This window comes from Peromyscus maniculatus, chromosome 3, assembly GCF_049852395.1.
Source record: "Peromyscus maniculatus bairdii isolate BWxNUB_F1_BW_parent chromosome 3, HU_Pman_BW_mat_3.1, whole genome shotgun sequence".
In the NCBI taxonomy this organism is placed as follows: domain Eukaryota; kingdom Metazoa; phylum Chordata; class Mammalia; order Rodentia; family Cricetidae; genus Peromyscus; species Peromyscus maniculatus.
Window position 1 is genome coordinate 166,121,508 of NC_134854.1, and position 60,948 is coordinate 166,182,455.

The 60,948-nt window shown below is 45.4% G+C and overlaps 1 long non-coding RNA gene across 2 annotated transcripts; it reads right to left on the minus strand.

Annotated features, from left to right (window-relative positions):
• Positions 1-32,175: 32,175 nt before the first annotated feature.
• On the minus strand, positions 32,176-59,463 carry LOC143272201 (uncharacterized). 2 transcript variants are annotated; one of them, XR_013049635.1, is made up of 3 exons: positions 58,489-59,463; positions 57,608-57,738; positions 32,176-32,279 (listed from the first exon to the last, which is right to left on the minus strand). It is a non-coding gene; the product is annotated as an uncharacterized LOC143272201 (long non-coding RNA). The 2 variants fall into 2 exon arrangements; XR_013049634.1 differs by lacking the exon at positions 32,176-32,279 and having other exon boundaries at positions 56,989-57,738.
• Between the last annotated feature and the right edge of the window lie 1,485 nt (positions 59,464-60,948).

Genomic DNA, 60,948 nt, shown 5'->3' on the forward strand with positions numbered 1-60,948 from the left:
CTCAGTTCATCTATCATCCTCATGCCTCCCTGTTCCCATCACCGAGGCTGCCAATGTATTTGCTGAGTGACTGGCCAAATAAATGGATGGCTGTTGCCGACAGCTACATTTGCCCTCAGAAAAGGGGAATGGAGCATATCTAACTGCGTGCCTTTTCCTGGCTGAATAAAACCATAGATCCTAAGAGAAACACTCTGGGTTCAGGGTGACTCACCAAGGTTTGTCTCCGGACTTGACTCTCACAAACCACAAACTGAGAAGAAAAAAAGGGAGTGTGTCTCTGAAATTTGCCAGGAGCCTTTTGTTATTCTTATGGAGAATGATGGCGCTCAGGGTTCTTAGCATTGAAGGCCCAGGGAAGTCGGTTTTGACATGACATACGTGTGCACACACACCACCACCACCACCACCACCACACGGCTATATCTGAAGAATTGGGGGTTACCTCTTGAGTTAAGCATGGCCCTTATGATGGCAGTGCCTCCCTGGAGTTTCACCTCAGCCCGCTTCCCTCCTGCTGTCCCCTGCTGTCTCCAGTGATCAAATTCACCCCTATGGTTTTAGCTTCCACACATATGCTTAGAACTCTCAGTCAATGGAACATCAACCTTGCCTTGAGCTCCACATTTAGTGCCTGATGAGCATCTAGACTTTACTACACTCAAAACTTTCAAAAATTCACCTCCTCGTTTTCTCACATAACACTGAAAAACTGCAGCCACCGCTACAGCAACCACCAACTGTATCTTGTCCATTGCTATCCTCCCCTTCCGCCTGGCCAGACAGAAAGAAAATATGGGCTTAGTCCAGCCTTGTATCAGAAAACTATAGCTGTGGATCTGTGTTTATATGTGAAGCTCTTTTTTTTGAAATATTAACTTTTTACTTTATGTGTATAAGTGTTCTGTTCCATGCATTATGGTCATGTAGTGCCCATAGGGGCCAGAGAGGGTTCAGGTTTCCTGGAACTGGAGTTACAGAGGTTGTGAGCCTCTCTGTGGGTGCCGGGGATCGAACTCCTGTCCTCTGGAAGAACAGCAAGAGCTCTTACCTGCTGAGCCCTGTCCACTGTCCCCTACAGGAAGTTTTATTGAAACCCAGAAATTCCCAGTCATTTCTCATTGCTGTTCACAATTGTCAGCGTCAGTCACGCACTCCTAAGAGGCCCGGCCCTTCACACACAAAATGGCTTGTGGACCTCTGTTTTAGATGAACAGTCTCCATACACAGCAAAGTCCAATTTTGTCTCCTGGATATCTTTCATTTATCTTATGACATCTTAAATCTGAGCCCTGGACATCTCTCACCTTAACTCCTCTCTTAACCCTGCCCTCACTACCCTAGAGTGGCACACTTACAGCCTCCAGTTTGTAGGCTGTTCAAGAGAGTTTTGCACACATCTCTATTGCTTCTGTCCATCTTATGAGCACACATACTGACACAGTCATTTTTGTTCTGAGAACATCTATGTGACAGATATCCTTAGGGACACTGCGTCTCCCTTCAGGACAAAGAGCAAATCTGCTTGCTTTCCGGAGTAATAAAGATAACATCTCCCTTAAAGCGAAGCTTAGGCAGCTTGGGTGAGGGAGCCGTAGAGATGGCTCCATGCTTAAGAGCACTGGCTGCTCTTGCAGAGAACCCAGGTTCAATTCCCAGCATCCCACAGGGCAGCTCACAACTGTGGGTAGCTCCAGTCCCAGGGGATCCAACACCCTCTTCCAGCCTCCACAGGCACCAGGCACACGAGCACAGCCATACACAAAGGCAAGACAGTCATACACATAAAATAAAATTTTAAATTTTAAAGTAATTAAAACAAAATATTGTTAAGTCTAACCTCATGGTGCCTGAACTCTGTTATAAGACTACTGTGTGTACTACACACACTGGGACTACCTCCTTATCACCCCATGGAACTCAGAGAGCAAGGTGAACCATTGTGAACTTGAACATCATGCTGCCTGCTGTGTCTTAAGAAACAAAGTCTTTTTTTTCTTCCTGGTCCTGGAGTCTTGTGTCTTCGGTAGCATTAGAGAAACTAAAAGCCTAACTTGTCATCAGGCAAGAAGACAAAAGCCCCAGATGCTTCATCGTTCCTGACATTCCTTTCCTTCTTGTCTCTTTCCACTCTTTGTAGATTCAAGTCCATGCTGTTCAGCCCAAGCTCTTAGGCCCTCGGTGGCCTGAGTGCACCTTTCCACTCAGCTAAACCTCTGTGTCCCCCTCCTGTGCTCACTCACAGGTCAGAGCTGCTCACAGCTCTCCACATCCCATCCAGCATCTCCCTGCCTCTGCTCACGGCCGGGTTGTCTCCAGATCTCCCCTCCCTTATCCCCAACACCACGACCGATACGCAACTTACAGAAGGAAGAGTTTATTTGGGCTTAAGTTTACAGAGAAATAAGGGTCCAGCGTGTGGGGAGGGATGACGGTAGGTGGCAGGAGCAGACACTCACATCCTCAGCGGCAAGCAGAGAGATGAACTGGAAACAAGGTGAGGCTCCGTAATCTCCAAGCCCACCACCAGTGACGTACTTCCTCTAGCAAGACTACACCACCCAAACCTCTCCAATAGCACCAATGAGAACCAAGTGTTCAGATACCTTAGTAGACAATCTCATTCAAAGTCCATGCCACCCTTCTTCCTCGGCCTGTAACCCTGCTTTCACACTTGAAGTACACCTCAGGCATTACCTTCTGACAGCAGCCACCCACAGCCAGCCCCAGTACCCTGCCTCCAGGTTCATAGATCCCCTGGAAACAACTTATGATAGTTCTCGCCAGGATTCTGAGACTGTCAGTTTGTGGGCCTGCTCCCTGTCATGCACTGAGCACCTTGAATAAAGAGACAATGTCTTCTTCATCTGGACGTGCAAGTGCCTGATTTGATGCTTGTCACTCAGGAAATGTTTAACAGTCGGAACTGAAATGACAATGAGGTTGGGTTGGATTTTGTCACTTGGAAGGAATGAAGAAAAAATAAATTTTCACGTATGTTCTTAAGCTGAGAAAATAGCTTTCTTGTTTCCTTCCTAAATATTACTTTCTCTTTTGAAATATGATTCATCGAGACTCAAATAACAGTCAAATAAGACTTGGGACCTTCTCGACCAGGAATTTTATAAATTCTCTAGAGAGGTTTTATACTTTTCCAAGTCTAGCAATATTCCCCAGGCCATGTTGGAATCATCAAATGATGCCTGTTATCAGGAACCGAGAGAAGGATGGCCAGAGTCTTCAGCACCACAGCCCACAGCTCTTCCTGGCTCCCTCCCTACCACCCCTCATTTGATGCCTCCCCACTTGGCTCGGACCCAAGCTGTCTCCCAGACCACACATCTCTATTTTTCCTTCTCCACCCACCTTCCTTGGGTTGCAATCTCCTTTTTAAACTTTAAGCATACCTCCAGAAATATGCTGAGTCATGCAAGAGAATACAGACCATGCAAACAGGCTTGCTCTGGCCAGAGGATCTGACATCTGAAGACAGCCTCAATCAGGGCATGTTGCTGGAGAGTTTCTCTCCAGCTTCCACCAAACCCCGCAGTCCCACAATCCACTTATAAAATAATCACTCAGACGCTTATAATACTTATAAACTGTATGGGCGTGGCAGGCTTCTTGCTAACTGTTCTTTTATCTTAAATTAACCCATTTTTATAAATCTATACCTTGCCAAGTGGCTGGTGGCTTACCAGAGTCTTTACATGCTGGTTGTCCTCCAGGTGGCTGCATTCTCCTTTCTCCTTGTCTCACCTACTTCCTGCCTGGTCACTGGCCATCAGTGTTTTATTTATATAGAACGATATCCACAGCATTTCCCCTTTCCTTCTTTTTTTTTAAAAAGTAAGGTTTTAACTTTAACATGGTAAAATTACATATAACAAAACAATTATCAAGCAAGAATTACAGCTACAATATTAAAGAAGATGTCCTATCTATCTTATATTTGTGAATTTAAGGTAGGCTGAGGGGGGAGACACTGCAGCCACCGCCAGGACAAGCAGCATGTAAAGACTCTGGTAAGCCACCAGCCATGTGGCAAGGTATAGCTTTATAAAAATGGGTTAATTTAAGATAAAAGAACAGTTAGCAAGAAGCCTGTCACGGTCATACAGTTTATAAGTGATATAAGCGTCTGAGTGATTATTTTATAAGTGGATTGTGGGACTGCGGGGCTTGGGGAACCTGGAGAGAAGCCCTCCAGCAACAAATGGCGCCCAACGGCTCGAGTTTCCACCTTAAACCTGAGAATATTTAATAACCAGTTCTAAACAGAGCCAAAACCAGGTTCCTGCTTCTTGTCTCATACGGGCAGCTAGATGCCGCAAAATGCAGGTTTGAACACTGGCAGGTTCCTGGCATGTGCGTTTGACCGGCAATATGGCGGGAATGAGGGGTCTAAGACGCCAGAGGCACATTATGCTGTGTAGTAGATTTAGTCTTTACTAGTATTAAAAAAAAAAAAGAGGTTTCTGGGCTACACGCTGCTTTGATAAAAGCTTAGACCCACTATTTCTGAGACTTGATGACTCCCAGAGCTGGCGGAAAACGTACCACTGCCATGTTGGGAAGCTGAAGTGGGCGGAGCCAGCAGCCACAGCGCCGTTTCAGTCTTAGGATGGTGCAGTTTAAAGCAATAGACTCAAGGTAATATAAAAAATAAGCCACGTAAAGATGGCTACCACACAGAGAATCTGGATTATGTTGTCTTTGATATTCGTAACTGAAAAAAAAAAAACATTTGATTACAAAAGCTGTTGAGTTATGCCAAAATGTGTATTTTTAGGATATGTTGCTTTGGAAAAGAGGTTCTGCTTTTGTTTCCACAGAAAGCCAGAGGCTGTGGATTTGTTCCAGATTAAGATACATCAGGTTTCACCAGCCAAGACCCCCTGAAAGGTCTCTGATGACACCATGGCCCAGATGATCCAACATCCAGAGCGGTTTCAAGGCAACTGGTTCACACAATAGAGCCTCACGGACTACCCCATAGGCCTAAAATTTTCTTTGTGTCCCCATAAGATACAGCGTCCCCCCTCCAGCAGGAAGTAGTAAGAGATGCTACGCCCAAATTCCCAAATATACCAAGCTGGCTTTAGAGGTGGAATTGGCTCACTCCCCCTCTAAACCCAGACATATTGCTTTAAAAAAAAATGGTTAAGTGACTCTTGTGTCCCAAATCAGAAGAGCCCTCTGGTGTGGGACAGAGAAAAACCAATATTTTTATTTAAAACAGGTTCATTATAAATGTGATCTCTTTCTAAAAAAGAAAAGGGGATATGATATAGATATATAGGAGGATATGGAGATGATAAGATAAAAGGGTAGATTAATGAACCTACTTTTAAAAGAACAACTTGTTTAAAATGTTTTACATTGGTATAGATTTTAGTTTATGTTTAAAATGTTTTACATTGGTATAAATTTTAGTTTATTGATACAAACTTGAAGTTAATTTTGTTATACTGTATATATATATATATATATATATATATATATATATTTCTATTCTTTTTTGAGGTATTATGCTTATGTAACTCATTTAAAATTGTAATGGATAATTAAAAAATAGATTAATATTAGTCATCTATGATAATCATATCTGTAGCCATGTTAGTTAAGTCTTCTAGGTATACATAGATATATTTCAGATAGATAGGTAATCTTCAAACACTTCATAGACCTAGAGAATATGGCATTTAAATAACTTAAAATTCTGTTGACGTGAGACACAATTGCTCCTGGCTGCACCAACTGATCCTGAGAGAATGTTGGGCTTCTAAGACATTTCCATTTGGAAGTTTGTCTTTTTGGTACAAAATGGCCTACTGGGCAAAGAACTGCCCTTGCCTTGAAGGCTGACAGTACAAATATAATGCTGTCCTTTCTGGACAAGCGGGACACAAGGAAAGCGACCACTGTACTCTGCCAAGACAGGGTAAGATGGTCTCTCAGAATTCCTGCTTCTAAAAATGGTCTGTCAGATACTCTAGGCCTGTAGCCAATTTAAATGCACCAACAATGCTGAGAAACATTAGGTGACTGTCCAGGCTGCCAGCTGTCTTGGTCTACTTTTGCAAGATTCCCAAAAGTTGCTTGCATCCATCTACCATTTCTCAGATACCATTATGTTCCTTCTCAGGTCTTTGATGTGGTTGAAAACTAGATAGTTGTAATTTCCTCAGTTATGATAAAAGATAAGTTAGATATAAAACCTTAAATTCACAAATATAAGATAAATAGGACATCTTCTTTAATATTGTAACTGTAATTCTTGCTCGATAATTGTTTTGTTATATGTAATTTTACCATGTTAAAGTTAAAACCTTACTTTTTAAAAAAAGAAGAAAAGGGGAAATGCTGTGGATATCATTCTATATAAATAAAACACTGATGGCCAGTGACCAGGCAGGAAGTAGGTGGCCAGGCAGGAAGTAGGTGGGACAAGGAGAGAGAAGAATTCTGGGAAGCGGAAGGCTGAGGGGGGAGACACTGCAGCCACCTCGAGGACAACCAGCATGTAAAGACTCTGGTAAGCCACCAGCCACTTGGCAAGGTATAGATTTATAAAAATGGGTAAATTTAAGATAAAAGAACAGTTAGCAAAAAGCCTGCCACAGCCATATAGTTTATAAGTAATATAAGCGTCTGAGTGATTATTTTATACATGGATTGTGGGACTGCGGGGCTTGGGGAACCTGGAGAGAAGCCCTCCAGCAACAAGGGCAAAAGGCCATTGACTCTGTGTGGAGAATCTTTTCTAGTTGCTTGGTAGTAGATTTGGGGATGACGTCATTAGATGCTTCAGGATTGTCTCATATGATATGAAGGTCATGTTGGGAAAGAATACAGAGCTCCACCCCTAGACACCTGTCAGATAACACAGAAGAAAGCTGAGGAAAGACCAGGTGTGGTGACATTGGCCTGTAATCCTAGCATTTGCAAAGCTGAGGCAGGAGGATTACTGTGAGTTCGGAGCAACCATGGGTTACAGAATGAGACCTATATTAAACACAAAAAAGAAGGAAGGAAGGGAGGGAGGGAGGGAGGGAGGGAGGGAGGGAGGGAGGGAGGGGTGCTGTGGGATGTTCTGTATGTCCTGTGGGAGCCCTTCTTGGGTTCTTTGTGGCGTTACCCAGCAGGTCCACATAGAGGATGATTAGGACCATGGCCCTGAGTGCAGGTGTCTGAGATGGTCTGCACTTGGCTGTGCTGGGGGATGGTCTGTATGTCAAGTTGTTCTGATTGATCAATAAATAAAACCTGATCGGCTGTGGCTAGGCAGGAAGGATAGGCGGGACTAACAGAGAGGAGAAATAAAAGGACAGGAAGGCAGAAGGACTGACTGCAGCCGCTGCCATGACCAGCAGCATGTGAAGTCACCGGGAAGCCACCAGCCACATGGCAAGGTATAGATTTATGGAAATGGACTAATTTAAGCTATAAGCACAGTTAGCAAGAAGCCTGCCACGGCCATACAGTTTGTAAGCAATATAAGTCTCTGTGTTTACTTGGTTGGGTCTGAGCGGCTGTGGGACTGGCGGGTGACAAAGATTTGTCCAGACTGCGGGCAAGGCGGAAAACTCTAGCAACAGAGGGGGATAGGAAGTTTGTCATGTTCATTTCTTAAAAGTTCAACTCATCTTCTTGATCATGTAAATAAAACAACTCAAGACCAAGCAGACTCCTCTCCGGAGGAAGAGGGACTCTGAGGAGACTACTCCTGAGACTATCTCAAACTCAGGTGAGTCTACAGACACAGTGCACAGACACGGCGAGCCAAGCGAATCCCATGCCGTGCATTGATGCCGTGCATTGATACCGTGCACTGCAAGCTAGGGCTGTGATCTCAGGACACTTGGCTGCAGTCACCGCACACCAATCAGCTTGTAGGCGTGTTCATAGACATCCTGGGGAAAGTCCCATCCTGTCATTTTCCATTAAGGTCTCCTGCTAACACTCTCCCTGAGCTCCAGTTAGGAAATTTAGCTAATCCTGGGAGTGCTGTCATCGAAAGTCATTAATGCTTTGAAGAAGTGTGGTAGTGGAAGGGTCACACCCTTACCTCAGGCTACACCACCAAACCAAAACCACTGCGCTCCCCTGCTCAAATAGAGCTGTGAACTAAACACAAATGTATATTGCTTCGGGGCAAGTTCATAAACGCTAATTCATCTTTTTCTCAAGTTTTCCTTATTACCAGGGGAAAGGGCGACATCAAGGTACATAATTCATCAAAGTGGGAATAAATTAAACACTGTATCTTCCTCGAGTGAGAATGGTCACAAATTTTGAATATCAAATAGAAACATTTGACTGTAAAAACAGAAAATATGTATTATATATTTTTCCTCTCAGAAAGACTAGTAATTCCTAATCTTTTTCTTGTTAATTTATTTTAATAATATGTTTATTCATTCTTTGAGAATTCATACCATGCATTTTGGTCAAAACCACGCACACACCCCAGCAATCCCTAGATCCACCCCATCCCCCACCCACCCAACTTTGTGTCTTTTGTTGTTGCTGTTAAGCCTTCTGAGTGCAATTTGATTGCCTAAATATTCTTAGGGGTGAGGCTATCTCCTGTGATTGACATGGCAGGAGTCACATCACTAAAGAAAACACTCCCTCTCCCAGCAGCTCCTCTGTAAGGGTGAAACTTGGTACCCACCTTCCCCCTTCAGGCTGAGATTTTTGTCTGACTTCTGTTTTTATTATGTATAAAAAAATCTTATGTCTAATTTATCTTTTAAGATAGTAGGGAAAACTCTCATTATGGTTATGGCAAAAAAAAAAAGCACTATCATGTATTTTAAGGGATCATTAGTGACAAGCACATAGACCGAATAGTTGTCTATTTCCTAAGATTAGCACTTTGGGAGAGTTCAAAATCATAAAAAACCAATTGATGTGCTGAGCATCAGAATTCTAAGCAAGCCGCTCTTAGCGGAGAATCAGTGCCGAAGGCTGGAGCAGCTTTCCAGTAAGTCAGGAAAGCAAGCTGCTGCGCGATCTGCAAAAGAGAACCGCAATCAAAGAGAGCTCCCACATCCAGTCTGCGGGCTCAAATTTCTCCCCAAATGCCAGGGGGATTAAATTAATCTGCATGAGATTTTGGTGTTAATCCTGCAACATTTATCAGCCCCTCTCCCGGACTGTTTTGGAATCACTTACTGTTAGTTGTCAGTCTCGCAGGTGCAGAAGTTTCTGCGGAACATCGATGTCATGCTTGGGAAGGGGTCAGCTGCTGTGTGGTTTGTTGTGCGTTGTCCCAGGCTGTGCTGATGGTTTCAGGGCAGTGTTCTAGGAGGCCTGTGGTTTCCTGGGGTGCTGGCATTGAGCTGGGTCAACTGTGTTAAGCAGGAGGCAAAAACAAGGTGTGACAGCTACTGTCCAGACAGCCACCATGTGGAGGCCTGTGCTTTCCTGGAGCTAGCGTGCTTGGTATAATTGTAGGATTAACAGTTCAGGTAGTCTCCTCTTACAGAAGCTTGTTAGGAATTGGAACTTCTGTAACTGAGCTCCCATCTTAGAGACCCCATGACTGTCTACACTGCAGACCGACTCTCCCTCCCCACCCAGCCCAGGCCTCATTATGGCTGCCTGCTCCAGGAGTCTGTAACTCCCTCAGTAAGGCCCCTTCTGCGGGGTGGGCGCTCTTTATTGCTTCCTTCCTGTGAATGTGCACGCCTTCATACCAGTCTTCACTTTTCAGATCACCACCAGATCTCCAACTACCCTTTGCTCTGTGAAGGATGATCATTTTAGATAAATTCTGACCTAGAGGCTGATTTCGCAGCTCTCTGTGGCTGTGCTATTTTGAGGCTATTTCCTTTCTTTTATTTTTCTTATTTTTTTAAACATAATTTCATTATTGATCCTTTGGGAAATTCACATCATGCACTTCAATTCCACTCATTTACCAGTCCCCTCATATCCATCCCTCACCCTTGTATCACCTCCCCACAAAAGAAAATTTGAAAACAAAACAAACAAACAAACCCCCAAACCTCTTTCGTTGATAGTTTTCTGTTGTGTGGTTCTTCTTTTCCTTTTTACAAGGGTCCTACCATATTGCATATTTCATGTTCAGGCTGTGAATATTTTCCAAAGTTTTGTTTTACAGATTTATTTTACCTTTAAATTCACACTGCCTGTATCCATCACTTCTCTTGTTACTCTGACAAAAAGCAACTTAAGGAAGGGGGCTTATTTGGCTGGGGGTCCGAGGACCAGTTCGCTGTGATGAGGAAGGCATGGAGGTAGGAGTGGGAGGCAGATGTTTGCACTGTCTGATCGTCCGATGCAGACAGTCCAGGGTCCTAGTGCTCAGCCCTCCTTCTCTTTATTCAGCCATGACCTGAGCACATGGGATGCCTTTGTTCAGGGTAGCTGGAAACTCCCTCCCAGACATGCCTGGGTCTCCTGGAAGAGTCCAACCCCATTGTGCTAACATAAAATTCCTCAGCACCCTGCAGGCACGTCCTTGAGCTGCTTGCTAACACTGACTGTGGTCGCTGGTGCAGACAAGAAGCACAATATTTCTTCCTTCTAAGCTCTTCCCTCTTCTGGATTCCGCTTATTCTACCAGGGGACCTGAACATCAGGAGCCACTTCAAAGCAAGGATTTAGGGCATGCAAACAGACTCATAAGAAACTAGAAAACAGCCTGTTTATAGCCGATGCTATAGAAGATGCTATTGTTTCATCTATACTCAGTGAGGAGGGAGCTCCTTAAAAGAAAATAATTAAAATCATTATGGCTATCCATAATTAAAGACCACGGGTTTTATTGTGAATCAAAATTAAATCTAAACTTCTATTTTTTTTTTTTTGAGATATGATTTCTCTATATAGTTGTGGCTGTCCTGGAACTCACTGTGTAGAGGAGGGTAGCCTTGAACTCACTATGTAGAGGAGGCTGGCCTTCAACTCACAGATTCTCGTTCCTCTGCTTCCCAAGCTCTGGGATTAAAGATATGTACCACTATACCCAGACCTAAACTTCTAATCTTTAAATTGCAAAGTGACCTGGGTTTCTTGTAGTCATAGATACCAGAGAGTCATTGCATCCAAAGATAGTAAGAAATGAAGCTTGTATATCTGTCTCTTGTCACTGAATGTACTTATAGCCACAGCTTTGTTATGAAAATACACATGCCTAACATATACCACATGTTAAGTGTCCCTGAGCAGAGGCATCTTGGATTGAGGGGAAGGATAGGAATTTCCCCTTTTAATTTATAGAACTGCATTGCTTATTTTCATGTTCACATGTTATACATTAATTTTAAATGTAACTGATTCCTTTATACTTCATAAACAAAAACTACAGTAGACCATGAAGTTTGAAATAAACAGAAGAAGCAAATATGGGCCAGCAAGACACTTGCTGCCAAACCTGAGGCCCTGAGTTCAGTTCCTGGGACCTGGAGGTGGAAGGAGAGAACTGCTTCCTGGAAGTTGTCCTTTGGCCTCCACACAGGCACCCTGGCATACACATCAACAATGTGAGAAGTAAATGCAATTTTTAAAGGCTATCCAAGGCAACTGTGCTGGGTATTAATTTATTATCTGCCATACTGTCATTGCAAGTTTAATTACTAAAGTCTCCTACTTCTGGTTATACAAAGGGTCTTTCTCCAGGACAAACCATCAGAAGATGAAATTCCAGCATAATAAGGACATTCATTAAAAACACAGCCCTGTACTGGCTTAATCTCCACCTGCAGAGGTCGATAGTCCCAATCCAGGGTTTACTGGGCCACCAAGAATCTGATGCAGAAACTGAGGATACCTGTCAGTCTCTGTGTTTGAATTCCATAGGACACAAGTGAAAGAGAGTGTGTAGGAGTGAGTGGAGACCCTAAAAGACCCAGTTGACAATGCTCAAGTCCAGGTTCTTCTGTGGATTACAGTTGCCAGGAATGGCCACTCATTGGTGCCGGGCAGGTCATTTTCATGAATCTCATACACACTGTTTCAGGTCCATACCACCAAACTCTTGTCTCACCAAATAGTGCAGACTGACCTCTCCAGAAACCGGGACCTCATCTAAGGTTGCTGTGCACATGTGTGCCCTGAGAGCAAGTAAGGGTCAGAGAAAGCTCTGTGGAGAGGGTTTCAGGGCCTGAAGGTAGTCACCAGGCTCACAGGCAAGTGCCTTTACCCACAGAGACCCCTCACTGGCCCTCTGTCTTTTCCTCTTGCTTTTTAAAATTATTATTTTTTTAATCTTCCTTCCCCTTCCAAAGACTTATGTGATTTCAAAGTCCTCCTTTTAAGTTACAAACTTTGTGGCTTCAGCAAGGATGTAACCCTCATCTCTGTGTGCCCTGGTATTTAATGAGCATTTTCCTAGCAAGTGCTTGTGGGTGCATCCTTTTATCTTAGAATTATAATTATAGAAATTATACCCCTGCCTTTCTGCACTCATTTTCACTATTTTCTATAGTTTTTGTGCATCAGTCTCAATCTCCTCCATGTGTTTTACATATATATATATATATATATATACACACACACACACATATATATTCTGGTTATTTTCTTTTCCTTTTCTCCTCTCCTTCTCCCCTGCCACACACATTTATTGCCCTGTGTTCTTCTATAACTGTTGTTAATTTCTGGTTAGTGTACAGAGAGATGGGCTTTACCGTGACCATTGCACACACATATCATTAGACTTGACTCCTACTTGCTCCCTACTGCCCTCCCCATGACCCCTCTTTCCCTTCCTTCTAGGAGTGAGCACCCTCTAAGTTTGCGACCATGCACATATTCTGTAGTTCACGAATTCATTTGACTTGATCAACCCAGCAGCTGCGTGAGTAGCTGCACTGAGTGAGGAGCACTCAGCTCCAGCAAGAGGCAAGAGGCTGGGGCGTAGAACAGAGAACATGCTTGTTAGAGAACGCTACGAGATAAATGTGCCAGTGGAGTGTGTCTCATTTAATCTTCTAACCGCACCATCAATTAGGTTCTATTTTTATCCTCATTTGGCAGTGGTGGGAACTCAAGCTTGTAGGGATTTATAGAAGAAATCCAGGGCCAGCGAGTTGGCTTGGAGAATGAAAGAGCATGTCCTACAAGCTGATACCCGGAGCTGGGTCCCTGGATCCCAAGAATCCATGAAAAGAAAGAAAGACTCCTGAAAGTTGTTCTCTGGCCTCCACATCTGTGACATGGCATGTGTATACCTGCACTCACACATATATCACGCACACACACACACACACACACACAGAGAAATAAACAAACAAAACAAAAAATGTTAAGGAATTCCAGAGGAGCCTTTGGTGAAGGGAGGGTGGGGCAGAATGCAGAGAGGAAAGCCTACAGGGAGGGGGAGGCTTAATTCAAGCTTTCACTTGTGTTGAGGGGACACTTGGGGTTTGTAAACATGTACATGCACCAGCAGTCCAAGACTGAACTCTGGAGTTCAGAGCGGGGGAGGGCAGGAGGTGGTCTAGAGACAATGCCATTGCAAGTGGTAGTTGACAGAGACAAGGAGATAAACCATGCTGTTCAGTGTGATGAGTGGCATCCTTCAGGTCCTGTATTAAATGTGAGGGAGCATGTGGCCCTAGAGAGCCCAGCTTCTGGGGAAGGCAGACATTGGATTCACCAAGCCACAGGAGATGGGGGAGGGCCATGCTAAGAACTTCACAATGAAAGGGGGAGTTTCCAGCATTGACATTCACAAACAAATCAAACCTGCACAATCAAGTCCTGAGACATGTTTGTGGGGTGGCAAACCATGAATCATGGCTGACCTTGCTCAGAGTCACCTGTGAAACCAGTGGGAATCCGATGACCCTGAGTTGAAAAGGTGAATGGGAAGTCCAAGAGAGGAGCTCAGAGTTCAGTGGGAAGTTCTAAAGGAAAAGGGCAAAAGGGGCCCCTCAGGGAACCTGTGTCAACAGTGGGAGACTCAGGGAACCAGTGTCAACACTGGGAGACTCAGGGACCAGTGTCATCAGTGGGAGATTCAGGGAACCAGTGTCAACAGTGGGAGACTCAGGGAACCTGTGTCAACAGTGGGAGACTCAGGGAACCTGTGTCATCAGTGGGAGACTCAGGGAACCTGTGTCAATAGTGGGAGACTCAGGGAACCTGTGTCAACAGTGGGAGACTCAGGGAACCTGTGTCAACAGGAGAATCAGGGAACCAGTGTCATCAGTGGGAGATTCAAGGAACTAGTGTCAACAGTGGGAGACTCAGGGAACCTGTGTCAGCAGTGGGAGAATCAGGGAACCAGTGTCATCAGTGGGAGACTCAGGAACCAGTGTCATCAGTGGGAGACTCAGGGCACCAGTGTCATCAGTGGGAGACTCAGGGAACCAGTGTCATCAGTGGGAGACTCAGGGAACCAGTGTCAACACTGGGAGACTCAGGGAAACTGTGTCAACAGTGGGAGACTCAGGGAACCAGTGTCATCAGTGGGAGACTCAGGGAACCAGTGTCATCAGTGGGAGACTCAGGGCACCAGTGTCATCAGTGGGAGACTCAGGGACCAGTGTCATCAGTGGGAGACTCAGGGACCAGTGTCAACAGGAGACTCAAGGAACCTGTGTCAACAGTGGGAGACTCAGGGAACCTGTGTCAACAGGAGAATCAGGGAACCAGTGTCATCAGTGGGAGATTCAAGGAACTAGTGTCAACAGTGGGAGACTCAGGGAACCTGTGTCAGCAGTGGGAGAATCAGGGAACCAGTGTCATCAGTGGGAGACTCAGGAACCAGTGTCATCAGTGGGAGACTCAGGGCACCAGTGTCATCAGTGGGAGACTCAGGGAACCAGTGTCATCAGTGGGAGACTCAGGGAACCAGTGTCAACACTGGGAGACTCAGGGAAACTGTGTCAACAGTGGGAGACTCAGGGAACCAGTGTCATCAGTGGGAGACTCAGGGAACCAGTGTCATCAGTGGGAGACTCAGGGCACCAGTGTCATCAGTGGGAGACTCAGGGACCAGTGTCATCAGTGGGAGACTCAGGGACCAGTGTCAACAGGAGACTCAAGGAACCTGTGTCATCAGTGGGAGACTCAGGGAACCTGTGTCAACAGGAGAATCAGGGAACCTGTGTCATCAGTGGGAGACTCAGGGAACCTGTGTCAACACTGGGAGACTCAAGGAACCAGTGTCAACAGAAGACCCAGGGAACCAGTGTCATCAGTGGGAGACTCAGGGAACCAGTGTCATCAGTGGGAGACTCAGGGACCAGTGTCATCAGTGGGAGACTCAGGGACCAGTGCCAACAGGAGACTCAAGGAACCAGTGTCAACAGTGGGAGACTCAGGGAACCTGTGTCATCAGTGGGAGACTCAGGGAACCTGTGTCAACAGGAGAATCAGGGAACCTGTGTCATCAGTGGGAGACTCAGGGAACCTGTGTCAACAGGAGAATCAGGGAACCTGTGTCAGCAAGAGATTCAGGGAACCTGTGTCAACAGTGGGAGACTCAGGGAACCAGTGTCAACAGTGGGAGACTCAGGGCACCAGTGTCATCAGTGGGAGACTCAGGGCACCAGTGTCATCAGTGGGAGACTCAGGGACCAGTGTCATCAGTGGGAGACTCAGGGCACAAGTGTCATCAGTGGGAGACTCAGGGGACCAGTGTCATCAGTGGGAGACTCAGGGAACCAGTGTCATCAGTGGGAGATTCAGGGAACCAGTGTCAACACTGGGAGACTCAAGGAACCAGTGTCAACAGAAGACCCAGGGAACCAGTGTCATCAGTGGGAGATTCAAGGAACTAGTGTCAACAGGGGGAGACTCAGGGAACTGGTATCAACAGGAGACTCAGGGAACCAGTGTCATCAGTGGGAGACTCAGGGAACATCAGTGGCGTCAACAGGATGCTGTTGGTTAGTCTCTCAATGCTTCCTAGACAATGGATACACGTCAGACAAAATGACCCACCCTCAGTCCAGGCACTCACAGTGCTCTTCAGAGACCAAAGAAGAATCACAGTGAAATGCTGAGATCAGAAACAGCAGACAACAAAGAACCATGGGAAAGGAAAAGGCTCCTGGTACAGCTCAGGGGTCAGGGAAGCTGGTGACCTTGACCAACAGACAATCAACACAGATGGAACAGCAGTGGACAGCAGGCAACTCATGAAAGATGCTGAGTGTGTTCAGTGGGGCTGAGTTCAGAGCACAAAGAGCTCTGCTTACCACATCCCAGGATCTGAACTCTTTCTGATAACCTAGGGAGATTTTAAGTGAGCCAAGTATCAGGAACCAGGTCACCAATGCTGTGCCAGTTGTTTTTGGTGCTGGGACTGAGCTGAGGGCACTAGTCAACAACCATTGAATGTGCCATTCAGCCATGCCCCTTACCCCTACTCTGTTGTAGATCACATGTCTCACACAGAGGCACCATGGACTCACATGCAGTCTCCTTGGCTCCAGAGTTGCTTCAAGCCAGTGTCTTTTCTCTTAACTTATAAAGCACAACTGTTGTGCTGGGCCTGGCAGTATGGCCTTGCAGCCTCAGCTACTTGGGAAGTGGAGGTAGATGGATCACAAGTTCAGGGCCAGCCTGGGCAACTGGGGAGGCATGTGACCTACAGTAGAGAAACTGGGACAGCAGGAATAGACACAAGAGGAGGGAAAATTACAGAGAAACCTAGAGGCAGTGGAGGGAACAGTGAACAAGACCAGAGCAGACTGTCATCAGGCAAGGGATGGGTGGGATCTAGAGGTCTGTAGTTCAAACAGCATGGACATGATGTTCCTACAGAGGCCTTTGGGGTTCATTGAAATGTAGATCCTATAGGAAGAAAGCTCTTGAACTCTTCCTTTTACATTTATTCTCTCTCTCTCTCTCTCTCTCTCTCTCTCTCTCTCCTCTCTCTCTTCCGTGTGTGTGTGTGTGTGTGTGTGTGTGTGTGTGTGTGCGCTCCACACTGTGCATGTGGACACTAGACGATGACTTACCAGAGTGAGTTCTCTTCTACCATGTGGGTCCCAGGGACTGGACCCAGGTTGTCAGGCTTGGTGGCAGGTAAGCCACTTCATTGCTCCCTTATGTCCCTTTTATAATGGAAAAGTTTGGGGTGGGAGGCACATGCATGCCACAGCCTGCATGTGGGGATCAGAAGACAACTTTAGGAGTCAATTCTCTCCTTGCATGATGTGGGTTCTAAGGATCAAACTCAGGCCATCGGGCTTGGGGGCAAGAGCCTCTACCCCCTGAGCCATGACTGCATCCATCTTGGAAGTGCTCTGGCTGAGACAGAACGGTTTTGTTTCTGAGATCTGAGAGCTAAGATCTAGAACAACTGAATTGAATTGGTGTTGAAAACCAAGTACTGGAATGAAGGCAGGAGAGGGCGAGTGGGAAAGAGGAGCAGCTGTGTGGTCTGAGGATGGGAGAAGGGTGTGAGATTCCAGAGGCTTAGCTGTCCCAGACAGGACAAGGTGGAGCACTTGGCTTTCAGAGTGCAGCAGGATGGAGGTCCTCAGAGTGAAAGGTGGCTAAGCTTCCCCAGCCATCCAGTGTGCTTTCCACAGTTCCCAGCAGTGCCAAGTGCAGATGGCTTTTCATCTTGTGGAACAACAATGTAACTGCATTTTGAGAAACAGAGGGGGAGGTGACTCACATTCCCGCCTCCCACACAGCAGCTTTCTCAATTAGTTGTGCTGCTTTCCACAAGATGCACACAGTTGCAGCCATGAATTGTGTATCTTTACACGAACGAGAGAGAGAGAGAGAGAGAGAGAGAGAGAGAGAGAGAGAGAGAGAGAGAGAGAGAGAGAGAGAGATTGAATTTGTGTGAGGGTCTTGTCGTATAACCCAACATAGCCTGGAACTGGTAGATTTTCCACCTCAGCTTTCTTCCCAAGTGCAGGGATTCTAGGTGTATGCTACCACATTCGTCTTAGCTATTTTTTTAAGTTTATTTTATTTTAGATTGTGTGTGTGTGTGTGTGAGTGTGTGTGTGTGTGTGTGTGTGTGTGTGTGTGTGTGTGTTGTTCATGTTAGTGCAGAGTCCCAAGGAGGCCAGAAGAGGACATTGGATCCCCTGGAGCTGGGGTTCCAAGTGGTTATAAGCAGCTGCCTGGCCTGGATCCTGGGACCCAAACTCAGGACCTAGGCCTCAAATTCAAATTGTATCATGCTTCGTAGCAAGCACCTTTACCTGGGGAGAGCTGACCATCTCAGCAAAGAAGTTTTTGTTTTTTTCAATGTGCCTTTGGATTTATTCTTTCCAGGAAAAATCTGCAAACATTCATGACTATAGACAAATGAATGAGTACTCCACTAAATTAACCTTTTACCAAACTTAAAATGACTCATTTCTAACCCACGGGAAGGCCAGCAAAGCCAGCTGGGTCCTGCTAGAGAAATGAGAACTTCTGAGATGATATTACTGCTTTCTAGCTTGTGTGTACGGCAGGGGTGTGCAGAGTCACTTTTCCATTCTATATTCAGTACTGGGACCTGTGGCCTTGTGCACTTAGACCACGGAGGGAGGAGAGAAGAGAAGAGGGGGGGAGAGAAACTTGTATCATCAATACAATCAGAAGCTCGTGGTCTCTAACAGTGAATAACAAGGATATCCATGCCCCTGGTGGATTTGATGGAGTTTCACACTCTTCTTTGGCTTCACAAGAATTAGGACCTTGATCTCTGTACAAAATACTTCAAAATTACTATTTGAAACACTAAATAATTGCACTAATTGCTCACTAACGTGTATTGTAACATAAAATGCTTACATTATGCAGTTGAAAGGACCCATAGTCATGTGTGACCCACAGTTGCAGCTTCATGCCTTGCGGCTACACCCAGAGCAAGCATTGTGCGGGAGGCGGGAATGTGAGTCACCTCCCCCTCTGTTTCTCAAAATGCAGTTACATTGTTGTTCCACAAGATGAAAAGCCATCTGCACTTGGCACTGCTGGGAACTGTGGAAAGCACACTGGATGGCTGGGGAAGCTCAGCCACCTTTCACTCTGAGGACCTCCATCCTGCTGCACTCTGAAAGCCAAGTGCTCCACCTTGTCCTGTCTGGGACAGCTAAGCCTCTGGAATCTCACACCCTTCTCCCATCCTCAGACCACACAGCTGCTCCTCTTTCCCACTCGCCCTCTCCTGCCTTCATTCCAGTACTTGGTTTTCAACACCAATTCAATTCAGTTGTTCTAGATCTTAGCTCTCAGATCTCAGAAACAAAACCGTTCTGTCTCAGCCAGAGCACTTCCAAGATGGATGCAGTCATGGCTCAGGGGGTAGAGGCTCTTGCCCCCAAGCCCGATGGCCTGAGTTTGATCCTTAGAACCCACATCATGCAAGGAGAGAATTGACTCCTAAAGTTGTCTTCTGATCCCCACATGCAGGCTGTGGCATGCATGTGCCTTCCACCCCCAAACTTTTCCATTATAAAAGGGACATAAGGGAACAATGAAGTGGCTTACCTGCCACCAAGCCTGACAACCTGGGTCCAGTCCCTGGGACCCACATGGTAGAAGAGAACTCACTCTGGTAAGTCATCGTCTAGTGTCCACATACACAATGTGGAGCCCACGGACACACACACACACACACACACACACACACACACACACACACGGAAGAGAGAGAGGAGAGAGAGAGAGAGAGAGAGAGAGAGAGAGAGAGAGAGAGAGAGAATAAATGTAAAAGGAAGAGTTCAAGAGCTTTCTTCCTATAGGATCTACATTTCAATGAACCCCAAAGGCCTCTGTAGGAACATCATGTCCATGCTGTTTGAACTACAGACCTCTAGATCCCACCCATCCCTTGCCTGATGACAGTCTGCTCTGGTCCTGTTCACTGTCCCCTCCACTGCCTCTAGGTTTCTCTGTAATTTTCCCTCCTCTTGTGTCTATTCCTGCTGTCCCAGTTTCTCTACTGTAGGTCACATGCCTCCCCAGTTGCCCAGGCTGGCCCTGAACTTGTGATCCATCTACCTCCACTTCCCAAGTAGCTGAGGCTGCAAGGCCATACTGCCAGGCCCAGCACAACAGTTGTGCTTTATAAGTTAAGAGAAAAGACACTGGCTTGAAGCAACTCTGGAGCCAAGGAGACTGCATGTGAGTCCATGGTGCCTCTGTGTGAGACATGTGATCTACAACAGAGTAGGGGTAAGGGGCATGGCTGAATGGCACATTCAATGGTTATTGACTAGTGCCCTCAGCTCAGTCCCAGCACCAAAAAAAAAAACTGGCACAGCATTGGTGACCTGGTTCCTGATACTTGGCTCACTTAAAATCTCCCTAGGTTATCAGAAAGAGTTCAGATCCTGGGATGTGGTAAGCAGAGCTCTTTGTGCTCTGAACTCAGCCCCACTGAACACACTCAGCATCTTTCATGAGTTGCCTGCTGTCCACTGCTGTTCCATCTGTGTTGATTGTCTGTTGGTCAAGGTCACCAGCTTCCCTGACCCCTGAGCTGTACCAGGAGCCTTTTCCTTTCCCATGGTTCTTTGTTGTCTGCTGTTTCTGATCTCAGCATTTCACTGTGATTCTTCTTTGGTCTCTGAAGAGCACTGTGAGTGCCTGGACTGAGGGTGGGTCATTTTGTCTGACGTGTATCCATTGTCTAGGAAGCATTGAGAGACTAACCAACAGCATCCTGTTGATGCCAGTTCCCTGAGTCTCCCACTGATGATACTGGTTCCCTGAGTCTCCCCCTGTTGACACTGGTTCCTTGAATCTCCCACTGATGACACTGGTTCCCTGAGTCTTCTGTTGACACTGGTTCCTTGAGTCTCCCAGTGTTGACACTGGTTCCCTGAATCTCCCACGGATGACACTGGTTCCCTGAGTCTCCCACTGATGACACTGGTCCCTGAGTCTCCCACTGTTGACACAGGTTCCCTGAGTCTCCCACTGTTGACACAGGTTCCCTGAGTCTCCCACTGTTGACACAGGTTCCCTGAGTCTCCCACTGATGACACAGGTTCCCTGATTCTCCTGTTGACACAGATTCCCTGAGTCTCCCACTGATGACACTGGTCCCTGAGTCTCCCACTGTTGACACAGGTTCCCTGAGTCTCCCACTGTTGACACAGGTTCCCTGAGTCTCCCACTGTTGACACAGGTTCCCTGAGTCTCCCACTGTTGACACAGGTTCCCTGAGTCTCCCACTGTTGACACTGGTCCCTGAGTCTCCCACTGTTGACACAGGTTCCCTGAGTCTCCCACTGTTGACACAGGTTCCCTGAGTCTCCCACTGTTGACACTAGTTCCCTGAGGGGCCCCTTTTTCTCTTTTCCTTTAGAACTTCCCACTGAACTCTGAGCTCCTTTCTTGGACTTCCCATTCACCTTTTCAACTCAGGGTCATCGGATTCCCACTGGTTTCACAGGTGACTCTGAGCAAGGTCAGCCATGATTCATGGTTTGCCACCCCACAAACATGTCTCAGGACTTGATGGTGCAGGTTTGATTTGTTTGTGAATGTCAATGCTGGAAACTCCCCCTTTCATTGTGAAGTTCTTAGCATGGCCCTCCCCCATCTCCTGTGGCTTGGTGAATCCAATGTCTGCCCTCCCCAGAAGCTGGGCTCTCTAGGGCCACTATTTTTCATATTCTCGCCCTCCTGCTTTTACCATAGTACTCTCTTTCAACATGCTCCAATCCCTTCAGTTTTGTCTTCACTCTAGGATATTCTTTATTCCTTCCTTGACAGTTCTAGTTCTTCATAGTCTTGTCAACAATGACTGACATAACTTTTCATATTTCCTTTTCCAAATTCCTAATCATTGGGCTTTTTTCCCCTCCATAGTTACCTTGCACTGGGACATGTGATCTGCCTGGCAAATTGGAAGGCTACTTTGGACACACTTGCAGCAGAGATTAGCAGTTTCCAATCCCTCCCTCCCTCACTGAATACAACAGTCTTTCAGTGGCAATGCACATCCATGAAGGTGACATTTACCAGACTCCCTTTCAAAAGGAGACCATCAAAGAGCTATGCTCAGTGTAGGTAGGACTTGTTTGTGAACCGTCCTCCACAGACTCACGTGTTTGCCCTTGGTCCCCAGCTCACGGGATCGTTTTTGGAAAGTTGTGGAAGCTTTAGGAAAAAAACCTTTCTGGAGGAAGTGGATCACTGGGGGTAGGCCTTGAGGTTGTATGGTCTAGCCTCTGCTCCTGTTTGCCCTGTGCTTCCTGACGGCTGATGCAGTGTGAGCACCAGTCTCCAGCTTCTGCCGTCTCCCCTCTGCTGCGATGGGCTGTGTCCTCTCAAACTGTGGGTCCAAACAGACCCTTCCTCCCTTAAGACTCTTCTTGTCAGGTATTTGGGGACAGCTGTAAGAAAAGTAATACACAAAGGTCAGAGGGGTAGGCCTCCCAGAGGGCTCACTCCTGGTCCTTCTTTGTGTCTTTAGCTGAGTCCTGAGCCCCAGCAGGAGTGTGTGTGATGAACAGTGGGCAGAACTAGACGGAGCCCCGGGACTGACAATGCTGTGTGGTCACTACAGAGCCCTAGACCTCCTTCCGGCCAAGTTTCATGTGAAAGAAATAATCTCTTTCTTTAACTCACTGTTGTCTGGTCATCGTTACTAATGGTTTGGAGATTCCTAACAGGCATGTGACCTCATCTATTCACTGCCACGTGTTTGCTGGCTTCCTCTTCTGAGGCCAACATTATGCTGGGAGGTTGGACTTTAAAAGCCAACTGGCATAGGAGATTTTATAGTGCACCTAAATCCCCATTTCTTCTATAGGAGTCCGGGTGGCCTTCATGGGGCCTATGGTTGCTGTTTTCAGTTGCACTCTCAGCTTCGGTAGCCCTCACAGTGGCTCACCAAAGTCAGCGGAGACAAAGGCGGTAACTGATGAAGGGAGGCCAGGCTTGGGTAGGGCCTGCAAGGGAGATTCTTGGCAAGAACAATTTGGTGGGGCTTCTTCTGTTTATAGGGAAATCACAAACAAGGGGTCAGAGAAGAAAATAAATTCGGCAGCTCTGTGGGAGTGGGGCACTACAGACCTCAGCCTGGCTGACTTCGCTCTGTGACGGACGGCCATACCCCCACCCCCATTCTGAAGATTGTCCTTTCCAAAATGCTACCCAGGTCTAGGCCAGGTTTCAAGATCAGCTGAGCTCCACACACACCGTCGGTAGGACGAGGGTTTCTTTCTCCTGTGCATTAGCCCTCCTATGCAGGATGTCGAAGCACGTTGTGAGGGAGGCACCTCTCATGGCCTTTGTCCTCACGCACACCCCGCGCTGGCCGCCAGCATTTGCAGCACTAGAACATGTGAAGTCACCCTTTCCGAAGACATCCGGCTTCCCTGGGCCTGGTGGAAAGGTGCCCATGTCTGGCTTTACCCAGTGACTGCCTCACCATGCTTTGTCCTGTTTTGATGTCAGCTTGTCACAAAAGGTTTTATTGTACTGTTTCATTAAACAATGTCATAAATGGGGTGCACTCATCTTCCCACGGCCCCAGCTCCAGAAGCCACACTGGCTGTTCAGTCACTTGTCACCCACAGGCAGTATTTAGTCATCTGTGGATCGCTGGCGTAAGACAGAAGAAGGGACTGTTACAAAAATTCTGTGCTCCCCTTTGTCACCAGCGCAGATCCTAACACGCCTCGGAGCCGTCAGCTAACTGACCCTTCTCGGTACCTCTGTTCCCACGACTCAGTTCCTGTCTGAGTCCTTAATAATATTAGATTGTTTGCTCAGGTTTCTTCTATGGCCATTTAGATTTTCAGCATAAAGCTAATCTTTCAGTAACACGATTCCCTGAGTAAAGGCCTCAACCTGCACAAACACTCTTAGCCGGTCTTGATTTTGACAGCCTGACCTAACTTTTCAAAAATCTTGAACTGTTTAAGAACAAGGCAAAGGGCATGAGTGGAATGCTGGACATGTTCAAAACCAGCCTGACAGACTGAGAACAGAAGCTACTGTAGGATCCAGGATTCCCACACCTGGATGTGCTCCCACAGACAGAAAAGACATCCATCCACCTTTCTCTGAGATAAGGACACACTGTGCTTGTGTCTATTTGCCGTGTCCCAGCCTGTCACTGAGGACACACACTGGAGTCCTTGTCTACATTGAAGGCTCCTGAAGCCAAACATTTCAGCTTGAAGGACTGTCATGGAATCCACTGAAAGATCAGCTTGCACAGCGTACCACAGCAGCTGACAGAGCAAGAGACAGACTGCCCTGTGAGCTTGAGGCCATCTTAGGATGCCTCAGATCCCATCTTAAATCAAAACAGAAGCAAAATAATAATGCCCTTGCCTGAAAACCCAAGGCTCCTGAACAGCATAGGAAGCAATGGGCAGACAGCACTTAGGATGAGAAACTATTTACACACCATACACCTGAAAAGAGGCTCCTAGTCAGAACCCCCGAACCCCAACAGCAAACAGAAAACATGAGATTTCTCAAAAGAAGACAAACAAATGTCCAAAAGGCACATCACAAAGCATGCTTGATATCACAGCCATTGGAGAAATGAAGATCAAAACCCCGAGGAGATTGCCCACTCTGGTTTAAAAAAAAATGATCAGAAAGACTAAGATAGCAGGTGCTCACAAGAATGTAGAGAAAGGAAATCCTTGCACACATTGATGAGAGTTTAAGTTAATATAGCAATATAGAAGTGGTAAAGAGGATTCTTAACAAGTAAAAAGCATAATTACTATGTGACCCAGTGTTTCCACACCCGGGTATGCATCCCAAGGAGATAAAAGTCAGTGTCAGTGAAACATCTGCCCTCGTGACCATTTTGACATTATTCACAATAGCCAAGAACTGGATGCAACCTAACTCCACCAACTGGAAATGTGGTATGTCTTCTGGAATGCTATTGAACATGTAAGGAATGAGATCCTGCCATCTGCAACAACACAGATGGATCTGTAGCTCATTATGTTCAATGAAACAGTCCAGGTACAGAGAAATAAATGATCTCATTTACATGGAATCTAAAAATGTTGGCCTCACGGAAGCTGAGACTGGAGTGTTGATTCCCAGAGGCTGGAGGTAGTGAGGAGGGAGGGATGAGGAAAGGTTGGTCAGTGGTGTTGAGTTACACTTGGGAGCAAGCATTTCTGGGGTGCTGCTGCATGGCACAACGCTGTAGATCACAGTAATGGAGGCCAGGGGTGTAACCCAGTTGGCAGAGTGCTTGCCTAGCCGCACAAAACCCCGGGGTATGATCTCTGGTGTGGAATAAGACAGGCATGGTGGTGGACACCTGTGATCCCAGCACTCAGAAAGTGGGAATAGGAGAGTCATACGTTCAAGTTCATCCACAGCTACATAGTGAGTTTGAGGCCAGTCTGGGAAATGTGGGATCCTATCTTAAAACAAAAACAAGTGATAATATATTGTATATTTCAAAGTGCTAAAAGAAAAGTTTTGAGTGTTTTTGCTGGAAAAAAAAGATTAATATTTGAGAAGACAGATGCTTAATCTCATGAATTAAATGTTAAGTAATATATACATGTATCAATACATTTCAAACTACCCCATTACTTTGTACCATTGGGTTTTATGCATCAATAAAAAATTTAAAAATTAAGCAGTAGAACCCTGAGTCTTTGGATATGTCTAGTAGCTTCGATTTTAGGTGTGATAGAAAAGGGTCATGAGAAACTTTAAAGGCAAGATCCCTTGAATTTGGAATATGGGGTTCTGCGCACAGCTGTGTGTTGCATAGTCCAGATCTTATAGCAGTGAAAAGCTACCCATTTTACTGTAATTGAAGTTCCTACAAGCTATGAAGGGAAAATTAACCACGTTCCTCTGCAAAGATTACAGGCTGTTCCTAGGAAGACAAAACCCGGTCATTAAAGTTTTCCAGTTACACAAAGACCCTGTGTGTTACTGTGGATGTGTGAGCAATTAATGCCACCACACACCAGGCCCACAGAGCGGACTGCAGGCGGAGTGTGGGCAGGCACCTAAGCCAAGTCTACTCACCCGGTTCTTTCCTTCCAAGACTAACATCTGCCCGAGATGCTCCACGTGAGACCCACGGAGCTCCAAATGCTCTCAAAAGAGCTTTAGGGGAAGTTTGTGCGGGTTTGGGATGTGGACTGTGCTGCAGCTTCTGTTCTACGGTCACTCGCTGGCCATAGGTTTCAGCAACTCATAACAGCGCTCTGAGCAACCATCTTCCTCTGTGAAACAGGAAGCGCAGTGCAACTGCAGGGTCTCATGACCTCCAGCAAGAATGTCCACAAGGTGTGGCCTCTAGGAGGCTGTTGATAGTAGTCAGTCTTGCTGTAAATGTAGCAAATCACTGTAATTCTACACACATGTGCAAACATATAGATAGATAGATAGATAGATAGATAGATAGATAGATAGATAGATATACATCATACACACAAATATACACACAGAGACATATATGTCTACACACACACACATACATATACCACACACACACATATATACTTACCATACACACACATCATATACACACATAAAAATGTACCCACATATACATATATACACATACATGCACATGCATACATATACACATGTATACATATGTGAATACATATGTACATGTACATCCATACATCCACACATATGTACATACTTATACACACTTATATGTGCACATACATATACATACACAGCAGGAGGAAGGTTGAGAAGGAGAGAGTGGGAACAGGAAAGGGGGGCACAGAGAAAGGTACAGAGTTCTGTTGTTAGAAGGAAGCCCATGGACCCTCTTTTCGACATTGTAGCTTTTCCTTGTTCCAGGAAATAGTGTGGTTTTGTATCAGACTCACCCAGTGCCAGATGCCACCCAGAACGACACACAACTTGAGCCTCTCAGACAATGGGCGTTTTCTTGTGGTGCACAGCAGACAAGTTCTTGCTCTCTGGTTCCTACTTAGACACCATTCTCTCGAACATCAGCACTGTTCCTGCCCTTTCTGAAACAGTCTTTGGAGCTTCCATGTCACGTGACTTGGGGTCAGCCATGGATGTATGGTGTGGACTTGCAGGGCACTGCCCGAACTCCCCCCTCTGTTGATGGAAGAGCTGTTGCTGGTTCACAGCTGGCCTAGTCTTTAGTTCCTCCCCTCCGTCAAAGGAAGCTGGCTCCATCTCCTAGGACACCCAGTATTCAGTGGCGATTGGAGATGGGACAATGGCCCTGAACCCTTCCTTCTATCCAGAAAGAGCCATTCTGACTTTAGAAGCCTCCTGGAATCTGCTCAGGCCTCTGCTATGGCCACCAACATTTTCTGGGTCCTGATTCCCTCGTGGGTTCCTGGAACCTGTCCAGTTAATGTCTGCACAAGGACCTGTGTCCTTGGAACCTGTGCCGAGGAAATGGCTGAAACAATGACCTTGGATAATAACTGGCCAACTCTGAGAGGACCAAGATGCTGATGAGGCTTGCCACAGTCTACCAATTGTGTGCAGGACTGCTCAGAACTCAGCAGGAGACTCCGCGAGGGTGGGTGGGGAGCCCTTGCTCACCGGAAGTTGGCTGAAAGCCTGTGTCCGTCACAGAACATCCTGATGGCCTCTGAGGAACCTGCCTCTCTGCCGCTGGTTGTCTGACCAGGGCAAGTCTCTCCATTTCTGTGTGACTTATCTTCCTCCATAAATTGAGGAGAATCTATCTGTCACATAAACGTGTTTTGATAATAAACTGAGTCAGTATGTTTAACACACTCAGGTTAGTTTGACCTCATAATATGCACTTAGCAAATGATAGCTTGGGTGACCTCTCTGTTGTTTATACTAGTCAGGTTCTTTTGATACCATTACAAAATTCCAAAAGGAGATGACTTATAATGAAAAAGAGTTTATTTAGCCCATAGTACTGAAGCTTCCAAGTTGCTCAGTGTTTTCACTGGTTTGGCCTGTAGGGAGAACAAAGCATGGCATCGAATCATAGCAGAACAGACAGATCGCCTTTCAAACAGCACTGAGTGGATGGCCAGCCCACAGTCCCTATGACCCCATCACCTCCCCAAAGGCCTCACCTCTTAAAAGTCCATAACATCTCCTGATACCACATTCCTGGAGACCAACCCTGCAGCATATGGACCTCAGGGGCCACCACAGTTAGCAGTAACTGTCAACTTGAAGGGACCTAGAAGCCCTGACAATAAAGTCTTGGTAATTGTCTTTATCAGATTGGCCTGTGTGCATGTCTGTGTGGGACTGTTTTGACTATTAATTGATGCAAGAGGGCCCAGCCCACTGTGGGCATCACCATCCCCTGGGTAGGTAGTTCTCGGCTGTATAAGAAAGTTAGCAAAGCTTGAGACTGTGAGTGAGTCAGAAAGCAGCTTTATTTCATGGTCTCTCCTTCAACTTCCTGTTTGGGTTCCTGCCCCACCCTCCCTAAGTGATGGACAATGACCTGATAAGGCCTTTCCTCTCCTAAGCTGCTTTGCATCACAATGAAACTGGAACAGCAGTTATAATTGAACCAGAACAGCAGAAGCGTGCAGTACCAAAGTATCACGTCAGTTATGCATCTTATCTCCAGGTTTGAGGGAGTAAGTCCTGTGAACACAAAGATGACGCATGTAAAGATTACACCTGAAACTATGTCTGTGCCAGGACACCTCAGAGAAAGAATCAGAGGCCACAGTGACCCCAATGGAGAGCTAGAGAGGAGAGTTGAGGTCTGCTGAGCTCAGCAGTGACCTGCATGTGCCTCCAGCCTTCACCTTCAGTTCAATTTTTTTTCTAGAAAAAATGAAAAAGAAACACCCTTTCATCTTTATAGGGTAGCAAGTTCGACATGTTCAATTCAAGAAAGAATTGAAAGAGATGATAATTGCCTGCTGAGTGTAAACATTTAACCTTTCTTTAATATTAAAATTGAAATAAAATAATTGAAGTCAACTCATTGACAGATGAACTTTAGTTCATAAACACTTTACACAACATGTTTATCTATTTAAAAAAATTTCCATTACATATTTGCGTTTTGAGTTTATTTTTTTTCTCCATCTGGGAGCTATTATAGTATCATACAAATCAAAGTTGGAGAAGACCTTAGAAGGTATGTGTTTATATTTTCTTAAAAAGAAAAGGAGACTTCTCCATGGTCAGGCAGAATTCTTAAAAGTTTTATGGAGTTCTGAGCTCCAAGCAAACACCAGATAAATAAACACTCAGTGCTCGGTTCCTTCTGTATCTTGGGCGATGTAATTGAAGGTGGGACTGTTGGCAAGTCCAGAGGGACCTGAGCCTTCATGACTCTGTAATGTGCAAGAGAGAAGCTGCCCCCAGCTCTTGCAACAATGACTGGACAGGCGCCTAGCACTTTGCATTGTGTATTTCTAGTCTACATGTGCATAGAAAGCAGAGGAGAGAAAATGCCAGCCATTGTCTTCTTCAAACAATGCAGAGGCCATCTGTAGGGCGGGATAGTTCAAGAATCTTCCTGGGAATAAGGAAGGCATAAGCATTGGCACCCAGCACAGAGAACGGGAGACAGTAACAAAGACTGCATGTGGACTACAGGTGACGACGACATTATTTTCAAACTCTACCCTTCCCACTTTGCTATCTCCAATGCTCTCAGGTCACATGCCTGAGCCAGGAAATAGCACCTTGTGTGTGTGTTTCTGTGTGTGTGTGTGTGTGTGTGTCTGTCAGTACGTGTGTGTGTCTGTCTGTCTGTCTGTATGTATGTATGTATGTGTCTGTCTGTCTGTCTGTACGTGTGTGTGTGTGTGTGTGTGTGTGTGTCTGTCTGTACGTGTGTGTGTGTGTCTGTCTGTCTGTCTGTACGTGTGTGTGTGTGTGTGTGTGTCTGTATGTCTGTCTGTCTGTACGTGTGTGTGTCTGTATGTCTGTCTGTATGTGTGTGTGTCTGTCTGTCTGTCTGTATGTGTGTGTGTATGTGTTTGTGTGTGTGTCTGTCTGTCTGTGTGTGTGTTTGTGTGTGTGTGTCTCTCTGTCTGTACACGTGTGTGTGTGTGTTGTGTGTCTGTCTGCCTGTCTGTCTGTACGTGTGTGTATGTGTGTGTGTGTGTGTCTGTCTGTCTGTACATGTGTGTATGCAGGGATGGGAACAGACTTGACACCCAATCTCCATTTTTGTTGTGTCACTGAGGGGTGTCACTGAACCTGGAGCTTTCCCTTTTAGTTGGGTTGGTTTCCAGGAACCCTTCAGACCAGGCTGCCTCCACCTTCCCAGCACAATGGTTTGAATCTCCCGACTTTCTCCGGGTGCTGGGGGTCTGAATTCAGGTCATTGTGCTTGTGCAACAAGCATTGACCCCGCTCAGCCGTCTCCCACACCACGAAGTTCTTTTCACTCTAAGCTCGGGGCCCATTTCTCTACTCAAAGACATTTTGGGTCATGCTGTCTGCTGAGCTCACTCACATGGTTGAGTATGAATAGAAGTTAAAAGGCAGAATGAGAAACATGAGTCACTTCTGCTATACAGATGGATTATTGCTCTACTCAGAACAAGGTCACTCACCCAGCACCAGAGATTTTCTTTACAAGTTTTGTTTGTTTTTTTATTCATTTCGTTTATTCTGGGGAAGGAGCTCATGCTTGTACCACAGCATGCACACGGAGGTCAAAAGACAGCTTGGGAGTTGGTTCTCTCCTCTCACCGTGTGGGCTGGGGGCACTGAGCTCAGGCTTGGTGGCAAGCATCCCTTCCTACTGACTCTCTGGAGACACCAGTGGTCCCCAAGCTCCTAGTCTCTACTGCACCTCCAGAATACTGTGCTTGTGTATTTAACTAACTTGGCTTTTGTTTCCTCTGAGACCAAGAATTTCAGAGTCTCTCCTCAGGAACTTTCCAGAGGCCTACAGACCTCCAGATCATGAAGATGGAGTCTGTAGCAAGTGCAGGGCGGTGAGCTGTGGTCCCCAAAACTCTGTGTAAGATGGCAGGAGGATAAGGTCCCCCGTGAGCCCCTTGTGATTGGTCTCCTTGTCCTCCATCCTCCCCCAGGAATGCAGACTGTTGTTGTTTGTTTTTGCTCTTTTGGAGACCCACCCCCCAGCTCCCAAATAATTCACACAGAGAGGCTTATTCTTAATTATAAATGCCCGGCCTTAGCCTGGCTTTATTTATTTGTTTGTTTGTTTGTTTATTTATTTATTTATTTATTTATTTATTTATTTATTTATTTATTTATTTATTTATTGCCAGCTTTACTTAAATTATCCCATCTACCTTTTGCCTCTGGGCTTTTGCCTTTCTCTATTTTGTTCTATCTTTTCTTTCCTTCTTATTCCATGTCTGGCTATGTGGCTCCCCCTTTTCTCACTCCTTGATCTCTCTTGCTCTGCCTTCCCTCTTGCTCCTTCGTCTATCTATTCTCTCTGTCCACCAGCCCCACCTATCCTTTCTCCTGCCTCGCTATTGGCCGTTCAGTTCTTTGTTAGACCATCAGGTGTTTTAGACAGGCAAAATAACAGAGTTAAACAAATGCAACACATCTTTGCATCATTAAAACAAATATTCCACAGCATAAACAAATGTAACACATCTTAAAATGATATTCTACAACAGACGATTTCCACTAATGATTTAAGCACAGCCCTGTCTGAAGGGGTTGCTGTGGCTGCAATGTTAATAACAGGTTTTCACAGTCACATCAATGTACAGACTGTTGGAAAAAACAGTGTAACCTGGAAAGAATTATTGTCCCATTACCTAAATGTCCGCTCAGGCAGAGACCTAAGCCAGGCACAGCACACTTCCAGCTACTGTATTCCCTGAGGGAAATGTGTGTTCAATCCGCTCTCTGTCTAATACTCTACTTCTTCACCCTAAACCCCTGGAATCCTTCTCTTTCTTTTTCTTGTTATTGTTACCTGGGTTTTTGTTTGTTTTGTTTTATGCTGACTTTTGAGGCAGTTTCTCACTATGTAGCCCTGGCTGACTCGGAATTCACCATGTGCCCTCAAACTCACAGAGCTCCTCCTGCCTCTGTTTCCCAGATTAGTGGAGTGAGCCACCATGACTGGGTTGTTCATTTTTGAGACAGACTCTCACTGTATAGCCCAGACTGACCTGGATCTATGTAGCCAAAGCTGGCCTCAAACTCACAGTGACTCTACTGCTCCACTTCCCAGAGTGCTGCTGGGATTATAACCATGGCCACCGCCATTTTCACTTTTGACCTCTGTTGTTAGGACCCACAAGGAGAACCAACGCCGAGTTTGTGGGGCACCTGCAGAGCTCAGGTCACCACTTACACTGCTTTGTGGGCTTCACATTTATCCACCACGGCTGGAGAGGGATTCAAAAGGGGTTCAGTTTGTCAGTTATTCCAACCAAGGCTGTCCATTTGTGGGGTGCCTGTAGGGAATGTAACATTAGGAGCCGATTTTTCTTAGCAGAAAGTAGAAAATCTGCATGGAGTTTCTAAAGAGAACTCTGAGTGTAGTTCATTCTGGAACACATAATTACTTCATGCTGAAATCAAGAAGTCAGTATGTGATTGTCCTCACAGATGTGCTGGTAAATTACAACCCATGCCTCGTCACTGCCATCGACCAAAAGATACCCTTTGCTGGATGCTTAAAATAATGATCTTTCCTTATGTAAATTAATGGGATTGTGGGTAAAATGTAGCACTGTGTTCCAAGGCGTTTATGATGACTCATGACATGGCTCAGGACCTGAGGAAGTCTTCTGATGAGGTTTAATTTTATCATAGGTACTTGAAAGGATGTGTGCATGCTCACACACATGTGCCCATACATATACACAAATTTTTCTTTCTCTCCTTTTTATTCACTTCATTTCCCTCTTAAAACGAGGCTACAATCATCTCTGCTGACTCCTGCACTTTTAACATAGTGAATCAATTCTTTGAGGATTTCATACATCTGCACAATGTATTTTGATCATATCCACCCTCCCACTTTTCCCCCTAACTCATCCAACACCCACTCCTTACTCTCCTACACCACCCCCTTTCAGACCCTCCTTTTTCTGAAATAACCCGCTCAATCCAGTTTGTGCTGCCCTTATTCTCATGAATGTCGGTCAATACTGGAGCTACCAGTTGACCTACCGGGGCCTACACCCTTAAAGAAAACCCAGCAGCCATTAACTGTTGGCAGCTTCACAGCAAACGGTGCCAGGCTTATGATCCCCCTCCTCGGTTCCATGCTAGCATGTTCACTGACTTGATCTTGTACGCACAGGACTGACGAGAACCACAGCTGCTGTGACTCCATTTGTGGTGGTGCACAGCTTTTACCTCAGAGATCCAGAGGAGAGGCAACTGGATTTCTGTGAGTTACAGGCTTGCCAGGGCCACATAGAGAAACTGCAACCGCCCCTAATATATGTTTCTCGAAAGGTCTTCACTGATTGAATGTTTATTTGTCTGTTAGGGGAAAGAAAACTGCTCCCCCCTCCTCCCACAAGAATTATCTTTCCTGACATTCAGTATGTGCTTATCTGTGTAACCTCATTTTCCATAAGCTCTCTGGGTGCACCTCAATGTAGCCCCAATGGTTCCTGCTACATGTGGCCCAGTGAATGGAGGCCCTTTTGGAAATGTGTCAAGAGTGTTCTAACCCGGCACAGTGATCTGAAACTTCAATTCCCCTTTCTCCCTGGTATACTGCTATAGTTTGAAATGGCCCCCATAGGTTCAGGTAAATCACTACAAGGCCCCCAGTTAGTGGCAATGTTTGAGGAGGAAGTGGAGCCACGCTTGATGAAGTGTGGAAGCAAGCTTTAAGAACTCATAGACTCACTCCACTTCCTGTTCACTGTGTCTACTTCCTGTGTGTGGCTGAGAATGGGATCTCTGAGCTTCTTGCTCCTATGACCTGCTGGCATGCCTTCACTACTGTTACAGACTGTCCCTCTGGAAGGGTAAGCAAAAACAGACCCTCCCTTCTATAAGCCGCCTGGGTCATGCTGTTCTGAAAGAGCAACAAGAGAGTAGCTGAGATGTCACCCATACCAAGTCTCATCTTGTCTGTGACGTTTTCTGTTTCATCCTGTCTGAGAACTCACTCATCTTTTCACACAAGCAAAGTTTCATGTGTTTTGGACTCAGCAACCAGAAACACTCTATTCCCAGACTCAGGAAGGATGGACAAATCAGCTGGGTTAACTTACAGAAGCATTTTAAGTAGAAGACAGTCTAGAAGGGAAGTTCTGCTGAACATTCCCAACATCTTCATTACATAGTTGCTTTGGAGTCAGGGGAACCTAGTGAGTTCATAGTTAGAGAGATACAAATTTAATCACCTTTATAGGTACAGAACCATTACCATCCTGCTGTGGAATAATCCTCTTGTACACTGTGAAGATTGGTCACTCGAATTGGTTTAATAAAACACTGATTGGCTGGTAGCTGGGCAGAAAGTTAGGTGGGAAAGCCAAACCAAGAATGATGGGAAGAAAGAGGGCAGAGTCGCCGGGTGGTGGTGGCACACGCCTTTAATCCCAGCACTTGGGAGGCAGAGGCAGGCGGATCTCTGTGAGTTCGAGGCCAGCCTGGGCTACCAAGTGAGTTCCAGGAAAGGCGCTAAGCTACATAAAGAAACCCTGTCTCAAAAAAAACCAAAAAAAAAAAAAAAGATTTATGGGTTAATTTAAGTCTAAGAGCTAGTCAGTAATAAGCCTGAGCTACTGGCTGAGCATTTATAATTAATTAATATTAGGCCTCTGAGTGGTTATTTGGGAACTGGTAGGTGGGAAAGAGCCCTGTGTTTACATCTTCCTCCTCCTTCTCTTCCTCCTCCTCCTCTTTCTCTTCTCTAAGAGACAGGGTCTTGCCATGTAGACTAGGCTGGCCTTCAACTCAGAGATTTGTCTACGTCTACCTCCCAAGTGCTGGGATTAAAGGCATGTACCACCATGCCCTGACTTTATATTTCTTCCTGAGGGAGCTTCAGTTTGTGTCTTCACAGGAATTTTTCAGTTTCGTGTATGTTATCACTGTTAAATGTTGTTGCTAATAGAAATCAAAGTTGAGAACAGAGAGACTCATGACTAAGGAACAATTGTAGTTGCTGAGTCTGTAGCAATATTTCCTTTAAAACATGATTTACAATTTCATGTGTGTATATGACATGGCACAAACGGGTAGGTCAGAGGGCATCGTATGGAAACAGTCCTCTCTTCTACCTTCACGGGGTTCCAAGGATTGAACTCAGATCACCCAGGCTTCATATGTCTTGCCCACCAGGTGTGTTCTTTTTCTTCTGTGATACTGGTTGCCTCCCCCTCCCCCAAATTTTATAAGCTTCTCAAAAAACCAATTTCAGTTTCATTGGTTTTTAGCTGTCACTCTTCTGTTAGCTCTTCCATTGGTTTATGTATGTTCTTATGTTACTCAGCTCCATTTAGCCTTACTTCTCAAGATGTGTGTGTGTGTATGCATGCGTGTGTGTGTGTGTGTGTGTGTGTGTGTGTGTGTTTCAAGTGTTTGGTGGATACACGTGTGTGTGTGTGTGTGTGTGTGTGTGTGTGTGTGTGTGTGTGTAGCCAGAGATTTGAATCAGGTATTCTTCCTCAGGCTCTGCCCATCTGAAGCCCGATGACAGGGCTAAGCTGCTGACCAGTGAGCTGCAATCCCCCTGTCTCCACCTCCCAGTGCTGGGTACAGGTGTGCTCCACAGCACCTGGTTTTACCTGGGTTCTGGGGTTGAACTCGGGTCCCCATGTCTGCACAGCAAGCACCTCACTGACTGAGCCGTCTTCCCAGACTCGTCATTTCTCAGGAAATTTTTAGGATCTATTTTTTACTGTGTGTGTACATTCATGGTTTAAGTCCTTTAAGTTCTCTTTCAGTGCTGTTTTGACTTTCTCACACCACATACTTCCTGATTTCCCCGTGGTTTCTGCTTGGACTCAGAGATCTTCTGCACTGTGTTAATACCAAGTGTGAGGATTTTCCTGGTGGCTACTGACTTGCTCAGCCCCTGCTCTCTGGCTGGGTTTAAGCTGTGACTATGATCTTGCTTTGAGGGCTGTGGTAAGGGATTCTGCACAGGTATCTGAGCCCTGAAGTGCGTGCTTTCTCATTGTGTGCCTTCTGGCTTCCACACCCATCCTCTTGCCTTTCAGGGTCTTCATAGCTCTCATCTGATCCAACAGAACCATGGTAAACTTGATAGGAAGTCAAATGGATGTTTGATCATAAGATTAAAAGACTGGCCAGGTGATGGTGGCACACTCCTTTAATCCTAGCATTCAGGAGGCAGAGGCATCTCTGTGAGTTCGAGGCCAGCCTGGTCTACAAAGTGAGTTCCAGGAAAGGTGCAAAGCTACACAGAGAAATCCTGTCTCAAAAAACAAAACAAAACAAAAATTAAAAAAAAGAGAGAGAGATTAAAAGACTGCCAACATTCACATAGGGATTTCACGGAGATCAGTCAAATCATGTACAAATCATGAATTCTTCAACTCGGGAATAGGGCACTGGAAATACATAACAGGATTTTAGTCCAACTGGAGAATTAACAGGGTGGGCAGAAACATGGCATGAGGACTCTCTTGTTTGTCAATCTCTCCTTTGACACAAATTACCCCTTTCAGTCTTCTCAGTTGCCTCCTAGGGCAGTCAGCAAATGGGCTATATGAATCAATACTCCATTTGACAGCAGAGCCACCAAAGAGTGATACTAGCTTCCACAGAGGTGTGGCTCTGTGCTTACCAATGGTCACAGTCATAGCCATCATTGTCAAGCTCTCCAGAACTGGAATAAAACTATATAATATTTAATATAGCCCAACTTCTCGTCTATGATTTCAAACCTTAAAGACATGCTGTTAGTGACTTAAATATGAGTTAAAATAAGAGAACATTTTAAAGATTTTATATTTTGAAGACACATGAAAAATACCTGTGGATGAAATAACATTTTTATAAAAACAAAGTTTAATTACTTGTTTATTGAAAGAGTATATGTGTCCTGCACAGCTTGTCCCAGAAGCCTGGCTGGGATGGCCCAGAGCTGAAGAAAGACAAACATACAAGAGAAAGCTGGGATCAGGTGGGCTGTGTTTCCTGATGAAGGGCACCTGCCGCACCCTGGAAACTCAGCTGGTTTATTATGGGCCGCAGGGAGGGGCGAGCCAGTCTGCGGAAGCAGTCTGGCTCGCAGTCAGCAGCAGGAGGAAGCTAGCTTTTGCACACACTGGCCAATCATCCATAAACACTCACACTTGGACAGGAGGGAGGCTTTCCCAGGCCTCTGAGGCTCACTCGAGAAAGCTTGGCCACTCCCATGGGTCTGCGGCACTGCGGTCTTGCTATGGCTGTATCTACATCAACAGTATACATCTGCTCAGACTTCATCTGCGCCCCACAAGTGTACTGAAGAACAAAACAAAAAACTTTTGTTTAATCTCAAATGAACAGCACGTGACAGTATTTGTTAATGGGGACATTTGGGGAAACAGCTCAAAAACACAGGCTCTCATATCTGGGTCTTGTCTTGGTATTGTTTGTTGTGTTGTTTGAGACAGGGTCTCCTAGAGCCTACACTGGCCTCAGACTTGCTATGTAGGTGAGGATGACTTGAACTCATGATCCTCCAGCTTCTGCTATACAAATAACTGGGACCACAGGCTTTTCTTACCACACCGGTTCCTGTAGTGCTGGGGATGGACCCCAGGGCTGTGTGTGAGGGGGGGGTGAGCTCTCTGCCCACTGAGCCACATTGCCCATCCTAGCTGTAGGCCTTACACAAGTCATCTCCTGGTGCATAAAGAGACCAAGCCACAGAACTTCTTTATGAAAGGTCTCCTTGGACGTCCAATAAAGTATATTTTCTTCATCAATGCCTAGAGTTGGCCACCAGTAACCACAGGGGCTTGTTTACATGGGTTACTTAGACATCAGAAGTGGAGGTGAGGGGTTACTTTTGTGGAAAGCACTTGCCTAACGCTCAAGTTTCATCCCCAGCACCCCTGTCTCCCTCCTACCAGCTCTGACACCTCCACCACCACTGCCATAACCACCACTGCCATAACCACCGCCTCCACCACCACCTCCACCACTGCCATAACCACCGCCTCCTCCACCGCCACAACCACCACCTCCACCACCACCATAACCACCGCCTCTACCACTGACATAACCACCACTGCCATAACCACCACCTCCTCCACTACCATAACCACCACCTCCACCACCGCCATAACCACCACCTCTACCACTGCCATAACCACCACCTCCACCACCACCATAACCACCACCTCCACCACTGCCATAACCACCACCTCCACCACTGCCATAACCACCACCTCCACCACTGCCATAACCACCACCTCCACCACCACCTCCACCACCACCATAACCACCACCTCTACCACTGCCATAACCACCACCTCCACCACTGCCATAACCACCACCTCCACCACCACCTCCACCACCACCATGACCACCACCTCCACCACTGCCATTACCACCACCTCCACCACTGCCATTACCACCACCTCCACCACCACCATAACCACCACCTCTACCACTGCCATAACCACCACCTCTACCACTGCCATTACCACCACCTCCACCACTGCCATAACCACCACCTCTACCACTGCCATAACCACCACCTCCACCACTGCCATTACCACCACCTCCACCACCACCATAACCACCACCTCCACCACTGCCATAACCACCACCTCCACCACTGCCACTGCCATTCTGCAAGCTCCAGGCTGTTACCTAATCTGATTCCAGGCCAAGCTGGGTCCTCTACTGGCTTCTCCCCTCAGTGTTTCCCAGGAAAAAGTGGGCAGCGACTCCCTATGAGGCGGCCCCAGTGAGGGAAGGGCAGACAATGGCCAGCAGGTTTTCCAAATCAATGAAAGAATTCGGGGTCCCACTGAAGGTGACTAATCAGCTTTACTTAGGCTTACATTACTTGTCTTTACTAGAGCTTAAAAATAATTTTATTTTAATAATTAAAGTATGATTTGCATTTATGGATTAATGCTGTTGAGGCTATCTCATGTTTGAGTTTATGGACACTCAGGTTTTGTTTTTTGGATTTGTTTTTTTAATATTTTTTTCCTCCCAAGATAACTTCTTGAGATAAAAGCTGCTGATTCATAATCAGATTAACTTAGAAATTTGTCTAAGCCAGAAGAGGAAAAGGGGAAATGGAGACCAGCAGAAGGGTAGAGGCTGTGGTTTAACTTTTATGAGGAATAAAATGTACTAGAATCAAAACTTGAGGTTGTTTATAATGAAAAAGGCAGTAGGAATGAATTTGGAAATAGGAAACCCAAACCTTGCCTTGCTGGCATCTGCCCTGTGTGTGTGTGGTTCTCCGAGGAAGGAGGAATCCGGCCCAGGTTTGTCCTGGGAATGCCCTGTTTACTACCAATGACATTTCAGGAATGCACTGTCTGAGGTGACAGTAACTTTCCCCACAAGACAGCAGGGATGTATCCTGAGCTGTGAGGGGCTTTGCTGCAGCTTGGTTGTGGTAATTGTGTTGTGTTTCTGTCTCCTGAGGCCTAGCAGTTACAATCCCATTTAGCAGGAACAAGCAAATACTGAGCTCGATAGTGTCTCAGCCTTTCAAATGAAGCTGAAATATCACTTCGGAAGGTGGCTGGGGACACAGGCAATAAAACTGTTTTGCTTGACGATGCTGCAGTGGTACCCTTGTTCCTGTGCTCAGACCCATCAATCCTGCTGCGCATCCTGCAGCCCTTTCCCCTTGAGGACAACCTGTTACCATGGATACTTAAAAACATGGCCAAATGACTAAAATTTGTGTCCAAATCATTGCTGTGTTTCCCCCAGTGTTTTGGCCTTCTCCTTGGGAAGAACACCCCAGGGAGGGGGCACAGCATCTGCCAACCCCTGTCCCCTCATCCACTGGTCCAGATCTTACCATTTATCTGCCTGGGCCCCACGTTAGGGTTCTGAACCCATGGATTCTACTGTCCACCCACTCTAAACCCCAATGATTTCCCCGCACTGACTCCCACTATGCATCGTCTCAGGGATAATTACTCTGACTTCTAAGACCTTTTTAATTTCTCTCTTTATCCAGATCTGAACATTCTCTTTGACTTTTGTTTTTAGCTTAAGCAAAATACTTGCCCCAGAAAGTCGGTTCAAGAATGAATTTAAATATAAGACTTAATTGGCCTCATTAGTCTATTTTAACTCTCTGTAGACCTTGCACACATTGCTAACCATTATTCATTCAATAGAATTTGCCCATGTCTATCACCCTGACAGACAGGTACATAAAGGAAAATGAAGTGGTCTTGGTGTTCTTCATGGACTGATACCTGGGTCACAGCGCTGAGTAACACTGGCCACAGCAGAAGGAAATGACCGAGCTGAGCCCAGGAGGCTCACCCAGGCAGCACTGGCTTCCAAGGCAACGGCTGAAGAGAGAGTGAGGAAAGGGAGAGGGAGGAAAGGGTGACATGGTCACCAGCTTGGGAAGAAGGAATGTCACCCTGGCGAGGTACTCGGCCTGCAGGGGAAACTGTCATAATTACTGGCCAGGGCCACAGCATTGAAAAAATTCTACATTTTATCTAAATGGGGACAGTTTCCCAAAGCCACAGTAATGAGCACTGCAGATGTTGCTCCTCCATTCCTCCACCCCCTGCGGACCCCCAACTGTGCTGGGCAGTCCTCGGACATTCTGCCATTCTTTGGTCAGTCAGTCTTGGGCCCCAAAGAAAGCTTTTTGACCCACCTCTGTTGGTTCTCGCTTTCCCCATGACACTCCCCCGTCTGTAAGCAGACACTGAGCACTCTGGTTTCCCAACCCAGGGACTGCCCTGGACAGATTTGATCAGATTAGACCCAATCCATTGTGTGATTTTCTTCCACCAACTTTTCAATGATATTATAAATAACATTTAGATGTTCCACTAGTTACACTGTAGATAAAACATTGCTGCAAATAGCATTTAAAGATCAACAAGTTTTAGTCAAGTACATTAAAACTGTTGTATCTAGTCTATAACTAATAGTATTCCCAGGAATTTCCCCCAATAAACACAAACATACACATAGTCAGGCAAAGCTTACAATAAAGGTGTTCTGTGTCAATGACTTTTCTTGTCTCTGTGAACAAATTCCCAACAAGAAATGGATTTTGGGATTGGTTTCAGCTAGAGGAGCTATTCCACCATGCTGTGGAAGGCAGGTGATGGGCAGCTGTGCACAGCTGGCCGTCTGGTCTGCAGCAGCTGCCTGCTCACATCTTGGCAGACCAGAAAGTTGAAGACTGAAGCCAGAAACAAGGCTCTATAACCTTTAAGACCCAGTGCCCTCTTTCTTCCAGGTAGGCCCACCTTCTAACAGTTCTATATCTTTCCCAAATAGCACCCCAGTTGGGACCAAGAGTTCAAACCCATGAGCCCTTGGGGGCATTTCACCTCCAAATAATAACTGCTCTTAGAAGATTTGGGCATGGTAATCCAACTATAAAGAACTCAATGTAATTAACAAGGATATGGATAAGCAAGTGGTGTATGCAGCATATTTCCTAGTGATGAAAAAGGAATACATTATCAATGCATGCAATATGGACAAATCTCAGAACCTTCCACTGAGATAAAGGAGCTGGCGACTGGAGAGGTGCCTCTGTGGATAAAAGCACTTGTGGCTCTTGCAGAAGCCTTGAGTTTGGTTCCCAACACCCACATTAGGTGGCTCACAAATCACCTATGACTCCAGCTTCAAGGGATCCAACATCTTCCTCTTGCCTTGATGGGTACTACATTCATGTATACACATGTGTTCATACACATGAATACAAGAATAATCAAAATCAAATCACTTTTAAAAGCAGGATGACATGCACACAGAGAAGGAAACTGTTTTGTGAGTCTTGCACTGAGAACAAAGAGCAGGCAAGCTGGTGATTCAACAGCGACCCAGACTGACCAGTGTGGGGTGGGTGGTTTTTTGATTCTTTTAATGGGTTTTGGGTCTGGGATAATTTTCATTATTTAGGGGGGTTGGTTACAAGTTGTTGTCAAGGGTTAGGAAAAAGGCTAAGCAAAGGAGATTAGATTTAAGGTTCTTGTTTAGAAAAAAAGAAAGAAAAGAAAAGAAAAAGACAATTACTAGTTTTAAATACTTTACATTATTACCAACTATTAGGATATAAAGAAATGAAAGTTAGTAGTTAGACATTACAATAGAAATTGTAGTCATATTAGATATGTTTTAAAAATTGAGCAGATATATTTTAGACAGGTCATCTTCAAACCCTTCAGAGATCTACTGAATATGGCATTTAAAATGTTTTAATAACTTAGAAATTTTTCTTTTTTGAGACATGTCAGCTCCTGGCAGTACCAATCTACTTCAGAGAAAATATGGGCATTAAAGAATCTGCATATGGAGTTAATTTTCATTGTGGCAAAAGTTAGCCACTGGACAACAAAGTATCCTCGAATCAACAGGACAAAATGGACAGACAGAACACAAAACAAAGGACTACTGATTCCTGCCAAAACAAGTGTGGTTATGGCTTTATCAAAAGGCATCTTCTGAGGCCAGGACAATATGGCACCATCCCTGAAGTGGCCTTCGCAATCCAGAAAAGGAACAGTGCCCTTTTCTTTGAAGGCAGCTGAACAGGCAGTGGGCCGATGGCTTCTGTTGTGCAATGGAACAGCAACTGAAAGCTCACGCCTCTGGATAGTAGACTGGCATTTAATAGAGGGATGTGGAGAAGAAGGGGATGCTGAGATGAAGCCATATATACACAACCAAGAAGAATGGACAGCTGAATTCAAAAACCGTCAACAATTTCCAGAATTTAAAATCCTGAATCACGACATGACACTAGTGGAATTCAGGTGTTTCTGGTACATGGACTGCTCTCACCCAATGTGAGGTTGAACTGTTGACCTTGTGTACAACCTACTTCACAAATGAGTCTGTCAGATACGCTAAGCCTATAGGCTGAAGATGATGCCCTAACACTGTGGAGAAACCTCAGGTGACTGTCCAGGCAGCTGGCTGTTTCTGTCAACTCACAAAATTTTTGGAAGTTGCTTGCGTGCACTTCCTGTTTTTATTTTTGTTAGCTAATATTATTTCCTTCTTGGGTCTCTGAGGGAGTTGAAGATTAGTTAGTTATAGTTGAAGATTAATTAGGATAGAAAGTGAATTAGATACATTTTGGACTTACCAAAATAGGATAGATAAGGGAATTATTTTCTCTGATTTGTCAAATACAAATGGACTAGACATCATTTAGGTATTTGTTACTTGTATATATTGTATATAGTTATTGTACTTTTGTATATAGTTTTTCTTTTGTTAGTTATAACCTTTTGCTTTTTTCTTTTTATTAAAATAGAAAAGGGGAAACATGGTGATATTTTATTTGTACTGAAATGTGATTTTAATTGTATGTTAATAAAGAAAGTTGCCCTGGGGTCAGAGCTATTAGAGCCATAGCAAGAGCGTGGTGGTTAGAAGAGCTAGGTAGATTTCTGTGTGTTTAGGGATACAGCCAGTATTGGAGACATATGCCTTTAAGACCTGGAGGGCAGTACTTATAGGCAGTGATGAGGCAGTCACGTGTTTGGGTTTACAACCAATGAGAAGGCAGAACAGAAAGACTATGTAAAGACAGACAAACAGGAAGTAGCTGTCTCTCGGGGAAGCTAGGAGCACTGCAGGAGGTAAGATTTTAGCTCTGAGCTCTGACCTCTCGGCTTTCTCTTTTACATTGGTTCTGTGTTTCTTATTTTAATAAGACGATTGGTTACATCTATAGACCAGGAAGGAGGACAGCGTGAACGCCCAGGTTGAGGAAAGTGATAGGGATGTAGGCTGTAGGTGTGCGCAGTGTTGAAACTCACTGAACTGTGTGCTCAAGACTTCAGGAGTCACTGTATGTTTCTGATCTAAAATGGTAAAACTCAATATTAGATGTCAAAAAGTAGGTTTGCTTTTCAGTTACATGGACCAGCCATCCTGAGGTTACCATCTGCCTATCTTAGGCCTTCAGGACTAGCTAACAGCAGTAGCCAAGAGCCATGCTAGGTGGCTCAAAACTTGCCATGTGACTGCACCAAGCCAAGCAAGAGCTGTTTATTGTGAAATGTAGAGGGGAGGCAGGCTACACGTGGAAAGGAAGTGTAAAGTCTCCTGACTCTTTGTATTGGCCAAGTGTTGAAATGAGATGTGGATACAGGACAAGAATATTTCAGCTGCTCTTCTTTCTTAAATGTAGAAATCAATTTTATGTTAGTCCCTGTTTATATTCATTGGATAGGCCTGAATTATCATGTATCTTTAGTGATGGTCTAGAAATAGAGACTTCATGTCCCATTGATCTGTCATTTGTCTGTCTGTCTATCCATACATCCACCTATCTATTCTGAAAGAATAGAAACAACTAAACAAGGGCAGCACTAAGCGCATGCTCTCGCCCCATTGTTGGCAATATTCTACGTTAACAGGATAGATACAGGATTAGGGAGAGAGCTCAGTGGTCAAAGCACTTTCCACTCAAGTTGGAGGGCAGTTCAGACCCCAGAACCCACTAAATGCCAGGCAGGCATGGTGACCTGTGCAATTCCAGCCCCCAACAGCAGAGACAGAGAATCCCCACCTAAGGTGGCCAGGAACAGTAGCCATATCACAGAACTCTGGGCTTGACTGAGAGACCTTGCCTCCTTGAATAAGACAGAAGATGACCCATGATATCAATAATGGGCCTCCACATGCTTGAGCACACCAGTGAATGTGCTCCACATACATGCATGTCCACACATGCACAAACAAGTATACACACGCACATGCAGCATACAGAAAACAATAGCAGGAAGTGTAGATGCGTGAAGAAATGGGCCAGGAAATGTACAGAGTGTGAGACATTGTATGTTACAACAAAGAACTGTTCAAAACAAAAGATCAGGTATGAAAATAACACAAATGGATCATTTTTCAAGGGACTTCCAAGGGCAGAGCAGGTCACGTGTGCATCAAATGACAGTACCACCAAACTACAAGCTACCACGTAGGGTAAAACAAAGGAGTCCTTGTGCCTGTAATCATGTCAATACATAGATAAAGCACAACATGCAGATATGGCTTATAACCATATTTAACTCCATTTCTAGGGATCCAGTGCATTTTGGCCTCCACAGAAACCTGTGTGCATGTGATATACAAAAACTCATGAGGGCACACGCATGCACATAAGTTTAAAAAAACATAAAGTGCTACTATCATCATTTTTGTGTGGGGGTGTTTTGCCTACATGCATGTCTGTGTACCACTTGCATGTCTGGTGCCACAGAGACCAGAGAGGGCATAGCATTCCCTGGAACTGGAGTTACAGACAGTTAGCTGTTGGCCTCCATGTAGGTGCTGGGAACTAAACCTAGTCCTCTGCCAGAGCAAGGGCTCTTAACCATGGAGGCATCTCTGCAGCCCCAATAAGTAAACATTTTAGAAAATGGGAAAAAGGGGACTTATCAATAGATTAAAAAAAAACTTGAGTTTAAGGACCTTATTTGCCTTAATAGTCTTAAATAATAGTCTTAAAACATCTCCCCTTATTTTAACTGTAAAGGGGGTTGTTTTACTTTAGAAATATGATTTTTAGTTATGATATTTTCCTGGCTTGGTGTCATCATATCATCAAGAAGATTCAATCACTGGATGAGAAAAATGAACCTAACTGAAGTTTGGTTTAAAAACGATCATTAGAACCATAGTTCTAATATGAATAGTTTTTATAAAATCTCTGTAAGATATTTAGAGATGGAAGGTTTTGATATCCCAAGGAAATTGGCAGCAATAGGTATCATTAAAAATACTAGTTATAAAACTAACCAGCAGACGCGATCAGTCAGCAAGCAAGAGAAATGCAGAATGTAATATTCTCATGTTTCAGGCATGCCTGCCGCCTCTGTGTTTGGAAATGCTAAATTTTTAAGTAATGTTAACCGGTCTTTTGTAAACCTTGCATTGACAGTTTTCAAAATATTTCATGGAATTTAAAAAAAACAAAAAACAGCCAACTATAATACTAGGGAGATGTTCAGTGGGTGAGGCCACTTACTTTGCAAACCTCAGGACCTGAGTTCTAATCCCCAGCACTAGAGCAAAGAGCAGGGCATAGCTGATTGTGCCTGCAAAGGGAGCACTGGGAGAGGAGATGGGCAGACCTTAAAAGCTCAGCTAGTGCGTATAAAATGATGAGCTTCAAGGTCGTCACTGGTTGAGGGAGGGACCCTGCCTCAGGGAATACGGTGGAGAGCCGTAGAGGGAACACCCTCCATCCTGCTCTGGGCTCCTCATGCCCACACATAGGTGCACATATTCACATACATATACATCACACACACACACACACACACACACACACACACACACACACACCTTAAATAAAAACACAGCATACTAGAGAAACATAATAAAGATTTCGTGGAAATAGGCAAAAAGAAAAAAATAGAAAAAGAAAATTACTGTGGCAGTCAGAATGAGGTATCCCCTATAGCCTCAGACATTTGAGCAGTTGGTCCCCAATCCTGGCACTGTTTGGGGGCACAAGAGGTGTGGCCTTGCTGGAGGAGGTGCATCACTGGGGCCGGGAGCTTTGGGGTTCCAAAGCCTTGAGCCATTCCCCAGTGTACTCCCAGTTGGTCCCTGCTTGCAGTTGGAGATATGCGTTTCAGCTGTCCTCCCCATGCCATGCCCACCAGGCTTCCCTGCCACGGTTCTCATGGACTCCTGTCCCCCTGGGACCATAAGCCCCAATAATCCCTTCCTTCTAGGCGTTGCCCTAACCATACTGTTTAATCACAGCAACAGGAAAGTAACTCATACCATTCCCTGTAAGAGTAGATGTTCTTAGGTTCACACTATAGAAGGGTTACATTTGTTGCTCTGCTACTATAACCCTATACGAAAAATAAAGGAATAAAGCTGTTACGTGCTCTGATGCAGAATAATTAAAATCACATTACACACAGGCAGTAATTGGATATTTAGCCCTCAGCATTGCAAGTCAGTCCTATCCCAATAACTCTATAATTAAAAGCAACAGAGCCAGCTAATTTATTAACTTCTTGTTTGTATAATAACAAAACCTCTTTTTCAAAGGGCATGAGGTGCTTACTACAGGGCACACAGCCCAGGTTATCAGAATGTAGTACACAGACTTCCACAGATGCGTGCCAGGTGGGGATGTGGAGGTGAAGGCATCCACTTTTGAAAAAGAACCCAAAGGATCTTCGTGGGGAAGGAAGAGGTAGCTTAGAGGCCAGGAGTGCAGCCTGAGCTTGCAGAACTGAGTCAGTTCCCAGATTCAAAACTGCCTGAGACTCCAGTACCAGGGATCCAGAGGATCAAATGCCCTCTTCTGGCCTTGGGTGCGCGTGCTTTGACACATGTAGCACACACACACACACACACACACACACACACACACACACACACACACGCACGCACGCACGCACAAGTGTAACATATACACACACAAAAGAAAACCATATATATTATATACTTTTTAAATTTTTTTCAAGAATTCTTGAAGCTGGAGAGTACTATTGCTCTTACAGAGGACCTGGGTTCAGTTCCCAGCACCCATGTAGGGACTAACAACTGTCCCTAACTCCAATTCCAGGAAATTTGATGACCTCTTCTGACCTCTGTAGGTGCAAACTGATACACACAAGCAAACCACATGCACATAAAATAAAATAATGTTTTTCAATCAAATCTCATCCTCAGAAGATCAAGGATTCAGCACGTGGTCGAATGTCTCCCAAACATGGCAATGGCACCATCAGATCTGGACTCTGCCCAGAAGTCTCCTCTGTGTAAGGCTTGGTCCTCATTATGCTATGAGAAGATAGTGAGGCTTTAGGAGGTAAGGTCTAGGGGCAGATTTAGGTCATTGGGAGCGTGCCTTCCGTGATGGGTGAGAGAACCATGTAGGATACAAGCCACTGGCTGTGCCTATATGGGCCTGTCTTGAATGGGTTATATGAGGTAGGAAGACCCACGATAAAGTTTGTTCATGCTGATCCCTGAATTTGGGTCGCGGGCTGAGTAAAAGGGAGGAGCCAGCTGAGCTGAGAATGCCTCTCCCTAACTGTGGATTCAATGCAAGCAGCTACCTCAAGTTCCCGCCTCTGTGACTTCAGCGCCATCGTGGACTGTATCCTGGGACTGAAAGCCAAAATAAACCCTGTCTCTCTTGAAGTTGCTTTGGTCAGGACATTTCATCCTGGCAACAGGAAAAATAACAAAGATATCCATTCTCACTCACTTTCACATGCTGAGTTCATGGCAGGTTGAGTTTCACTTCTGTGCTTCTGGGAAGGAATGTCAGAACTAAACATTTCCCTTAAACTATATCAAAATAACAAACTTGAGACATGAATATAAAACTCTACCAGTTGGGATAAAATCTCTTGGCCCTAGAACTAAGCACAAAGTACTCAGCTTGAATACATGGAAGTGGTAATAATTAATAGTACAGGATTGAAATGCCAGCTTTAATAGGTGTCCCCCGGGGGCATTTAACAAAAGTCCAATTTAAAGAGCATCCACTGTGCTGTGCAGATGACCTCTCCAGGTACCATGTGATGAGGGAAGCTGGCATGTCCCAGAGCTCCTCAGAGAGCAACTGTACCATCATGGAGTCTTTAGAGCTGAGTGACTCTGACCACTTGGGGGACTGGAACCCAAACCTTTGGTGGCCCCCTGAGTGGGACGATTAGAAATACAAGGCTGACCAGGTGTTCTGTTTGAGTACAATGATTTTCTTGTTTTCCTTTCTGGGTGCATCTGAATTTCCCTTCCACTTGAGCCTGAATTAATAGACATGAGTATATAAAAATTAAAGTGACTGTGCTAGGAGGGGGCTGGTATGTGAAGTGCTTGTCTTGGAAGCAGAAGAACATGAATTCAACTCCATCAGTCACGGTGGCAGATGCCTGCAATCTCAGCTAGGGAGGCCGAGGCAGCAGGTCCCCTGATGCAAGCTAGCCTAGCTTACCCAGGTGGGGTGCAGGTCCCAGTCAGAGACCCTGTCTGGAAAAAAGCAAGCCATTGGCCCTGAGGAATGACATTCTAGGTTGTTTATGGCCTTTGTATACTCATGTATGTGCATACACATACATGTTCATAACACACAGAGAAAAGAATGTCTCATTATGCCCTCTGCTACAAAATGTCCGTAATTAAACAGAGTTACCAGGAGATCATGTATAAAATTTACACCAAGAAGACTCTCCTTGGGACATTGACCCACCCTTCTGCTAGACCAATGCCAAGGGCTGGTCACAGAGGCGGCAGATGCTTGTTCCTCATGCCACCATGCTCAAACACAGGACCCACCTTTGTTCCCATCTTCCTTGCAGAGAAGCTTGACTTGTGTCTTTTCAAAGACTTGTTGCCTTAGAAGGAGCCTCCTGATGTGTCTCAGCTTGGTCTGGAGAGAGCAATCCTCCTGCCTCAGCTTCCTGAGTGCAGAGACTACAGGTGTCTGCCACCACACCTAACTTTCTAATTTTTAAAATGTTGTCCCCTCCCCCTCAGCCTGCAATAGACTTTCTTTCTAGAATCATCCAAAGCCAGAGTACTTCAGAAGGAAATAGTCTGCTTTAACCTACCCACAAAGAGGGGATACTTATTTCTGGTCCTGGGTGTCTACTTTATCTGGAAACTTCAATAAATGGTCTTGGCCTCTTCACCCCTTCACAGCGTCTGTAGAGCTCAACCTTGTGTGCTTGATAAAGAGCTACGGCAAGGCACAGATGCATGTTGTCTCTTTCACATGCTGTGGCAAGAGGCCTGTGTCCGTCCATCTGGCCAGAACTGAAGGATGAGTGTGCCTCCTTCTGAGACGCAATACTAACACGCTCATAGTCGCTCTCCCAAGCCACATTATCCCTCCAGTCTCTATCAGCCGCAACACCGTGTTTCCATCTCCAGCTGTCTTAGTCCTTGTTTCTCTCGTAAGCAGCTTATGACTCAGGGACTCTTTCTGACCTGTTGACCTTGGGATGTTACTTAACTAATTCCCACTCCCATCTGTCACGTTTTTTCAGCATCTTCACTTTATCAACCCGGCGAAACCAGAGTGTCCAGCACAGAGGTTGGCATTTAATCATTTAATTAAATGTTGACTTCCCATTCTACCATTTTAACTTAGTGGTTCCTCTATTACCACTGTTCACTCCTTGCTTTAACTCCTTCCAGTAAGCTACTGCGGTGGTTGGTTTTAATCAGTAGAGACCCAATCTGGGATCAGCTGGAAAGAGTCTCCGTGAGGGATTTTCCAAATCAGGTTGCCTCTGGGTATGTATGTAGGAGGTGTCTTAATTATGTTAGTTGAGGTGAGAAGGCTCTATCTAACATTGGGAGGCATCTTTCCCTGGATTTGGGTCCTGAACTGCATGAAAAGGGGGAATGTGTACATTCATTCTCTTTCTGATCTTGACTGTGGCTGGGATGTGACCAGCTGCCATCTTGACTTCCCCACGGTGACGGACTGACCTGCACTGTGAGCTAAAACAGGCCCTTTCTCCCCCAAGTCGCTTCCCGTCAGGGAGTTTTATCACCGCAACAGGAATGTCACTAGACAGTTGCCTTCCTCCTCCTCCCTTCACCTCTTCAACACTCCCTCACTCGCCCTTCCACCTCCAGAAATTGCCCCAAATGAGTGACTCTCGGAATCGGGAGCACCGGCGACTTCTGGGCAAGTGATGAAAACACCGAAACTATCAACCCCCACCCTAGATCCTGAGTCAGGAACTCTGGAGGCCGAAGCCAGCAATCTGAGGTTCACAAGCCCTCCAGGGCACTCTGACTTTGCACAGAGCCTTAGCTCGCTGTGTCTGCTCAGATGTTTATCTTTGACTCTGCTGTGATGACCCACCCATCTGCTAGGCACATCCTCAACTGCTCGATGCCTCTAGCCCCTGCCACCCCCTCTCCACCCAAGAGTAGCTTAAGGCCTTACAGGGCCTACAGTGAGGGTCGGTGGATCTCTTTTGTAAAGGTTTTTATCACTGCCTCACTATGAAGTGACTTAGTGATAACGTGGCAACTTTGTAACTTTGGGTTTAGTTTACCAGGTGTTTTTGTTACGACCCAAGCAGCTCCTGTATGTCACAAGCCACTCAAGGACCTGCAAGTCTTAGTGTTTTGTTCTTAGTGGATAAATAGAAATATTTCATCACAGGGTACTATAGGTCACACTAATGAAAAACATGGTTTTCATGGTACTTATTTTCTAACAATTTGAAAAGCATCAGTTGACGCAATTACCCTAAACGGTCATCCAAATTGTTTCTCGGTGGGAGAGTTGATATTCTAGATCAGGAAATTAGTTGCTTTCTGGAACATGTGGATTTTTCCTTCCTATTTTTTGCTTAATCTCTGAACCAAATATTTAGGGACTGTAGCGGTGGAGGCTGGGGTGAGAGGCAGGAGACAAAGTGGGATAGAATCTGAAGAAAACCAAGATTTTTTTTATCATGTCAAATAAATCCAATATACAAATATTTGTATTTAATTTGCTCAATATATCTTTCCTGTCTGTTCATACTTCAATAAATGTTATCTAATGCCTAGATAGCTCTGATAACTATGTAGTTCAGTATTTATTAACTACTTTCCATTGTTCTCTAAAAAGTAAAAATTAATTCTCAAATCAACAAAATTTGTAGACATTCATGGTCCCACTACGATCTAATACCAAATGGGTCATGTTTGGGACAATGTCACTCTCTGCCATTCAGGATGGGGTACTCCAGGAGGAAGGCAGAACAAGTCACTCACTCAAGCTGTAATGAAAAGCATTTAGTTTTTATGAGTTGGTCAGAGGCGTGTTCTCAAGGGAGTGTTTCAGAGCTATTCTGCATTCAATCTGTTTCCCCTAGAGGGAGGGAAGAGGGAGCCAATGAACTAAAGCCAGTGAGATGAGTCATTGTTTAGCTCTATTCAAAAGGTTTGCTCAGTTTCAACTCAGCCCCTCGGGTTCAGTGTACCAGTTCTTGGCAAAGACTTGCCTCTGTGATCGTCTCCAGTGACCACAACTCAGACGTGACTTGTCTGTTCTCCGACATCCCTAGATCTGCATCCTCAGTCTCCGTGGTACCCACCATGAAGACTGGTCCCTTATCATATTGATGCCTGAAAATGTTAGGCTGGATGGTGGATGACAGCGTTCTCCTTTCTGACGGTTAATCCTGATCGACAATTGATTGGATTAATGAACACCTGGGGTGTTAGTGGGGCATACCTCCAGGAGCGTCTCAGCGATGGTTTCTAGAGAGGATTGGCGAAAGGGACTAGGATTTTGAACTGAACTAAAGGCACAAAGGAGAACACCAGCCCAGCATCCACGTTCATCTAACTCATCACATTTCCACCAAGTCTAGGCTCCAGGAAAAGTTAAGACCACCTCCTCAAGCTCCCAGGCTTCCTTTAATTTTTCTTGCTTCTTCTGTGTTAAGTCCCTTCATCACCTCAGTTCTCCCCGCCCCCACACACAGGTACCGGTTTCCTGTAAAACTCAACAAATCTTTCAGGAGCTTTCCTTCAGTAGTTCTTGTGGACTCTAGGCCAGTGGTTCTCAACCTGTAGGTTGCAACCACTTTAGGTGTCGGGGGGCGGGGGAGGGGAAACAACCCTTTCACAGGGGTCCCCTAGGACCATTGGAAAACACGGATATTTACACTACGATTCATAGCCATAGCAAACTTACAGTTATGAAGTTGCAACGAAATAATTTTATGGTTGGGGGTCTCCACCACATGAGGAACTGTGTTAAAGGGTCTCAGCATTGGGAAGGCTGAGGACTCCTGCTCTAGAGGATGTTCTGGGGCTTCTCAAGTGTCAGTCTTGGGGTAACACTCCCATAAGTCCCATTGCCCTCTTAGCATCTTTACTCCATGCACAGGACTTTGCCACTTCCTGTCCAACCCTCCCTCCTGTTCTCTTTTCTTTTTTCTGCTGCTTCAGGGGGAACTGGACTCCTTCTGTAATCAACTTACTCTCCCATCAGCCCCCTCCACTCCCTCCCCTGACACATTCTGCTCCCCTGCTTTCACTTCCGACTTTCGGTGGCTGTTACTATGAGCACCCTCTACACTCTGCTGTGAAAACAGGACAATAAGAAAAAGGTCTACTGCCCCGGCTTTGCAAGCCCCGAGAGTAAGCCGCATGGGTGCATGTTTGTTTACATTTTTAAGATTTATCTCCTAAGTGTTTTGCCTCCATGTTTGTCAGCATCACCTGCATGCCTAGTGCCTGGGGAGGTCAGAAGAAAACATGAGATCCCCTGCGACTGGAGTTACAGATGGTTATGGGTCATTGTGAGTGTTGGGAACTAAGCCAGGGTCCTCTGTAAGAACAGTAAGTCTCTTAACCGGGGATCCATCTCCCCTGTTTGCTCTGAGACAGGATTCCAACAAACCCAAGTTGTCTTTTAATCTTGCGGTGTGACTGAGGCTGGCCTTGAACTCCTTACCTCCCTGTCCTACTGTCCAGAGCTGGGTCACAAGTGGACACCCAGCACACTGGCCATTCTTTCAGACCGACCCTGGCTGGTGGTGAGCTTCTTGTGAACAGCAACCTTCCACTGTCTCACAGAAACGTTCTCAGAGGCAGCCAGTAACGTGGGCTGTCACACACTGTGGCCTAACGCCTGCCCTGCGTTGTTTACCAGTCTCTGGTACTCTCCTGTGCTCAGCACTCACCTTGGCTCTCTCCTTGCTTGGCTTGAGGGAGGCCTACATTTCCTCAGTGTGCCTTCCCCGGCTCCTTAAGAGGACTCCCCACCCCCCTGCGCCAGCTTGTCAGAAGTAACTCCTACCAGGTGCACTGCCCTTCAGATTCTAGCTGCCTGCTGTATACACTTTTCACCTTAGATAGTCTAGAGAAAAGACTGGCAAACCTTTTCAATAACGGACAGACAGCCAGTGTTTAAGTCACTGCCAGAACTGCAAAATTCTGTCACCATGTAAAAGAGATGAGTAAATTTGCATACCCCTGAGAAACTCTATTTATAAACACAAGTCATTTGAATTTCATACAATTTCCATGGATCACAAACTATTATTCTCTGGATCAAAAAAAAAAATCTTAAAGTATAAAAAATCTTTCTCAGCTCTTGGTCAAATGTGTGCCAGGCCAGCTCGGCTCTCAGGAGGTGCCAAGCGTGTTCCTGGAGTGTGCCTGAGGCATCTGTTCCTCGCACGGACGGCCATCCCTGCCTCTGTGGAGTTCTTGTTTCCTCTTCAAGATTGGCCCCATTTTCAAGTCAAAATAAAGGGTTGTGTTTAGTGAACGTTCCTAAAGGTACAGATTTTACCTAGTGTGGATTTTGGGGAAACAAGTATAAACATCCTTTTCAGGCAAGGCGCTGACGCCTAGCTTGGTGTTTGGAGAGAAGAACAGTAGTTGAATCCAACATTCAAGCTCTGTTTTCCAGACTGTTGAGAATAAGCTTCAAGCATGCTCTCTTGCTGCTCAGGGCTGGCTTTGTAGCTAATCCTCGGTGAAGCTGTATGCCGGAGCTGGTTAAACCGTGTTCACCGAGTCACCGTGCTCTACAAATGTCAGCACAGGGTCGGAGTGACATCTTCACACGTACAATGTTCAGGTAACTACCACAGTCATGCTGATGCAGAAGGACAGAGTCAAAACAAGCTGCAGGGCAGGGCTGACAGCTCCATGCATAGACATGCTTGTCATGCAGGCATTAGGAGCCGAGTTCAGATCCCCAGACTGAGGTAAAACCCAATACTGTAGCTTAAATGTGAAATCCCAGCATTCTAACAGCCAGATGGGAAGTGGAGACAGGAGGATGCCTGGGAGTTCATATATGTATGTATATGTATATGCATCTATAATTTTTTATTTTTTCATTTATTTTAAAACAAGGGCTGGTGATGGTTAAGGCACTTGCCACTGAGCCTAACAACCTGAATTCCATCCCCAGGACTTACATGGTGAAAGGAGAAAACTTAGACCTGCAAGTTGTCCTCTGATGGCCACACATGCATATATACATATAAAATAAACAAATGCAAAACAAATTAAAAAGCAAGATGAATTGCTACTACAGTATATGAAGAATTATTTTTCTGTAGTTGATGTTTACTTTATCCACATAAATGTAGTTCCTTAGAACTCATTTGGAATCCAGAGTTCTGTTAAGAACATTCTAGTACTCATTTGGTTTTTTTGAGCATACGAAAGACAGATTTCTCTGTGCCCCTTCGTTCTTGGCACACAGGACTGTGAAAACAAGCTCTACCCTCACTCACCCAGAGCCTGCATGTTTATTTTTTGATCCTGGGCCAACTTGGTGCCGTGCATTTTAGCTCTTATTTGTTATATAGCTTTGTTCTTGTCTAAAACCTTCATAGGAAATCATCAATTATGTTATTTTGATGCATGAGAAAAGCAAAGCAAACTAATAATTATACAAGAAAACTATTCAGCTATTTCTAAAAAGTACCATTAGCTAGGACTAGGTGTGAGTCTAAACAAAATCACAAATTTACCTTTGTTCCAATCTATACTTAATTTTAAAAATAACCATTGTGAGATTTCTTTCTGTTTTAATTTTAAAGTTGGCTTTATTTATTATCACCATGAGTGCCCATGTGCATGCACATGCATGTGTGCTTGTGTATGTGCATGCCATGGCATGTGTGTGCATGCACATGTATGTGTGCTTGTGTGTGGGCGTGCCATGGCGTGTGTGTGTGTGTGTGTGTGTGTGTGTGTGTGTGTGTGTGTGTGTGTGTAGGTCAGAGGACAGCCTTAGGGAGGGTTTCTCTTCTTCCACTGGAGGTTCTGGCTATTGAACTCAGGGCATCAGTCCTGTGCCGTAAGTCCTTTACCAGCCGAGCAGTCTTGCTAGTCCTACAGTTTAACTTCTTAAACTCAGTAGAATTAACCTTTCTGTGTCTTCTGTTACTCCATCAATAGTGACCCAGAAGGAGTACTGTTTCTTGAGGGTTCATTTTATTCTAAGTAAAACGTGGCCCTAATTAAAACGGGATTCTCATGGGCTGTCGTAGTCAAGACATGGATTCTGAGGTGTCATTAGTGTCCTTTCAAAGGCATGATGAACGGCAAAAGTGATTACCCTGCAAATTCCAACTCTTTGGGAAATATGGCTGGCTCTGGCAAATATGCTTTTGTTTGAATACAACCTTAAATTAGTTTTAAATGTTTAGAGAAAAATCATAACCAGAAACAAGGCGAAGTAGTTGGATATATCCAGGGTTCTGTTTTCTTTTTCTTTCTTTCTTTTTTTAAAGATTTTTAAAAAAATTGTTCTTAGATTTGTTTTTATTTGTGTATATGTATGTATCCATGTGAACAAAGGCCACTTGTGGCCAGGACAGGGTGTTAGATCACCGGGAGCTTGGAGTTACATCGTGAGCCACTTGACATGGGTGCTGGGGACTGAACTCAAGTCCTCTGGAAAAACAATAAACTCTTCATCTCTGAGAATTAGAGACAGGGGACTCTCTCCCATCCCCTGGAGTTCTGTTTTCTAAAAATTGATTTTTGCTGATATAGTTTGACCATTCTTATTACAACAGAATATTTCATAAACTATTTTGAAGAAAAAGTAGCAGTGTGCATTGGCCAAGGTTCTGTAAGAGTGCCCCAAAAGTCAGTGGTTCAAAGAACACAAAGTCAAACAAGTATCACATGATGTCACCCACATATGGGCACTAAAATAGTGATGTCGTCAAACTAGAGAGTGAAATAGGTCTCAGCAGAGAGTGGGAAGGATAGTGGCAAGGGGCCGGGGAGATGCCGGTTCATCAGGAGAGAGCAATGGGAGGTCTCGGTGTTCTAAGCACAGTAGTCTGACGGGTTAATAGTGAATCATTGTGTATCTCACAAAAGCTAGATGCGAGTAACAGAATGTCTCACCACAAAGAAATGATAAATGTTGGAGGCATTACATATGGTATTACACCAATCTAGTCATTGCATATTATATTTGTGTATTAAAATGTCACACAATACCCCAGGAATATGGGTAATTATTATGCATCGATTGAAAGCAGAACATCTTCTAAACAATGAAGTTTATTTATCTCCTTGGTAACAGCCCCAGACAGGGATGTGGCAGCTTCAGTCAGTGAAGACCCAGGCTGGCAGTATCTCTGCTCGTCCGTAGCTGGCTTCTGGGCTGACTCTGGTGGTCATGAGTGCCCACGAGAGCGGACTGACACAGATGAGCTCCTGGCCAGGGCTTTGCTCTTACAAAGATGAGGCACAAGCTCTTCACATCACTCTGATTCTAGTGACCACACCAGGCCAGAAGATAGCTTTCTGTGTCCATACAAGAGAGGACAGACAGAATGGGAAGCTGCGGTGTCCATACATTGCTTGACTATGGGAAACTATCAATAACCAAGCTGCACATTGCCAAGTACCTGGAAAGCTGTGCCAGCACAGTGAGATACAAGAAATAAACCACTCCACTTATTTCCACATGAAAATATCAGGCAAGGTAAAACCTGAGGCAGGCCTCTCTGACTTAATGTCACCACATCAAAAGGTTTTGGTTACCAAAAGCTCAGAGGGAATAGCCAACTTAAAATGAACCATGTTCTAAAAGCTGGGAATTCATTTTCTCATAGAAAACTGGCCGGGTTCCAAAGTTATTTCAAACAGGCTCGTTTACCTTATGTGGTTTATCCTCACAGCAAAGTAAAAGATGATGTTGTCCTTCAGTGCACCAAACGGAAGAGCTGTTAAGTAGAAATCGTTTGTGCTGTGTTCTTAATAGGTGACAATTAGAGAAGGCACAGAAGGCTGTGGAGAGGAAATGAACAATGTACAGAGTGAATTTTCAGACAGCTGAGCTCTTCAGTTCAAAAACACCAAAACCTCTGGCTCCCTCCTTTAAGGTGGATCACAAGTCAAATGTGGCTGCTTCTATATCCGCCTGCCTTCTAACTAGTTATCCTTATGCCCATGGGGCAGCGTATCTCTTCACCCTTCATCAGAGGAGCTTCTTATGGAGCCGATGGCGGTCTATGCAGACTCACAACTGGTCAAAGTACAGAGAAGTGGCCATGGAGACCTCTGCCCTGAAGTTATATCTCTATCACCCCAGCTCCTCCCCGAGGCTCAGGGATCATCACAGGAGGGGGCTGGAAGATTGTCGGAGATGGAGGTGGGGGAGATTGTTGTGAAGTACTGCTTTCTAGACAAAGCTGTTGCCCTTGTGGATCACAGTAGCTATGGTTGTCCACACACACATGCACAGCATCAAGCCAGTCAACACTCCGTGGAGGAGGGGAAACAGACTCATGAAGCCGCACCCTAGCTCAGCAGCCATTGGCAGTTGTGGCTGCTGGAGGCGGGAGAGTCAGTTTTCTTCAACTGTGTGGCTCCTGGTGGGTCCCCCATGCTCCAGCAGATGGCCCTTCACCCAGGCAGCACTGATTGGACTCAGAGGGGCATAAAGGTGAGAGTGGGACATGTGCAGTGGAGTTGAAGGGAAAGCATACAGTCGGTAGATAAGATCTAAATGTACATTGTATTCGTGAATGAACTTACCAAAGGCTTTTGTTTGGTTTTGTTTCTTTTAAAGTGATTGGTTCTTATCCGTGTGTAACAAGTGGAGTTGGGGAACCATGGAGGAGGAATTGAAAAGCAAAGGAACTGGAAGGTCGTCCCATCTGCCCTCTGCCTTTCCTAGGTGTTCATGTGAAGGAAGACAAAAGAAGGACAAGTTGAGAACAGAGAAAGGGAGTCAAGACTGATGTGAATGATCTCTCCCAGGATATGATGGGAGCTGCGGAACTGAGCTCTTCCTGGTTGGGGCAGGACCACAGGGAATTTGATAACTGCCTACACTGAGGGGTCCAGATTGGGAGAGGCAGCATGTGAGGGGTGTGGAGAGGGAATGGCTACCAGGAAGAGCAATTTGGAGAGAGTGAGACCACTTTCCTTTTTCAATCAGCTCCCAGACATTCAGAGACAGCCATTAAGGAAAGGGAAATACCTCAGACCTTAAGAACTTTCATTGTAGTGGTTTATAAAATCAGTTTAGAGGAAATAAAGCTCCCTCTTCCAGAGTCCCGACAAATGTACCAAATGTCCTTGCGTCTTCCAAACATACATTCACACCTTTCTTCTTGTGGTTTTGCTCCAGTTCGCCGGGTGGTTCCCCGACTGCTTTCAACATGGCTTCTGAAGATGCCTGTTCTTGAGGGAAAAGCTTCATGGGGGCCAGCTTGGGGACATTGAGTCCTGCCTTAAGTACTGAACTATGGAGGGCTGTTCTCTGTGAGTCTGGCTGCAGCAGACTCTAGTTTCTCTCTTGACAGTTGAGCCTTCTGTAGTCACAGAGACACGACAGTTGACCTCCTCAGAAATGGCCTCCAGTTGCTTTCAAAGCTGAGCTCTGTCTAACTGTGCACGGAAAACCATAAAGCACTGTCAAGGTCAGGGACAGCCCGCCTCTGAAGCCGAGAATGGAACAAAGATTCCTTTACAAGTGAAAATAAGCACGAACCCTCCCATTGGTTGTAAACCACTTAATCACACACGCCCTAAAAAGAATACTATGACAACTCCAGATTCTCTCATTTGAGCTATTGCAACATCATTTTGCAAAGAGACAGAAGTCAGCAAGACAGAGCCAACAGCTGTGTAAATTGAGAAAGAAAGAGAGAACACCAGTAAAGAAGGGTTTTTAAAGTTTTATTTTTTAATTTGTATGTGTATGAGTGTTTTGCCTGCATATATATGCATGTGCATCATGTATACGCCTGTACCTGAGGAGGCCAGAAAACTGTCAGATCCCCTGGAACTGGAGTTAGAGACGGCTGTGAGCCACCATGTGGGTGCTGGGAACCGAACCTGAGTCCTCTGCAAGAGCAGCTAATGCTCTTTAGCTGCTGAACTGTCTCTCCAGCCCCAGGCTGGTTTTTGCTTATTTTCATTCAGACCCTAATTAGATGTATGTTGAAAAGGTTACTAGGCATTTGCCAGAACAATCTAAGTGAGAATGTTCAGCATGGAATGTCCCCTTCCCTAGAGAATGAGGATGCCATGAGCTCCAAATGTCTTCCCAGGACAATAACATTTGATTCTAAATTTTCCAACTAAGGTTGTGCTGTGACAAGGAACTTTAGTGGCAGCTTCTGGCTCCTCAGGAGCCGAGCACACGGGCTGTGTCTATGCAGTCCTTACATAGCTGCTCCACTTCACGATCATGACCGCACCGGTCCGTCTCTGAAATTCCACACTGTTAGATCGCAGGCTGTCCATATATCTGAAAATGAGCTCAAGTTGGACTATAGAAGGATTTATGGTGGTTGGGTAAAAGTTGGCATTCCTTAGGAACTTGTAAAACTGTTTCCCATCTGCTAAAGGGAGTCGTTCTCTTACTTCAGACCTCCCCGCAGCCACCTATCCTCCTGAGAACCCAGCTCCTCTTGCCTCTTGCTCCTTTCTCTCTCTCTCTCTCTCTCTCTCTCTCTCTCTCCCTCCTCTCTTCTCTGTCCCTTGCCATCTCACTGTCTCCATTGTTCTCTCCCACCATGCTCTCTTGCAGATAGCCCTGGACATATCCAGCCTACTCCTCTCTGCTCTAGACTCTTCCAGATGCCTCTAGATATTTTCTCTCTCTTGTGAACAATAAAAACCTACCCCAATAACAGAGCCATCATGCTAGCAGTTTTACTGTGCTCCTTTGCATACACATACCAGCTCTAAATATTTTTTTTAAATTTTCAGTATGACTTTTAAAGTTTCCCCATATGATGTGACCCCCACAGCCAACCCGACACAGGGGGAAACAGGCCTTGCCAGAGACCCTCCCACCTCATCCTTGTCGAGCAGCTGTCCCGCCATACAGAACTGTCACTCCCAACAGTGGGGACACATCTCTGCTAAGAGTCTACATAAAGCAATCGTTTTTACAATAATGATGAGGGCACACTGCAGAACTAGCCAGCTGGTTTTTCACTTCTCATTGAAATGAACAAAAAGAAAAAGCTAAACCCCAAA